At 43.3% G+C, this 72,089-nt stretch overlaps 1 protein-coding gene and 1 long non-coding RNA gene across 2 annotated transcripts; one reads left to right on the top strand and one right to left on the bottom strand.

The window, feature by feature from the left end:
• Window positions 1-13,362: 13,362 nt before the first annotated feature.
• LOC100971623 (small ribosomal subunit protein eS12-like) lies at window positions 13,363-13,761 on the bottom strand. The gene has a single exon (XM_034952429.1). The coding sequence runs from the start codon at window positions 13,759-13,761 to the stop codon at window positions 13,363-13,365; it is 399 nt and encodes a 132-aa protein (XP_034808320.1).
• Window positions 13,762-39,863: 26,102 nt separating this feature from the next.
• LOC130541234 (uncharacterized) lies at window positions 39,864-57,155 on the top strand. Its single transcript, XR_008955275.1, has 4 exons — window positions 39,864-40,921; window positions 49,963-50,269; window positions 53,462-53,529; window positions 55,640-57,155. It is a non-coding gene; the product is annotated as an uncharacterized LOC130541234 (long non-coding RNA).
• The last annotated feature ends 14,934 nt before the right edge of the window (window positions 57,156-72,089 follow it).

Below are 72,089 nucleotides of genomic sequence, written 5' to 3'. Positions count from 1 at the left end.
CAAATTTACATACAATTTCAGGAGGGTCTCAGATCCTTTGAAAACTACGTGCACCCTCACAGCATCAGTTTCCAAGCTAAGCACTCTGGGTTTAGACTATTTTCTCCTATGATAAAATATGATGCACCATGTGTGCCTTCTCCTTATTCCAAAAGAGTTTTGGAATAAGGAGAAGGCACTCAGAAATCAGAAATTTCAGTTTCCAAAAGTATGGATTTAAGGAATGCTGGTGGTGGTGGTGGTGTTTCTAGGAAAATGAGCATGCTTCCGTGAGAATTAAAGTAAATTTCCCGCAAGGTATGGAGTTGGAAATTCTGGGTCTGTCTCGGGTCCTGAAACCTTGGTCCAAGGTCACGAGGAGCTGTCCAAGGTCCCAATGTCTTAGACCAGTGCTTCTCCAAGTATGGTTTACAGATAACCTGCATTAAAATCAACTGAGGGCGTCCATTACACTGCAGATTCCTGAGCCATCCAAGAGCCATTGAATCAGAGACTTTGAAGGTAGGTCCCACAAATCTGCATTTTAAGGAGTGCCTCATGAGATTCTTCTGTCTGACACTAAGATAATGTCTACCAAATGTTGGTACCACATTGTTAATGGCTGGAAACCATTTAATCCCATTTAAATTCACTGATCATTATAAATGCACCTGCTACCTTTAATATCGTCTATATTAACAATCATAATGAGTTGCTATGTTCCTGTAGAAGACACTCACCAACTGTCTTCCAGATGGTTTCTGTCACAATTTAGCATCAAACAAACACATAAATCCAAGCCCCATCAAATCTCAAGAAAAGCAAACTCTTTTGGAAATCAGCTTCCTTGATCTTTTAGCAAATCTTTCCTCCTCATCCACTTTAATAATGAAAATAATTACAATTACATGTAACCAATATTTACTGATTATTCACTCCATGCCTTCCATCAAACCCATCATAACAATAGTAGTAAATGCAATAAAAAACAATTAACAAGTACTTACTATATGCCCAGAAATGTTCAAAGTTCTTTATGTGATTGCATCATTTAATCTTTATAATACTGTACTTATGATACCAAGAAAGACAGGAAAATGTGTATTCTATATTACTTAAGCTATTGGTGCCACTTATAGGCTTTGTCATATAAATATTATGCTAAAGTTAATTCCCTAGTGTTCTTTTTTAAAGTATGAAAATGGGAAAGAAGTGAGTGCCCATTATTGATCACCTGCTGTATTTCTGGCACTTTAACATGTTTTCTTCATTAAAACATCACCAACTATTTATGAATAGATTTTATTATCCCCATTTTAACAGTTTATTGAAAGACTGATGTCATAAACTGCACATATTTAAAACGTGCAATTTAATAAGTTTAGATATATGTATATACCTGGGAAGCCATATTGCAATCAAGGTAATGAACATATCTATCAGCTCCCAAAGTTTTCCTCTCTCTCTTTGTAATCCTTCCTCCTGCCCCTCCACTTGCTCGTCCCCAGGCAACCACTGACCTGCTTTCTGACACTACAGATAAGTTTGCATTTTCTAGAACTTTATATAAACATAATCTCGGTATGTAATCTTTTTGTCTTGCATCTTATATCCAACATGATTATTTTAAGATTCATCTACGTTATTGTATTTATCAAAAGTTCACTCCTTTTTACTACTGTTATTCCAATTGTCCCCATTCTATAGATAAGCAAACTGTGAAAAAAATCAACTAGTTCTAAGATCACATAGTAAAGGACCAGATTCAAATTTAAATCTGCCCAACACAAAAGCCCCATATTTTCCCACTAAAAATTATGCCTGTCTTCATTTTTAACTGAGAAATAACTCTGCATATATCTTCAGAATGGAAGAATGTGGCCTCCAAAGTAACCAGGCTATAGTAACCACACCAAAATTATTGCTGGATGATTAATTGGAGAGGGTGTCAGCTGTCCTACCCACTTACCTCCACAATATGTGCTCAGCAGTACCACCCTTAAACTTTGGGCTTCAATTACAAGGTCATTCATCCAAAGAAGAACCCTGGAATCCTGGGGCTGCCAAGATACATGAGACCACTGTACGCAGGGCCTAAGCTCTAGCTAGAGTCCTCTCCTATAGGCCAGAAGAGAAGGAAGTGGGTGGGGCAGATGATGGAAGGTGGTCAAACATATGGTACAGCAGGGAGGCATCCAAAGAACCATGAAGGTCCTCACTGAACTGGGTCACTTGTGTGACTTGAAGGATAGACTTTTAATTAAGGACAGAATAGAAGATAAGAACTACAAAATGGAAAAGAAAGGAAAGGTAGACTAAACCTTGCCAAACTCCCAAACTGTTAATTTGGTTATCTTAGGCACTCATCACTCTTGAAATATAAAAACAGATTAGATTTCTCCATGATTCTCGCAACATACGTTTGAGGAGGAATTATTTGTGATACTATGAATAACAACAATAACTAGCAGTTATAGAGTACTTATTATGCACTACACACAAGAATCATATTCTATTTTCATTTTACTACAAAGAAATCAGTCTCAGAAAATATAAGTGACTTGTCCAAGATCACACAGCCAGAGAGTGAATTCGTTTTACCCAGAATTAAAGTCTCCAAGTCTGTCCAGTAATCTTCCCATGACTCAGAAACACTCCAGACTTCCCTGCTCCCAACCAATCACCCAACCACCGCTACACACTTCACCATCATTGGTCCCAACCCAGGCTCACCCTAGAGTATATGCTGACTTATGTCCTTTGATTTCAAACCCCTGAAACCCTTGTCTTCATCAGTACATGTACTTCTGTGTACACTGCCCTCAGAATACTGTTGAACACTACAGCCAACTTAAAAGATACTCTAATAAACCAATTCTACTCCAATAAGTTAATCATTATAATGTTATGCTTTTGTCAGGTGCCAATGGGGCTTAAGAAAACAGTGCCTAAAAGAATAATGTAAACTGTGGGCAAGAGTGTGATATAAAGATTTTCCAAGTCCTATGTTCATACGTGTGAGTGTCATAGGTTTACAGACTAACTCCAGACAAAGCAAGCCACTATTCCTCTTTCAGAAGGGCCAACTCAGGCTGAAGTAGCTTATTGCCTGGGGGAAGAAGAAGGGAAATAATAATCATTATTTCCTTCTTCATAAATATTCATAAATGATATGAATAATAGGGGCCAACATTTATTGATTGCTTTGTATTGGGTATTTTATCAGTACCACAATTAAACCACAATTCCATGAAGTAGGTGTTATTGTTAGTCTCATTTCCAGATGAGGAAACTGAGACAGGGAGGCTATGTAATCTCACCATGCTAGTGCTATGCAGGCTTGGGACTCAACAGGTATTCTTTCAAACGGCAAAATTCTCATTCTTTTTGTTTTTTCCTTTTTTTTTTTTTTTTGAGACAAGGTCTCACTCTGTCACCCAGGCTATAGTGCTGTGGTGCAATCTCATCTCATTGCAGCCTCGACCTCCCAGGCTCAAGTGATCCTCCCACCTCAGCCTCCCAAGTAGCTGGGACTACAGGCGCACATCACACGTCTAGATAATTTTATTTTTTGTAGAGAGAGGGTCACACTATGTTTCCCAGGCTGCTCTCAAACTCTTGGACTCAAGCAATCCTCCTGCCTCAGCCTCACAAAATGCTGAGATTATAGGTGAGAGTCACGACACTGACCCAGAATGCTCATTCTTAACCAGTGCACTGATCCCCACCAGTTATTGCTTATCGTGTACCTATTATGTGCATGGCACTGTGCGAACCTTAAACATATTAATTTCATTGAAACCTCATGGCAAGCCTTGGAGATAGGTATTATCATTATCCCCATCTGACATATGAGGCTCAGGAAAGAAAGGAAACTGAGTTAATGTGGAGCTGGGACCGACGACAGGCATTCTGACTAAGAGTTCTCTTATTCAGCACGACTGATTCCTATTCAAGTTTAGGTATTTCTCTTTCTACTTCATTTAGGTTAAAAGGCTTTCCTCTCCAGGAGCCTGGCAAGCCAAGCCCGCCCTCTGCGGGGCAACAGTGCGAGGCATTACCCCTACAGACCACTTGGCGGCGCGGTCCGTCCTGAGTTGGAGAGAACGGTGGGCAAGCAGGGCTCCTTCCCCACGCCGCGCAGTTCTTCTCCGGGCCCGCCCCCTTCCAGCAACAGCCAATCAGAAACTCGCTGACAGCGCTAGGCTCTCCACGGTAATGGCCGTGGATGATAATTGGCTAAGTCTCTTAAGGGACGTCTGGTTTCCGGGGACGCAGTGATAAGCGCAGAACGGGAGGTCTCTGAAGCAAGATGGGGCTGCAGACATCATCTTTACCTGAATAAGCCCCAACGCTGGGAGTGTCAGCCCGATCCTCCTACGGTGGAAAAGGCGGCAGCCAATTGCTACAGTCCCTTTAGGCTTTTCTCTCCCGCCAATCCTCACTCTGCCCTACGGGAGGGTTCTTGGCCGCTTCAGCTCGGTTTGCTGCTTACCAACCCCGCGGCCCAAGGGGAGCAGGGCTCCCTGGCCCGATGCCCACGGGGTATGCGGAAGGGCCCAGCCGGGACAGCAGCCACTGCATTTCTTTGGCTTGCGCTGCAGTCCGGATGGAGCTCGGTTCTGACCCAGAACATGAGATCGGGTTCTCATTAATTCAGCCCAGGGCCTTGCACACGCGCCCCGCCCCTGCTTGAAGTGGCTCACCTCGGACTTTGAGGATCTCACACGAAGTGCTTCGCTTTTCCCTGCACGGATGGTACTCTCTGAGCGCCCTTGGAACTTTGTAGATAGCCGCATTGCAGCACTTCTCCATTGTTTTATTTCACGCATATTGGACTCAGGGTAGAGACCATATCTTAAACGTCTTTGCTTTGAGCAAGGTATTTAAACTCTCTGTGCAGCATTTTTCTCAACTGTAAAGTGGGGATAGTAGTACCTCTTGCATAAAGTTGTGCGCACTAATACATGTAAAGCGCTTAGAAGAGGGTCTTGCACACAGCAGATGATCAGAAAATGGTAGCCACTTGTTATTCCTACAATGCCTAGCACAAACACATCATAAATACTCTACAGTGTTTAGAATCAGTTTCATGTATTTGTTCTTGGAGGTTTAAATCTCAGCTTTGTCAGAAATGCTCCAAGAAGGAAACGGTAAATATATATACACATGGCTGTAAATGTGTCCAAGTGCTTCAACATGCAGTGGCAGTTGAGAACAGCAGGGAGCCTGGGTTCAAGTACTGACTGCAGCTGAACAGCCGAATGACCAATAGAAAATTAACTAAAACTTAACTCCTCAGCTGTGGAATGGAAATGATCATAATAATATCTACTTCGTCGGGTTGTGGTGCTTGCATTCTTATCCCACTTTCACTTTGGGAGCTAGGACAAGAATGTAATGACACAGTATAGTATTTCTACCTTATATGTGTCTCCCACTTTAACTTTTGCAAAGCACATTCATATATTATCTCATTTAATACTCACAGCAACCCTGTGAAGCTCAGAGCACTTCCTGGTTGGAATCCTACAGCATGTCCATGGTGAGCTGCAGCTCGGTTTCTCTGAGTGCAATTTCAATGTCAGTGCCATTGCTCTGCATCAGGACTGAACCAGTGACCACCTGGGTCTCAGATAAGCAGAAGGATTTGCATCCTAGATTTTCAAGCCAGTTGTTCTATTTTTTTTATTTCTGATTACAGCAGAAAGACGTAATTACATTATCTTTTAAAATGTGAACAAAACAAAGTGCAAGGTCTGGTCGACCTTCACACACACTCCCCAGAGGCAGCCACTGTCATCCATTGAGTGTGGCATCTTCCTAACCTCCTGGGTATGGTTTCATGCATGTACCTGTGGCGGGGAGAAAGCTAGGTTTTTTTGTTGTTGTTCTTTTGCATAAACATGATTGTATTTTAAAATTTATTCTACAACTTGTTTTCTTCAGTTAACAGTACATCTCAGAGATCTTTTTATGTCTGTATCCTTATTTCTTTTTAACTATTGCAGTCTTTTATACCTGAACTCATTTAACCATTCTCTTGTTGTTAATTCTAATTTTTAAAGCCAAGTTTTTTTGAATCCCCCTCAAGTCCCAATTTTGTTGTAGCTGGTTAGATTCTGAACAGCCTCTGGGCCTAAAGATTCAAGTCACCAGGAAATGAAATCCTTATGGTCAAGAGTTCCACCTGGCTCCATATTCTTCCCATACTACAAGCCCAAAGCCCTGGCAAGCTGTGAAACTGGAGTCCCTCCTCCCAAGAGGAAAGAGTGGGAAAGAGGATGCCCACATAGGGCCAAAATGGGCTGATGACGACTTTACTCCTCAGAACATTGCTCAGAGCTGAGGACATCTCTGTAACTTTAAAAGCCTCATAATTCCCTCCAAGAATCTGCATGGCTGAGATCCCTTCTGAAGAAGTGAAGCTGGTGAAACTTTCTCTTCCTTGAGGCCCTGGTGACCCTCATGACTCAGTCCTTCCCCAGGCCCACCCCTCACTTCCAACACCCACAAGTATCTCCCAGGGTTGAAACCTCTACTTCAGAACGCAGACTTGGAATTGAATTGCAGGGAAATGGTGGGCACATCCTGTGGGTACTTGTGAAACACATGGACCTCAGATCCTCAGATAACCCTAAAAGAAATGATGTGGGCTGGCCACGGACTGGTCTAGGGACAGTGTCACTTCAGGCAAAATGAGAGGTAGAGAATCAGGGAAAAAATCAGCAGATTACAGGCACAATTCCACAAGGGAATGTGCCGACTTCGTGACCCTTAACTCCATGCCCTTTCTACCCAGCTCCAAAAGGAATTCACTTGCCTTTTCTCCAGCTACAACTAAATATTCTGTGGAAGGAGAAATAGATAAAAGTCTCATCCCATGAATTTCAGACACATCTCTGGCACACCCAGCATTTTGTACATTAGCCAAAAAGCACATATTCCCAGTTGAATACAATCACACACATATAACACAAATGGAGTCATGTTCACAATCAGGACACCAAACTGAATCTATGTTGAAGATGTTCTGTATTCTAACACCCAACAGAATAATGCACTGGAGCCATACCGGACAAACAACTTACAAAAGTGGATCTCAGACTGGAAAATACATTTGAAAAAAATGCAATCTCACTAGTCATAAAAAAACATACAAAATTTTAAACCGGGATTTTATTTTTCACCTATAAAATTGTCATGTTACAAATTATAATATGCATTTCTTTTTTTTTTAAGAGGAAGTTTCGCTCTTGTTGCCCAGGCTGGAGTGTGAATATGGCTTATGACATACTTAAGAATGACAAAAATTGCTCTGTCCTCTGTTGCTGGTGGTGGAATAAATTAGTTAAAGTCTTTTGGAAAAATAATTTGGCAATATGTATCCAAATCTCCTTAATCCATCAATTTAATTTCTGAAAATCTAGTTAAATGAATAATTTCAAAGATTTTTGCATCAAGAAAACCTGGAAGCCAATATCCAACTTCAATATTCAAAAATAGGAAAATGGTTAAATGAATATCGGCACTGTAAAGATGTGTAATAACATGGAAAATGTGTATGATGGGGCATTGAATAAAGAAAATAAGATTCAAAAGAAACAGTTTGATATTATTACAACTACATTGAAACCCGTATTGTATACACACACAAACCCACACACAAATGATTTCGTTTACTCCTTTCAACAATCAGTGAGGAAACTGAGACACAGGAGGGTTCAGGAACTGGCAGCTGGCCACATAGCGAGTGGTAGAGCCAAGTTTTATGCCCATGTTCTTCCCAAAATACCACAAAAGCAACCACTAACTGTGAACAATTCTTGTTGAACTTGCAATCTGAAAGCTCCTATTTACATGTTTTAAGCCCATGATTAGATTTTATAACTCAAGTAATGCTACTCCATGAGATCTCAAAGAGCACTTTTATCTCATCCAACTAGTCCTGCTCCAGGAAGAAGCCTCCAGAAGTCAAGTCAGGCTTCAGAAGCAAACAGAAGAATCTGGTGTGTTGCTGACCGAACTCCCAGGGAATCCACCCATCTTTGGGCAGAAGGCCCTTGCAAAATTACTTTGTAGGCCAACTTCAGTGATTTACACACAACCTGTGATGGTTAATACTGACTATCAACTTGATTTGATTGAAGGATGCAAAGTATTGATCCTGGGTGTGTCTGTGAGGGTGATGCCAAAGAAGATGAACATTTGAGTCAGTGGACTGGGGGAAGACAGACCCAACCTTAATCTGGTGGGCACAATCTAATCAGCTGCCAATGAATATAAAGCAGGCAGAAAAATGAAGAGGTGAGGCTGGCCTAACCTCCCAGCCTTCATCCTTCTCCCACGCTGGATGCTTCCTGCCCTCAAACATTGGACTCCCAGCTCTTCAGTTTTGAGACTCGGACTCCCAAGTCTCTCCTTGCTCCTCAAGCTTGCAGACAGCCTATTGTGGGACCTTGTGATCATATAAGTTAATACTTAATAAATGCACTCACACTCTAGATAGATAGATAGATAGATAGATAGATAGATAGATAGATAGATAGAGATTAGATATAGATATCTCCATCCATCCATCCATCCTATTAGTTCTGTCCCTCTAAGGAACCCTGACTAATACACAATGCATTTCAGCTCTCCCTGGCCTAACTTTATTTGTTACAATCCATTTCAAGAACTTTTTAACACTAGGGGCTTAAAAGGGGGAGAGAGGATTTGCCAAATGCAAATCAAAAAGGAAAAAGAAATCTCACAAGTCATTGAGATACACAAACACCCCACACACCTGTTCTTGCCCTGATCCTCCATGTCCCTACTTCTTCCACAAGACAGAAGGCTCCATGCCCTGCACTCTTCCCCTTGGAATGGATGGAGATGCTCCTGGAACACAGCTCAGCTATGGGGAGCCCCATCTCGTCTTTTCTGGAAGAAGCTGAAAAACAGGACTTTGTCTGATGATATCAACTCAGTGCTATTCCTTGAGGCTGTCAGCAGGTCTTAGCCTTTATAAAGTGCTCTCTCTCTCTCTCTGTCTCTCTGTCACCTTGATGATCCTGTACATGGACAGAAACAGTCTTACATAGGCACAGGTTATTATCTGCTCACTTCACTCCTAGTGGTCTTTCTTCCTTGGTAATAACAGAACCCTGACTTTTAGAGAGGAACATTGCCTTTTGGAATAAGACTACACTTCCCAGCTTCTTCCCAGCTAGCTTACTGGCCAATTAGATGTAAGAAAAAACTGGGAGGCACAGTAAAGGGAGCCCCGGCCCCCCTTTCCCTTTGCCCCTTCCCACCTCCAATTTTCTGGGAATGAGATGACCTTCACCAAAGATGGCAGTCACAAACTAGGATGGCAGGGCAGAAATGTAAAAGGACACCGAGTCTTGACAAACAGAGACCTTGAACTGCCTACATGCGGACTTCTTTGATGTGAGAAAATCAAACCCTTATGTGTATAAGTCACTGTCATTTTAGGCTGTTATATACAGTCTGGTCTAATTCCTAAATGACTAGCCTCTCTTTCCCAAGGCTTAAAAGTATCTTAACTTACATATAAAGACACATTTATAAATTAGAACATTCTTATAACTGGGCCAGGTTCACCAGCACACAATTAACATTGCACTCATGAAACATTTTGGACCAAAACATATACTTTATCCAAACCACACATTGGCATAGCCTTGACATTCTATTTTCATGCTGAAAGAAAACATTCTGCCAAAGAGATCTTTTTTTTTTTTTTCCTATCACCCAGGCTGGAGTGCAGTGAGGTGATCTCGGATCACTGTAACCTCCGCCTCCCGGGCTCAAGCGATTCTACCACCTCAGCCTCCCAAGTACTTGGGACAACAGGCACATGCCACCACACCCAGCTAATTTTTGTATTTTTAGTAGAGACAAGACTTCACCACGTTGGCCAGGCTGGTCTCGAACTCCTGAGCTCAAGCAATCTGCCCGCCTCAGCCTCCCAAACTGCTGGGATTACAGGCATGAGTCACCGCACCCAGCCCCAGAGAAGATCCTTAACACACAGGCAAACACCTGTACATTTTTGTTGGTGGTCATTGTTCAATCCCAGCTCCAAACTGAACTCTAAGTAACAGCTTCTTTGGAACCTAATCCAGATATGTTAGAGGTCTTTGAAAAGTGGTCAAATGTTCACAGCTGAATTCTGGTTGAAAGCCTTCTACACTTCCAATCTGTTTCTCCTTAGGAGAAACTCCAGCTGGCCCCTCTCTTAGCAAGTTCTCATTCTTCTTTAAGACCTTTAGAGAAATGTCCTCCAGTGTGGTCAGAAGTAGCTGGACCCTAGTGGTGGCCTCTGCATAGCCACCCTGAGAGTCAACCTGCCAGGACCTCTCTCTGTTCCCCTGCCACAGGGCTGCCTTCCAGTCCCTCAGGGAGTCCTCCTCCTCCTCACTGGCCAATTCCATGTCCCTTATTGTGTGGGGAATTGGAGAGGGGGTGGACATAAATAACTTACTTTTATAATAACTAAATATGTTAAAATATGTTATAGGAAAAGAAAAATGTTAAGGAGTACCCTCTTTTGGAAATGTTTGTTAGTAGCTAACATTTATCAAATACTATGTTCTGGGCACGGTACTAAATGCCTATTTAAATACTGTCACCATGTTTGAGATCTAAAACAGGCTTAGAGAGGCGAAGTAGCTCTACCTGATGTGACACATCTACTCAATGACGGCAAGGATTTAATTCCAGGTCTACCCAATTCCAAAGCCCGATCCTGTTTTGTTTTGTTGTTTTGTTTGTTTTGTTTGAGACAGGGTCTCACTCTGTCACCTAGGCTGGAGTGCAGTGTCACGATCATGGCTCACTGCAGCATCAAAGTCCTGAGGAATTCTCTGACCTCAGCCTCCCAAGTAGCTGGGACTACAGGCATGAGCCACCACACCCAGCTAATTTTTGTATTTGTTGTAGAGATGGTGTTTCACCATGTTGCCCAGGCTGGTCTTGAACTCCTGAGCTCAAGCAATCTGCCTGCCTTGGCCTCCCAAAGTGCTGGGATTACAGGCATGAGCCACTGTACCCGGCTAAGCCACTGCACCCGGCACCTGATCGTTTAATGCTTAGGCAGCACTGCAGTTTGAAAATGCTGCCAATGTTCTAATGCCACTAGAACACACATGCTCAGCAAGGGCGATATTGCCCTCAAGAGAGCAAAAGCTAGTTCTTGGTGGCCAATTGAAAAAAAAAAAAAACTATTTACTCCTTCTAGGTATAAAGGACAGATATACATATAGTGCCCAATGGATTTGCAGTTTACTCGTAGTATCAAATTTCCATGAGAGGAGGGGGCAATTAGGGAAAAAAATCTAAAAAGGCTCCTTACAGGGACAATCATCAACAATGAAAACAAGGTTGAGCAACAGTGTGTTAGGACATTTTGGCAAAGAGCATGTTTACTGAAAGCAAGCACTGTCTTACACAACTCCCAGGGTTTTCTCAGGGCAGAGAAGACAGCGTCAACACCTGAGCTTCGTTCACTAAAAGCTTTTAGTCATTATGCCATGTGATGCTCCCAAGAACCCCCTCATGAAATCACTAAGGAAGATATTTACTCTCCACTTTTAAGAGATGAGGAAATTGAACTTTAGAGATGGTAACCACTACCTAGATTTAGTACCAAATAAAACTACCCTTTAAGAATAAAAAGTGATATAAAGAAATTTGTAAACAAAGCAAAACAGTTTGTTATAAACAGATCTTCAGTAAGAGAACTCAAAAGTCTGAGATGTACGAAAGAATGAAAGAAAGAAAGCAAAGTGGTTAACGTGTGAACAAATCTATATGAATGTTGGTATATAAAACAATAGTTGTAATGTCTACTGTAGGGGCTTCCAGACATAAGACACCACTAAAACACTGGGCAATAATGGCATATATGTCAGTGGGGAGTGGTTAGAGTTTAAGCATACTCAGGTCATTGAATTGGTCAGGAGAAGGGTAAAGATATTAACTTGAGAAATTAAGCTAAATATACATGTTAAATTTCCAGGTTAAAAAAAATAGAAGACATCGAGAATTAACTGCCACATCAGAAGAATGAAAAGTGGAAGGACGCTGGGTGCGGTGGCTCATACCTGCAATCCCAGCACTTTGGGAGGCTGAGGTGGGTGGATCACCTGAGGTCAGGGGTTCAAAACCAGCCTGGCCAACATGGTGAAACCCCATGTTTACTAAAAATACAAAAATTAGCTGGGAATGGTGGCTCACGCCTATAATCCCAGCTACTCAGGAGGCTGAGGCAGGAGAATCGCTTGAAACGGGGAGGCAAAAGTTGCAGTGAGCTGAGATAGCACCACTGCACTCCAGCCTGGGTGACAGAGTGAGACTGTCTCAAAAATAAAATAAAGTATAAATATAAATGGAAGGAGCAAATCCTATACTTCTCATGACAAATGTTATGAATCATTGAAAAATTATCAAATTGAGTCTTTAAATTCACTTAAAATCATCCTTCAATATAGTTGAATGTTGCTTAAAATCAATTGCATGGGTGTAAAATTTTTTATACTAAAAATAAGAAAATATTTTTCTTTATGGCTTAAAAATTGCCTATAGCTTACCTAGTGTTTCCTCAGGGGTGGTCCATAACTCCAGCCTCCTGAGATGCTACACTCCAAGGGAAAGCATCCGTGATCCAGCCATCTGAGGGATGCTGCACAACACAGCCTCACCTGTAGACTCACAAAGCTGTATGGCCCTAAGACTTATACTTAGTAAAGAAACCTGCCTGCCTTGATTAACCCTAGTGTTTTCCAACCATTTTTTCCCCAATGAGGGTACTTCTCATTGTTTTCCTTCATTCATTGCTTACCCACCATCTTCTTCCTCTCCAGTCTAGCTTTGGAAGGTTGAAAGTAGTTGAGACTGAAGAGATATTTCTGAGATAGTCTCCTGGCTCCCTGGGATAAAGCGCATAGATTAAAGTACACCAGAATAGTCACTTTCTTTCCCTATGTGGGCCTCAGTTTCCCCAGTGGTCCAAGGAAGGAGTAGATGGCATGGCTTCTGAATCCCTTCTAATCTCTAATTATACATCTGTAAAATGAAGGGATAGAAGATGATGCCTGACTTTTCTTCCATCTCCTACATTCTTTGATCTCAGGAATCATCTCACTTCACTCTCTCTCAGAGAAGGCAACTGTAGCTCAGAGAGATGAAGTGACTTGCCCAAGGCTACGCAGCAGGGCCTAGACCTGCAGGGCCCCTGAGTCCTACCTAGCTCAGCATTCATGTGTTTTTACATGTGTGCTGTGTGTGTATATGTGAGCACATATATGTGAATACATGACAAGGTGGCATATTCTAAAGATTCTTTGTGTGTGTGTGTGTGAGTCAAAGATTTTGTCATTTCTTGCATTTGAAGTACTCTTCAACGACATCCTTGGCCTGGGACTCCGTGCCATAGTCCTTAAGTACTACACAACTGCGACCAACCACTTTACGGGGTTTCCCCTCTCTGTCAGTTTTACAGAGGCCTACCCATTCCCCTAGTTTCTTGTTGTCATCAACCTTAATTAGGTCGATTTGGTGTTCAGCACAAAGGGCCTCCACCAACTTGACATCCATAGGCTCATCACAGTTGGATGCAAGCACACAAAGGTGGGCTTGGCGCTTGTCTAAGGATTTGGCAGCTTTGCAAATTCCACATGCTAGGCCATAGTGGATGAGGGTGGTCTTCAGCACCTCTTGTAAAGCAGTATTAACGTCCATTACACCTCCAACAGCAATGCGTTCCTCGGCCATGGCAGTGGGTTATGGGTGAAGCCCAATCTTGAACACACCAAAGCCTCTGCGTCCGCATAACTTGGCGGTGGCAGGGGAAGAGCATATTCTAAAGATTCTTGTTAAGCTCAGACATTTCCTAAGGCATCCATGCAGGTCAGGGGTGCTGTGTATCCAAGTCCTGGATGTGAAGCAGGAGGAAGCAGATGTAAGGAGGTAGGAGCTACAGGAAAGCTCAAAGGATCACATCTCCCTCCTCCTCCCCAGTCTCTGCATCACAGGGGCTCATGCTCCTTGCTTAGCCTGATGAGGCTACATCCAGCCAGCCCAGCCTGGTGAAGCTGCTTCCTGCTCCCAGCTCAGGAGCTCCAGCCAGGACTGAGCACAGCCAGCCATCAAATTCTGCCTGATCTAGCCCAGCGCAGTTATCAGCATTTTGTTTCTACCTCCATGTTTTGACCCTGGGTTCATCAGCTTGACATTTAGCCCTGAAAGACACTGTGAAATTTGCTGAGTTTGGGGGCATTTCCACAGCTGCTTCTGTCTTTATCCCCTGCAGCTCCTCCTCTGCCATTCCACTCAGCCCTTCTCTCTCCCAAAATCCACAGGTGCCTAGCCCCACAGTGGCTGCTCCTGCAAGTCTCCCTGCTTTGATCAGATTCCCATGCTGTCTGACCACCATTTTTTTAAATTTATGCACCCTACTTCTAGACATCCACTCAAAGGAGGCCAAAACTACAATTCCTCTTTCCTCTTTTCCATCCACACTGATATCACATCTCTAAGGCTCACTTAGACTTTTATTGTCTTTTCCACTGAGGTAGAGATTATAAATCAATACATGTCATAACGTCAGTGTACGGGATGGCTGTGTGTGGGTGTAAGAGACAGAGAGAGAACACAAATGTTGGGATAGTAGAAATTGCAACTGATGTGTTACAATATGAAGAGGGAATATTGCATATCTTCCAATTCCTATTTTCAAAGTCGACTCATCTTTCCAGAACTGTCACTCCCAGCCATGGGAATAAAGTTCGGGAGCTCAGATTGCATTAGCTTCCTCCTTCTCACTCCAATTGGTAGTTTGTACCAGCTCCACCTCCCATCCCCAGGAGGAGCTCCTTCCAGGTTCCTCGACACCTGCCCCATCATATGTCTTACCCCATGGTGAGCAGAAGCTCCAGCTCAGCCCCAGGGACAACTGGCCTAGAGTGAATCATTTTTCAGGATCTCACTGGAGGTGGGAGGAGGTGGGTGGAGGAAGGTTTTGGTGGGTGAGCAAGGGGCAGAGGGACATGGTAGCACTGCTCCAGTTGTTGTTGCTTTGGGATGGAGGCGTTGAAAGATAAATTCATGAAAGAGAGACTGGAAGGCTTTCCTCTCCTGAGATTCAACCCTGGCCACACCACAGAATCCCTGTGACGCTTTCAAATAATGTGAATGTGCAGAGCACATCCCAGACCAAGGAAACTGAAACTCCAGGTGCGTAGCCAAAGAACTTGTGTCTGAAAAAAGCTCCCCAGGTCATTCAGATTCACAGCAACATAACCTGACCTCCTGATACATCAAGAAGCATACAACGTCACCAATAAGGCATTCTTGATAAAAATGTCTAACCTGAATCCAACCATGAGAATGCAATCTGACAAATCCAGCTGTGGGACATTCTATAACGCAACAGGCCTGAATTCTTTTAAAAAGTCAGTATCATTTAAAAAGAAAGAAAGAAAGAAAAAGGAAGAAAGAAAGAAAGGAAGGAAGGAAGGAAGGAAAGAAAGAAAGAAAGAAAGAAAGAAAGAAAGAAAGAAAGAAAGAAAGAAAGAAAGAAAGAAAAGAAAAGAAAAGAAAAAAAAGAAAAGAAAATTTGGCCAGGTGCAGTGGCTGACGCCTGTAATCCTAGCACTTTGGGAGGCAGAGGCGGGCAGATCACCTGAGGTCAGGAGTTGGAGACCAGCCTGGCCAACATGATGAAACCCTATTCTACTAAAAATACAAAAATTAGCCAGGCGTGGTGGCAGGTGCCTGTAATCCGAGCTACTGGAGAGGCTAAAGCAGGAGAATCACTTGAACCCGGGAGGCAGAGGTTGCAGTGAGCCAAGATCATGCCACTGCACTCCAGCCTGGGCAATAGAGTGAGATCCTGTCTCAAGAAAAAAAAAAAAAAAAGGAAAAGAAAAGTCAAGGACAATGGGCTGTTTTAGATTAAAAGGTACTAAAAAAAGACATAAAACAAGACATAATACAATGCATAAATTTGAATTAGATCTTGGATTTAAAACACATGCAAATATAAAAAATATTTTGGAGCCAATTGGAGAAATTTGAATATAGAATGTAAATTAATTATAAAATTATTAATTTTCTTAGTTGTAATGATAATGTTGTGGCCATATAGAAGTTTCTTACTTTTACAAAATGCTGCTAAATATGTGAGAGTGAAGTGCTGTGATTTCTACAGCTTTCTTTGAAATGGATCAGCATAAAAGAAATGTAGAAAACAGGAGATTAATGAAATGTGGCAAACTGATGACAACTGGTAAATCTAGTGAAGGATATTTGTGTATTTATTCTGACTTTCTTTCTTTCTTGAGATAGGGCCTCGCTCTTTCACCCAGGCTGGAGTGCAGTGGCACGATCATAGCTGACTGCATCCTCAAACTCCTGGGCTCTAGTGATCCTCCCACCTCAGCCTCCTAAGTTACTAGGATTACAGGTGGCCACCACCCTGCCTAGCTAATTTTTCTTTAGTTTTTTTGTAGAGGCAGGGTCTTGCTATGTTGCTCAGGCTGGTCTTGAACTCCGCAATTCAAGTGATCCTCCCGCCTTGGCCTCCCAAATTCCTGGGAATATAGGCGTAAGCCACCGCACCCAGCCAGTTCTACCATTCTTTTCAATCTGCAGTTTTAATATTTTTCACACCCCAGATAGCTATACGACTGCACACAATCAAAGTCACTGCCCTTCCCAGCTCTTCTCCAGCCCCTCCCTTCCAATTCTGAGGTCCTGGAGTCCCTAGAACAGTGATTCTCAAACCTCTGCACACAAGAGCCTGGAGGTCACATTAAAGCACAGACTGCTGGGCCCCACCCCTAGGGTTTCTGCTTCATTGGTCAGTGTAGGGCCGAGTGTGTGCACTTCTATCAAACACCTAGGTGATGCTGATGCTGATCAGAGGCCTCACTCCAAGAACTACTCCCCCGGAGGGCTAGAAGATAGGCCAACGCTCCTATTCATAGCTCATCCTCCCAAATGTGCTATAGCCTCCAGCCCGTAAAGGCAAGATGCTTAATCTTTTCCAGGAAAGGTTTGTGCAATATGGCAATAACACCCACCAGAGGGCAGCAAACTCTTGCGGAAAGAAATTTTCAGGAAAAGAAAGGAATTTGACTGAACTCTTGGGACCCCTTCCTGAGGATTCTGACATCCCACAGAGGACTGAGGTGGTTGAGGCCATCGGGGTCCGACTATAATAATTCTCTACATTTGGTTAACGCTTCATGCACGTCAAACTTTCCCATATATTATCTCATCCAAACTATACAATGGTCCTGAGGCAACAGAGCTTCAACATCTCTGTGTGCCAGATAAGATAACAAGGCTCAGAAAGAAGAAGTGGAGGTGACTTGTCCAAGATGAGAGGGCTGGTGATTTATCAGATCAGGAACTTGGATGCAGGCTGCCTGACGCCTCATTTCTTGCTTTCCCTCACACCTATCTGCAGTAATAGCCGCTGGGATTTCTTGATGATTTTTTATGTATTTCCTCTTTTAATTTTCACAGCAACCTATAAGGCATGCTCTCCAGTTGTCTCCACTTTACAGACAAGGTAAGGGAGGTGGGAGGAAACTGACTCGCACAATTAATAAGTAGTGAAGCTAGGATTTGAGTCAGGCCCGTCTGACTCAAGAATCCACAAACACCTACTGATTCCCTATAGTCATGTGTAGTCAGCAGCCATTTGTCAAGCAGCACTTGCAGTAAGTCTGGGACTACGCAAGTCACTGGTGATACAGTCCTGGCCCTCCAGCAGCAGCCAGTCTAGAAAAATCTAAGATGAAGGTGCCCGTGCCAAGTGTCACAGGAAGCCCACCAGGTGAGTTCTATCATCCCCATTTTACAGATGAGGCAATGGGACCTAGAGAGGTCAATTAACTTGCCTCGGACCGCAAGACAATAAGTGATGGATCAGGGATTCACACTTGGGCCATGTACTATACCTGCAGCTTTTGTGCATCTCACCCCAAATTTTCTGAGATGCCATGTGGGAAATAGAAAATGTCCCAAAACATGTGGAACATTCATTCAGCTGCAGAGGACATTCATTCCATTGCAGTTGTCATCCCATCAGCTCTCTGCTGCCCCTCAGCTCAGCCTGCAGCTCAGACTCCTGCTGGGCAAGGCCTTCCTCCCCTGTAGAACCTCCCTTCCCCTTCCCATTGCCAAGACAGGGTTTTCTTCTAGAATGGCCCAGAAAAATAAAGTCAGACCATTTTGCATATTGAGGACCGTTGATGAAGAGCTGCTGTTGAGAGTCAAAGAAGCTTCCCTGGGACCCTCACCTGTCAGCCTCCACTACCACCAACAGACATAAAGTAAGGGCAGTGCCCGACAGCAGATCTTGGGCTGGGGACGTGCAGGTGTTTTCCTATTTGGGCCTCAGAGTCCCCTGACCCAAGCCAGGCCCCCTCCCCTGGGCAGCCAGTTTGTTATTCCCGCAGATTCCAGTCATCACACCGGTTCTCCCATCCTTGTGGTTCTCCCTCCTTACTTCCTACAAGTACACTTGGGGATTCTGATTCTTTCCCTTCAAGACTGAGTAGAATAACATGTTCTTCTCTGTGCTGCCTCCTAAAGCAAACTCACATGCCCACTCCAAGAGAAGTCATTTAGTATGTAGAAAAGAATATTGGATTTTGAAATCTGACTTTAAATATCTGGGTATAAGATCCAGTTCCAGCACTCACAAGCAGGAGACTAGAACAAATCTCTTAATTTCTCTTGGCTGGGCATCATTTTCCTATGCTTACTATGGGAATCATAGCCTCTGGGGCATCTAACAAAATACAGGGTTACCGTGGTGTTAAAGTAATATATAATGGAAGGCACTTTTTTAATTCTTAAGTTCTTTATGGTAAGTATGAATGTTGAAAACAAAAATTATATCATCTGGTGGCATTTTCAATGATGTAGATGTAACATGCAGGACAACAAAAATGGAGGATTAATGAAGCTATGTCGTTAAGCCTTTCACATTTTGCTTAGTTGCCAGAGTGGAGGGGTTAGCAACGGATAAATGTTAACTCTAAGTAGGATTAGGAGTCAACAATAGGAAACATGTGTAAGATACAAAACCAGAAGGCAGGCTTGGGTTCCTTGATTAACAGTAAAGGAGATCTCTGAAACTGGTATTTCTCATCTTTTCATTTGGTGCCTCCGAGATAGCACCACAGAGTAGCAGATTACAGGAAGATCCTGAAAGAGGAGGAGCACTGCTGACCTGTGCAAAGCATAGAGTATAATCGCGGGAGGACAAACAGCTTGAAGCTGCTGAGAGAATGGCTCTGGCACCTGCTTTGGGGCAGGGAAATTTTAGGAAAAATACCTGTGGAAGTTAAGGATCTGGAAATAGATTCCCTTCCCATGCCATCAAACCTCCTGAAAAGTGCTGCTGTAAACCCAGTTTGAAGATCCTCTGAGATGTTGCTCAAAAAGCACACTAAAGGCCTGTATAAAATTGGCTCCAGACCAAAGAGAAGTTGGCCACTCATCCTAGCAATGCCTTCTGATATGATTTGGTTGTGTCTGCACCCAAATTTCATCTTTAACCGTAGCTCCCATAATTCCTACATATCATGGAAGGGACCTGGTAGGAGGTAACTGAATCATGGGGCCAGGTCTTTCCCATGCTGTTCTCCTGATAGTGAATAAGTCTCACAAGATCTGCTGGTTTTATAAAGGGTAGTTCCCTACACACATTCTTCTTGGCTGCTGCCATGTAAGATGTGCCTTGCTCTTCCTTCACCTTCCACCATGATTGTGAGACCTTCCCAGCCATGGGAAACTGTGGGTGCATTAAACCTATTTCCTTTATAAATTACCCAGTCTTAGGTATGTCTTCATTAGCAGTGTGAGAACAGACTAATACACCTTCCCACGTTCCTGCCTCTCTCTACTGTGTCTGTTCCCAAGGGCCTCATCTTGCTCTCAGATACACCTGGGTTTCCTGTACTGCCCAATTCAAGAAGTCTCCCTATAAACTCCTGGTCTTCAGCCCCAAACACCCCCTGATAACCCCACATCTTTCAAGATTCAGACTGCCTCCACCTATCCTTCCTTCCTATATGGAATTGTGCCTCTATTTTGCCCCATATACACTTTTACCATAATATTTGTAATACTTTATTTTGTTTACACGTCTGTTCCCCATTTTTGGAATTAATATTTTATTCCTTTCTGTACCCTCAGTTCAGGAAACACTGTAGAAGCGCATTAAATGTCAATTGAAGGGATGAAACCAAGGCCTACGTGCTCTTTCTTTGTAATGACAGCCTCTTTCAATCTTGCCAACCTTAGTTTGACCCAGACCTGACATAATGTAACCACAATCTAGCCATGGCATGACCTGGCTTCAAAGTTCTTTCAACCCTGTCAGGATGCCGTTTGCTATCCAAGTTACTGATAGCTAGTCTCAGGGCTGACTGCACATTAGAATCACCTGGGAAGATTTTTTGTTGTTGTTTTTTAAGGCTAGTCAAGTGAAGCAAAGGAGATAGAGAAGAAACAAAGAAGTCTATAGCTGGTTGTGATCAATTAGTTGTAAACACCACTGCACTCTGCCCAACCCTGGGAAGTTTTTTCAAGTGCTGATGCTCAGGCCTCAACCTAGACCACTAAATCAAAAGCTCTACAGAGTGGGGAGCCTGGGCATCAGCATCTTTAAAGCCTCCCAGGTGATTCTAATGGGTAACCAAGGTTGAGAACTGCCATCTTAACAGAAGGGGCTTTGGGTTTGCATTATCTTCGGATGTGGAAGAATTCTCAATTCAACCTCAAATTTGTTTCCTAATCTTCCCTCCAAGTGTGGGCTCCCAAATTTTTTCCTCAAAGCTGAATGCACTTTCACCTGGATGTCAGCCCAGCATTTAAGCCCAAAATATCATATATCTAAATATTTAAAAGTTATAGATTAAGCTAAAAATTGTTAAATACAGTATGTCATTTCCTCCTTCCTGACAAATACAACTTTTGTAACACCAAAATTGAAAAAATGTGTACAAAACTAAGCTTTTACATGACTAAAAGTTGGCAAAATATCAAAGAGAACTGGTTGCATACCTTGATGCGCTGATGTTTATGTGGGTAATACAATAAAGGTATACTATAATTACACTCGGCCCTTGAACAACAAGAGGGTTAGAGGTACCACCTCCCCACCCTACACAGTTGAAAATCCAAAACTTTTGGCTCCCCCAAACTTTACTAATAGCCTACTATTGACTGGGAGCCTTACAGGCAACATAAACAGTCAATTAACACACATTTTGTATGTTATATGTATTATGTACTGTATTCTTACAATACAGTAAGCTAGACAAAAGAAAATCTTATCGAAGTCATAAAGAAGAAAAAATGTATTTACTATTCCTTGAGTGGATCATCATAAGGGTCTTCATGCTTGTCATTTTCACAATGAGTAGGCAGAGGAAGAGGAGGGATTGGTTTTGCTATCTCAGGGATGGAAGAGGTGGAAGAAAATTCACATATAAGTGGACCCACACAGTTCAAACCTGTGTTTCTCAAGGGTCAACTGTAATTAGTTAGTATAATTTATTTCATAAAACGTATATTTCTTGTTCATTTCAGTGAATCACTAATAATGTTGCTATGATCAAAATTGTTCACAGTCATGCCAAACTGGCAATTTCGTTTAAGGGAAACACTGCTAATCTAGTAGCCATTGGAATTGTCAATAAATTTATTAAAATGATACTTAGATTGGAAATGAATCATAATTTTCAAACCAATCTCAAACATTGTAATGGGGTCATCTATGGTTAATTAGTGTTATCACTGGAAATGTAGCCAAATATTTTAATTTCATGGTAGAAATTACTATTGCTTATTGTACTAGTCTGTTTTCACACTGCTGTGAAGATACTACCCCAGACTGGGTAATTTATAAAGGAAAGAGTTTTAATTGACTCACAGTTCTGCATGGCTGGGGAGGCCTCAGGAAACTTACAATTATGGAAGTGGAACTGTAATTATTATAATTCAAATTATGGAATTGTATGGAATAGTGGAAGGGGAAGCAGGCACCTTCTTCACAAGGCAGCAGGAGAGAGAGAGAAAGCACAGGGGAAATTGCGACTTATAAAACCATCAGGTCTCCTGAGAACTCACTCACTATCACGAGAACAGCATGGGGGAAACTGCCCCCATGATCCAATCACCTCCCACAGGTCCCTCCCCCAACATGTGGGGATTACAATTCAGGATGAGATTTGGGTGGGGACATAGCCAAAACATATCATTTATATAGTTATTTTTGGCTTCTCTTAAAACAATATCTAGATTGATACTCTAATCCATAAGTTCTTTTAACTTTTTCTGGACTGGATTATTACAAATAAAAAAATACCAATATATTGGTTTGTTTAGATTGCTCTTCAATCAATACAATACCTTAATCTAGAATGGCCACAAAACAGTCTGTAGAAGTCAGTTTCCAGACTGTATATGTGTGAACCTTCTCCTTCATAGTCATGCAAATGTTTTTGTTTTGTTGTTCAAATTTCCTTGTATTTTGCTGGAATTTTACTTTTGTTTCATATTTCTCATGCATCTTTTTTATTTAGAATAACAATTTTCTTTAAATCTTTAGATATATTTGTAGAATCCATTTAAAAGTGAAATAAAACTTAAAGAGATCATGGTTTTGTTTATTTTTCAGTTAACATTGTTTACAGCAAGCTGTAGTTCATAACAAGTAACTGAATGATGAGATTTAAAATTAATTTCACACTCTGCCGAAGACTGAGATTTGCTCTTTGCGGATTTTCTATGGTTTTGCTTAGCTCTATTAATGTATTTCATATCTTGCTTAATTAAATCTAATTGCTTTGACAGTGTTTCATTAGAATTTCCATTGTGTATCCAAGCGTGTTGTAAGGTCAGATTTGGTGTGTGTTTCATCATGTTCCACCTTTAGAGAGATATAGAAAACAATGTAAATAATACATGAATTGTTCCAAGGAATACCATTGCTATCAGCACAGGTAAAGCTGACATTTCCTTATTAAAATTCAAACTACAGTTCAAAGAATGCTTCTATATTTTCAACCAGAATTCTGGATTGCATACCTTTTTCTTTAACAACCTTATTAACATCATTATCATAGGCTTACCCTCAATAATCTTTTAAATCAATGGCTAAAATTTAAAGCTGTGTCTTTAAGACAAAAGCTGCATTTTTCAGAAGTGTAAAACCAATAAAATACTTGTTAATTTCAAGTTCCTTGTTTTCCTCTCCGGATAGTTTAACAATGAGTATCATAAATGCGAGTCATTCAGGCTGGGCATAGTGGCTCATGCCTATAATCCCAGCACTTTGGGACCCTGAGGCAGGAGTATCACTTGAGGCCAGGAGTTGGAGACCAGCCTGGACAACATGATGCAACCCCGTCTTTACTAAACTACAAAAAGATTAGCTGGGCATGGTGGCACACGCCTGTAATCCCACCTACTCGGGAGGCTGAGGCAGGAGAATTTCTTGAACCTGGGAGGTGGAGGCTGCAGTGAGCTGAGATCGTGCCACTGCACTCCAGCCTGAGCGACGTGGCAAGACTGTCTCACACACACACAAAAAAGTGAGTCACCCAACTTGACTTTTGACCGCTGCTAGCTAGTTGAACTGAATAATATTTGCTTTTTTAAATGTTAAATATTGTTATCATTTTATTATCCTTTAATTTAATAATCTCTTTTAATTCTCAATCCTCAATAGAGATCATTTGTGTGTGTTTTTAATCTCTTTCATGTTTGATCACCCTAGCAGCAAATTTTTAAGCCATTCATACAAAACCCAGAAAACTTCATTGTTTTCCATAAAGAATGTATTATTAAGGCTATAAAAGCATCATTTTGTTTGGCTAAATAACATGTTTCTTTTAGGAATATTATGGCAGATGTTCTTTATTGGTGTTTACTTGTCTTTGCTGACTACTACTCATTGTCTGCTGCTTATTAACCTTTTTTTCTCAAACAATTGATTGTGTGCTTTTTGTGTGTGCACAGGGCTTTCCTCTTCTGGCCATAATACATTATTTAACCAAAGCTAATCTTCAAGATTGGTGATAATTGGTATAGAATTCACAAAATATTTTGTATTGAACTTAGCATATAAAAGCCAGTTTCTATGACGTCTTTTCCAGTTAGAAGAGTTTTGGTGTAAAATGGAACACTGGATGTCCTACCATGTTCATCCAAAAACTGTAACCATTCACTTGGATGGGACTGTGTTTTGAGGACATAGTCTCCTGCTATAAGAAGGCCATTTTGGTTGGGTGTGGTGGCTTACACCTGTAATCCCAGCACTTTGGGAGGCTGAGGCAGGAGGATCACTTGAGGCTAGGAGTTCGAGACCAGTCTGGCCAACATGGTGAAATCCCATCTCTACTAAAAATGCAAAAATTAGCTGGGCTTGGTGGCACATGCCTGTAATCCCAGCTACTCAGGAGGCTGAGGCTGGAGAATCGCTTGAACCTGGGAGGCAGAGGTTGCACCACTACACTCCAGCCTGGGTAACTGAGCGAGACTCCATCTCAAAAAAAAAAAAAAAAAAAGAAGGCCATTTTCCTGAATCAGCCTCCGACAGGTACAGTAAAGCCCCCAAGGTTTCAGTTTCATCTTTCTCCTCCCATTGGGCTAATTTCACAAATGTAGCTTCCTTTGTGTCTCCCAGGCAGGCACAAGTTGCATCCATCTGTGGCTTCTGAATTGTGAATTTGATATGAATAATTCCCCTTTACATTCTCATTGTTTTGATCACTAATTAGATCTACATTAAGTAAACAATTTGTAAGGTCCTGTGTAAAGATTTTTTGTGGGCTACTCCAACAAATGCCTACTCACTTTTATTATTTCTCCAGTGTTTGCAGTGTTAAGCAGATTACCTCACTGATTTTGTTTCTTTTCAGCTTCTGAACTTCACACTATTTTATCTTTTTATCCCAATCTTGACTTATATCCATTCTCAATAATAAAGAGGATTAAAATGTGATTCAAATTTGTCAATATAAATATGTTTCATCAAATACATAAAATTTTTACATATATGTATTAGTCCACTTTCACACTGCTGTTAAAGACATACCCAAGTCTGGGAAGAAAAATAAGTTTAATGGACATACAGTTCCACGTGGCTGGGGAGGCCTCACAATCATGGTGGAAGGCAAGGAGGAACAAGTCACTTCTTATGGATGGCAACAGGCAAAAAGAGAGAGCTTGTGCAGGGAAACTCCTCTTTATAAAACCATCAGATCTCATGAGACTTATTCACTATCACGAGAACAGCACGGGAAAGACTTGCCCCATGATTCAATAACCTCCCACAGGGTCCCTTTCACAACATGTGGGAATTCAAGATGAGATTTGGGTGGAGGCACAGCCAAACTATATCACAATATATTTTTAATTTATTTTAATAGTCTTTTAATACTTAAAATTATCTATGAAAATTAAAAGACAGATACAAATTATAATTAATGAATATAAATTTTAAATAATGGTGACATTTTAATTTAATTTCCTGGAAATTTAATTAGGTCATATTTAATGTTTTTATAAAAATAAAACACACTTTTTTTTCGAGATGGAGTCTCACTCTGTCACCCAGGCTGGAATGCAGTGGCATGATCTCCGCTCACTGCAACCTCCACCTCCCAGGTTCAAGCAATTCTCCTGCTTCAGCCTCCCCAGTTGCTGGGATTACAGGCACCTGACACCACGTCTGGCTAATTTTTGTATTTTTTTTTTAGTAAAGACAGGGTTTCACCATGATGGCCAGGCTGGTTTCAACTCCTGATCTCAAGCAATCCGCCTGCCTTGGCCTCCCAAAGTCCTGGGATTACAGGTGCATCCTTTAATTTTAAATTGCAATACAGCATTGCAATTCTAGTATCCAAAGTTGAACTGGCTGGTTGCCTCCTGAAGTAAAGAATGGATGCTATGCCTCACACATGTTATATGGAGATGTACATAGATACAAATTAAGAGTAACATCAGTTGCTTGGTGTTGCAAATATTCATCAGCCCTTGGATGCATTTGTTGCAAATATCACACAGGTTCCTGAATAACTCCAGCACCAAGAATTTGAAGTTGGAGAAAAGTAGGAAATGGGATACTTAGCACTTCTGGAAAATATTTAGTAAGAATCTATAGCATTTATATTACCTGAGATGAGAGTTTTCAAAAGTTTATTGGTAGTTTTCTTTTCCCTACCTGTGTTTCTAGCACTGAAATCCTCCCTGAAGTTGGATCAGTGTCATCTGATATCTGCAGCAACACAGCCCACAAACATACTTCACATGGGAACACAGATACCTTTCATTTCTACGACATACCACTCGGGACAAATGGAGAAGCATTTGCTGGAGCCTGAATGGTGTTAGAGAGCAAAAGTTTAGGGTTGCAGGTCACTCCACACCATTGCTAAGTGCCACACACCTGAGTGGCCTTTTCTGCATGCTCATCACAAGTGGGCCTTCTAGAGCCCTCCTGCCCTAGCCCCTGGCCTCACCTCCTTGACAAGAAAGGCACTTTCTTATCTTGCCCAAGAGAGCCCCTTCCTAGGCTTCATCCCTCCATGCCCTAACACAGCATTTTTCAAGACACCTCTCCTGGGAGTCAGAGGCTCTGAGGATCCACTTGAAAACCCTACCTACCCATCCCTATCTGCAACCTGAGCCTCTCTGCCCTATTTACTTTACCTCAAGAATATTCACCCTTCCATATCAATTAAGAGGTTGTCACTGCACCAAGGTTCTGCTCTGGCATTTTGGCCAAATGGAGTCAGACCAAGCAACACATGCAGACTGACAACCAGGTAGGCTAAAGATGTGATGACTCTTCATCCAATGTTGTGTTGTTGTTTTAATATTCAGAATCAGTGTAGCAGAGAGCTTAAAAAATGGAACCCTGTTGCTCCACTGCCTGGGTTGGAATTCCAACCCGGACCCAAGCTGTGTGACCTGAAGTCAGGTTCCGTATCCTTTCTCAACCTTAACTTTCTCCTCTGTAAAGTGGGAATACCACACAGCGTTGTTGTGAGTCATATAAGCAATGACATACATAAACTACCTGGGCTCTGCCAGGCGTGGTAGCTCACACCTGTAATCCCAGCACTTTGGGAGGCCGAGGCAGGCAAATAACGAGGTCAAGAGATGGAGACCATCCTGGCCAACATGGTGAAACCCCATCTCCACTAAAAATGCAAAAATTAGCTGGGCATGGTGGTGTGTGCCTATAATCCCAGCTACTCAGTAGGCTGAGGCCAGAGAATCCCTTGAACCTGTGAGGCGGAGGTTGCAGTGAACGGAGATCATGGCGTTGCACTCCAGCCCGGGTGACAGAGTAAGCAAGAATCCATCTCAAAAAAAAAAAAAAAAAAAAAAACTACTACCTGGGATCTACTAACACTCTATAGCTACTCTTTTTTTTTTTTTCTTTCGTGAGACAGGGTCTCATTCTGTCACCCAGGCTGGAGTGCAGTGGCACCATTCTCAGCTCACTGCAGCCTTGACTTCCCAGACTCAAGCAATCCTCCCACTTCAGCCTCCTAAGTAGCTGGAACTACAGGCGCACCCCACCATGCCCGGCTAATTTTATTTTTTGTAGATACAAGCTCTCATTATGTTTCCCAGGCTGATCTCGAATTCCTGGACTCAAGAAATCCTCCCATTTCTGGGCCTCCCAAAGTGCTGGGATTACAGGCGTAAGCCACCATGTCCAGCCTCCTTTCATTATTTGTTTGACATTTGGTTACATATTTAGAAACAATCTTATTTTACAATAAAATGTTATACTTCTTTCTTTAGGCTTAGAACATGATATTTATCATAGGTAATTTTCCAAACCAATTTACTGGGGAAAGTGGGGAGCATAATAAAAGGTCTTAATTTTGCATAATAAAGTATATCATTTGTAACTAGCATATATATTGGGCCAACTTGTCACAGAATTGCAGCAACTGCAAAAGCCAGCATCAAGCAAATAGCAGCAGCTGGACTCAGAGTTACCAGAGTGGCCTATAAACGTGTCATGCAAAAAAAAAAAAAAAAGTCATATTTCCATGTATAAGTCAACTGGCAGTATATTCCTGATGTGGTCCACCAATGTCTGGATGCCCCCTATAGACTGGCACTCCAGCTGACTGAGACTGCCAGCCACTCACCTTGCCTGGTACCTGGTTTTTCTCATGGCCGCTGCCCTGGGCAGCAGCTGCCCACAACCCAGGGGTTGGCATTGACCACACCAGCATCGTCTAACAGCCTACAGCACCTACGTGTCTTTTTCTTCAGAGCTGTGTGCCTCCTGGGACCTGTCACTAAATCCCAGTTTCTAGCGCCTCCAGTCTAGGTTTGCTTTGGCTGGTTGTTGTTTTTTCCAGACCTACTCTGAAGCCACTGAGAACATATGCTTACAGGTCTACAATATCATAATACCTCAAGTGTACAGTAACACTCAAACTTGCCTTCAAGAAAAGGGAGCCTTGTTCTCTCAGCAAGCCCTGGGCCCCAGTCCTGGGATTTGTCTCCACAGGACGTCAAATAGGTCAGTCTCATCCATTTAGTGCAACAAAAACCAGTCAAACCAGTTGTTTGGCATCATGTCGACCAAGCACAAATAAACTAGAAAACAGATGGTGACCAAAAGAAAGAGAAGCTACGCATTTGCGTAAACTGTGAGCCCTATTATCTTTGAGAGACATGGGGCACATTAAAATTTAGGCTATGTCTAACCAGTTTCCCCAATCAAGATTACAGTGGTTTCAACCTTGTATGGGGGTGATGAGGGCTAAGCTCTGTATTCTACGCGCAGCGTAGGAGTTCACTCAGCCCCAGCCACACAGCTAGTGCCTTCCCTCTGCAAACATTCCACAAATGACCATAAACATCCCACAAATGACCATTTCCATGTGAGCTTTTTAACAGTTGGCCTCTCAAGCCTTAAGAAATTCTCCACTCTTCAATTTCTAAAAGTAAATCACATTTGGGCATTTTACAGAAGGTCAAGAAGTTTTGCCACCTACATCAAAGACATACATCTTTCCTTCCCTCCTCTTACTTTTGAAATGATAGCCAAATTGAGAGGAGCCCTTCAAAGTCTTCACAACAAGTCTTGCACAATAAGAAAAGGTTCTCTGTGTGATCACTTAGCAAACAATTATCCATTTCCTTCTCTTTGTCCCAGATTTAGAGCCTAAAAATTGATCTTTTGATATTTATTTTGAGTTGAAAGAATACTAGATAAAGACGTATTCTCTGATTTGCTAACATGCAAACAAAGTTTTCCCCGTATTCGTCCAGTTACTGAAAGGGAACCCTAATCCACATGCTATTATTTTCCACCAGTGGACTTTGTCCTTCATCTATCTCCTTCTTCCCTTCTTCCTCCCACTTAGTCTAGACATGCCTCTTTTAAATGATCGACATGGTTGCCAAATTTCCATGTTATTTCTTTGAAAAAGAATTGTTTCTCTTTGTTATATATGTAGAAGAAGACTTAAGTGTACAACTTATCAATGTTTCCTACTGTATTATTTCGTTTTCATGCTGCGGATAAAGACATATGCAAAACTGGGAACAAAAAGAGGTTTAATTGGACTTATAGTTCCACATGGCTGGGGAGGCCTCAGAATCATGGCAAGAGCCCAAAAGGCACTTCTTACATGGCAGTCGCAAGAGAAAATGAGGAAAATGCAAAAGCAGAAACCCTTGATCAACCCATCAGATCTGGTGAGACTTATTCACTATAAGGAGAATAGCAGGGGAAAGACCAGCTGCCATGATTCAATTACCTTCCCCTGGCTCCCTCCCACAACACGTGGAAATTCTGGGAGATACAATTCAAGTTGAGATTTGGGTGCGGACACAGCCAAATCATATCACCTACTGAATTGCTATTATTGCATGCAGTTTTTTTTAATAGTTATCACATTCCAAGAGGAAACACTGTCACTATTCATAAATTTACCACACACTCAATTTATTTCTCCCATATTTATTCTACAAAATCTTGAATAAGTGACATTAACTTTTTGCCTAATTTTTCTCCCTTGAAAACAAATTGTGTCTAGCTTGAGTTTTGTCTTCCAAATCTCCACATTCTAAATCCTCATCCATCTGCCTATAATGAATAGTACTTATGCTCCCCCCACTTTTTGAGTGTCTCTTTCAAAAATTCTTACCAGAGATACAAAACATTAACACAATGTTTAAACCTGCTGATGTGGAACAAGCATGAACTTTCTGTTCAAACGCACTGCACAGAACGAGCCTCAGTCTTCTCACATTTAAAGCAGTCAGATTCATTAGACTTAAGAGACAATCTCTGAGTTCCTCTGCTACTCAAATTTTTATTTATCCTTAGTCATTCTCACAGGACAAAGCCTGCAGGAACCTTCTGGTAGAAAGAAACAAAGACAGGAGAAATCAACAGAGAGAGAAATGGAACAGTAGCAAAAAGGAAGCTGTCCCAGAACCAGGCAAGAAAGATGTCTCAGCCAGGGCAAGCCCCATCTGGGGAAAGGAGCTCTTGTCCTGTTGGTTCCTCCCAGCCACAAATACCAGCACATGTGTACACTCCACATAGACAAATCCCACTCTGCAGATACACACACACCGCACACATACACAGCATCAACATCCACACAAAGAGCTGGCTATGGCTCCTTCTCTCGAGTTGAGCCTGTATTTGAGAACTGTTGAGGAGGCGGAAGCTGGGGGTGGCCAATGAATAAGAAAACAAAAAATGAGCTTTGTGTGAGAGTTCACTGGGATCTTATAAAATGTCTTTTTAGTCCTGGAACTATTTTCTGTTGTGTGGGAGGAGAGGAGCAAGGGTGATGCCTGGGGATGGAGGTCTTGAGGAGGACGTGTGCAAGTTCCTAGGGAGGGCAGAAATCAAAAATGAAAGTCAAGGTCGGGTGGATGACACAGGGTAGAGAGCCAGTGAGTCTTCACAGCACCCTGGAGTCAGAAGGATCTGCTGGTTCTGCTCAAGGCTGGGATGCACTTTACCTAGATCCTGGAAAGCAACATAAATCACTGCCTTGACTGGCCACAGCTGACCATGGGGATGGGGGTGATGAGGGCTAAGCTCTGTATTCTATGCACAGCATAGGAGTTCACTCAGCCCCAGCCGCGCAGCTAGTGCCTTCCCTCTGCAAACATTCCACAAATGACCATAAACATCCCACATATGACCATTTCCATTTGAGTTTTTTAACACTTGGGCTCTCAAGGCTTAAGAAATTCTCCACTCTTCAATTTCTAAAAGTAAATCACATTTGAGCATTTTACAGAAGGTCAAGAAGCTTTGCCACCTACATCAGAGACATACATCTTTCCTTCCCTCCTCTTACTTTTGAAATGATAGCCAAACCCCAGCGGTTTCATTGCCTGGGAGAATGCTGTGCCACACACAACATCTGTAAGTAGTTAATTTTCCAAATGGGAGATGGTCACCACAGATGCAGAACTTTTAAAAATAAACATCAGAAAAATATTACTCCAGCAAAAATGAAAGCCTAGAATCCACGTGAGTGGTTGGGAGGTAGCTGGCGCAAGGTAGATCAAATCTGCATCCTAGTCTGCCTGGCCATGCAAAAGCAAGAAAACTAGAACCACAGAACTTCAGAGCAAAAAAAAAGAAGGACCTTTGGGGGCTATCCTAGCTCCCATATAATAGGGAAATTAAGGCCTGGGCCAGGAAGTGAGTGCCTATCTGTGTTGGACTGGAGCTCAGGCTGAGAGCTTTCTGCTCTAGAATAAGCCTCATTTTTATTAGGGTATCTTAGCTTTTTCCCTTTTAAGAAAAATAAAAATCCTCTGACTTAACCACGGCCTTTAGCCCCTACATGGGGCCCTTTTGTGGTGGGCGGGGGACTCTGGTCCTGGCCTCCTGAGATGGGTGTATCCCCTACCTACACCCCTGATCATGCATGCCCTGCATCTGGATGGCAAGCCATGAGAAGCCAGGACACTGCAGAGGCCAAGGCTAGAGCAAGACTGACAAAGGCCTAAGAGAGGGAACTCCACTTGGGCAGCTACTTCTTATCTATTTTATGGAATGAGGTGGCCAAGCTTGAGAATCTTGTGCCCTGAGACTAAAGAAAGCCTGATCACTGTGACCAGCATGAGTTATAGAGAGGTCGGGGCAGGGCAAGCTGGACATCCAACTGCACCCACATCCTCCCACAACCATTCCTCTCCTGCCTCAACATGAGACTCGTGCCTCTGGACAGGAGCAAAGTGAGGCACAAAGTATGTCCCCTACACAGAGAAAGGCACAGAATAGGCATTCAGTAAACCATAGTTCGGCCAGGCAGGATGGCTCACGCCTGGAATCCCAGCACTTTGGGAGGCCAAGGCAGGCAGATCACCTAAGGTCAGGAGTTCAAGACCAGCCAGGCCAACATGGCGAAACCCCATCTCTACTAAAAATACAAAAATTAGCCGGGTATGGTGGTGGGCACCTGTAATCCCAGCTACTCAGGAGGCTGGGGCAGGGAGAACTGCTTGAACTCGGAAGGTGGAGGTTGCAGTGATCCGAGATCACACCACTGCACTCCAGCCTGGATGACAGAGTGAGACTCCATCTCAAAATAATAATAAAATAATAAACTGTAGTTGTTTCGGCTTGGAGTGAAATGGAAGAAATATGAGGGACAGATAGCACATTTAAAGGGATCTGTTGTTCCAGCCCAGATGAGCCCCTGGCCATTCCTGTGTGTTATGCTTTACCAGGTGCCTTATCACTGCTTTATCCATCTCTTCCCTACAGGTGGTTTTCTGCAGGGAGGCTCCAAAAGACAGAAGCTGAGTTCTGCCAGAAGAAAAAGGGAATGGAATATGTAAAAGAAAAGGATAAAAGAAAACTGGGGACAGACAGGCAAGGCTAGTAGGGAAGGGGGAGTGGGGTCTCTGGAGAGAAGAGAATCCTCAACCTGGGAAGAAGGGGAGGCTTGAAAGCAGAGGGGAAAGCTATGGAGGTCTGGAGGGCAGAGGAAATCCCAGATGTGGTGGCCAGCAGGGGTCGCTGATGCCCCACCAACAGCCTTAGGGCTGGGGAAGACTCAAAGGGAGGAAGATTTTCAAAAGCTCAAGTGGGCTTCACTCCCTCCCCTACCCTCCACCGTCCCCCCTGCCCCAGACTCTTCCTTGTGGCATTGAGGTCTCTCTTCTAGGGTTCTGGAGGTTCCTTTCCCTGTGATCCTTTTCCTGAAAGTGAGCAAGATAGCCTGGCCAGGCAGCCCTGGGGGTGATGGAGGCACCGGGTGGGGAGAGGCCTCCTGGATTTGCCCTCCAATGCTGCTCCCATGGGCACCCATGGAAATGGGGGTAGGAGGGCACCTCTGACCACAGCCTGCTGATGGGGTTGGCGCAGGCAGAGGAAGGGAGGGAACTGCTCTTCCTGGCTCTCCTTGTCAAATAGCAAATTCAGAGCAGAGCCACAGTGAAGCCTGGAGGTAGAGGAACGCCCCACGGCCAGCAGTGGTTCAGGGCTGTGCTTAGGAGCACCAAACCTGAGCCTGGGCGCTGCATGCTCCGAGGGCCAATCCCAGCACACACTGTTCCCCCACTGTCTGAGGCCCAGCACCTGTTGTCTAGAATCAGCGTCTACTTGCCTCTAGGCAGACACCCTGACCAATTCTCTACCCTCCATGGCTTCTCCATTTTCAGTTCTGCTCCTCAGACACCAAAAGCTCCTATCACTACAACCTTCCTCATATTACCTTTTCCAAGATTCTGGCTTAGCAAGTATTAGTTACAGTTCAGGTCAATCAATGTCCTTCAAGAAGAGTTTAGGAAGACCTGTGTGTCCCAAGTCCTAATCACATCTCAGAATGGTTCTGCCACAAACTCTGAGATTCTTTCAAAAAGCATGTATTGATCTGCTCTTGCTTTCCTAGGGCCATAAAAGAGGCAGGCTTATGGAACCAAGTATGTTGCACCTCTGAGCTAATGGTTCCATCTTTGGAGGCCACTCCTCAGGGTAGTTCTTAACTGACAGTTCTTCTAATCTTAACCCCCGAGATTAGAAGAGATGCCAGCAGAGTCCAGGCCTGGGGTAGGACCGTGAGCTATTTATCCCCAGCAGTCAGAAGGAAGGCTGCACTGTCCCAGGGGCACCCAGCCTCCAAATGAGCCTCAAGGAAGGGTCTGGAATGCCAGACAATACTATGGTCAGATTATGCACTTGGGAATTGCTGCAGATGCCATTGGGGGTAAGGAAGATTAGGAAATTCTGGAACTCAGGAGCTGCCCAGGCAGCCAGACTGCCTCTGACACACCCAGTGCTCATTTGGATTTGAGGAAAGGAGACTTGAGCGCAGGAGAAAGGCACCCAGGAGCCTGTGAGTCGTGCCTAAGCCTCTGGATCCCACATCTGAGGAAACAACTTAATGTAGGCTTTGAGTGGTGCTACCACCGTCGCCTCTGAGGTTTAACCGAGGCGCGATTGTTGCTGATTGAAAACATGAGACCTAATTCCAGCCCCCTCCTCCCTCCAGTGGCAGGCGGAGGCTCCACATCCATTTCCTGCCTTGGTCAGAACTGGCTCCGGAATGGGACAGGGCTGCCTGTGGCTCCAGCTGGGGGAGGCTGAGGTGGATAAAGACAGTGATGGAGAGGGATCCAAGGGAAACCAAGGATGGATGTGAAGAGCTGATGCCACCTGCCACCCATCCAGGTCCTCCCAGACTCCAGGCTCATGCCAAGGGAGGGTGTAGGTGGTTGCTAGTGTAAGCTAATCCTGTGTCTGTGATGCCGAAAAAACTATATAAATGCCCATCACCTCTCTGGGGACAGCCCTGCTCCCCAGCCATTCCCTATAAGAAGCTGCCCTTAAACAACCACTTTCCCCCAGTCTTGGAGATGGTCAGCTCTGCAGAGCTCACAGAAAATCAAAGATATATAGGGTGTTATTAGACGGATCCTAGCAAAGGGCAGGTTTAACCAATGCCCTCACATTTTATAATTGAAATTCAGAGCGGTTAAGCAACCTCACAGAACAAGATCTAGTCTGCAACTCTTTGCTTCTTGTTTTTTGGGAAAGGGTCTCACTCTGTCATTCAGGCCAGAGTGCAGTAATGCAATGATAGCTCACTGTAACCTCTAACTCCTGTGCTCAAGTGATCCTCCCACCTCAGCCTCCCAAGTAGCTGGGACTACAGGTACATGCCTAGCTAATTTTTTTTTTTTTAAGAGACATAGTCTCACTATGTTGCCCGGGCTGGTATTGAACTCCTGGCCTGGTCCCCAAGGGATCTTCTCGCCTTGGCCTCCCAAACTACTGGGAATATACACTTGAGCCACTGCACCCAGCCTAGTTTGCAACTCTTGACTCCTGATTCCTCAGTGCTCCTTCTCTGAAACCAGAATTTTCCAGAAGGTCTCCGAAAGAGGTCAAGAAACAAGCAGCTCTGATCAAACTATTAAAAAATCAGCTTCAGGCCAGGCACAGTGGCTCATGCCTTTAATCCCAGCACTTTGGAAGGCTGAGGCAGGCAGATCTCTTGAGCTCAGGAGTTCAAGACCAGCCTGGCCAATGTGGTGAAACTCTGTCTCTATTAGAAATACAAAAACTAGCTGGGTATGGTGGCACATGCCTGTAATCCCAGCATGCGCCACTACACCCGGAGTTCCGAGAATTGTTGAACCCAGGAGGCAGAGGTTGTAGTGAGCTGAGATCATGCCCCTGCACTCCAGCCTGGGCAACACAGCAAGACTCTGTATTTTTTGTTTTAATAAACTTCAAAATTGTAATAAGTGAGTAGTCAATGTGGCTGTTTGCAGATAAACACACCAACATGTCATTTCATTTAGCATGATCCTGAGGGCCATGCCTCATGGAGAGCCATCCTCACACTTTTCTGTTTCCCCCTCAGTCTACTCCCCTTAGAAATGAAACCACATCCTGGCCTCAGAGGAATGCCTTGAGGTTGCCATGGTAAGACATGTGCGGTAGTGTCTCACCAATCTTGAAATCACCTCTCCAGCTGACAGTCAAGGACAGGGAAGTGGAAAAGACCCCCAGACAGCCACTGTAGACCTCACAATGTCCGGGTTCCAAAGTTCATGACAAGCAGTCACAGAAAGGCCTTTCAGACTCACTTGGATTCTTTTCATTCTTGCTTCACAAACAGCTCTAACAGACTTACCCTTCCGAATTTTTGTTGTTGTTATTATTACTTCTTTTGTTTAGTCCCTGGAATATTAGAAGCAGGCAACAAATTAGAAGAAAGATACTGAACTGCTAGTCATAGGCATACTGGGAATCAAAAAAGTGAGGTTAGCTGAAAGACACAAGATAGCAACAAAAGCACAAATAGGAATCCCAAAAGCATAGAAAGCTGGAGTCATTTTAGTATAGAGATAAATAGCCATGTACATTTCAGTAGACCTGAAGGTATCACAGTGTTCCTGAGTCATCAAAAATAATTTCTCTAAAAGGAGTCTTTCCATCCATCTTTCATCCCAAGAATAATAGCACAGCCTCATCCAGTTCATAGGATTTTCAATCCTGTAAGTCCAGTAAGTTGTTTTCAATATCAAGAATGAGATTCTCCCTAGGGAATCTAGCCTGTGTTGACTCTTTCTCTTCACATGCACTGCACACATTCAGAGGCAACAGACAGAAGCTCTCTGCATTCCCACCCCCTTAGCAGAAAAGAATATGACCGTAAATTAGCATAAAGATTCTTCAGAGACAAGGCACAGAAACAGTGTATGCAGAATATTGGGGGAATGTCCAAAACACTTGAGCACGAACTGTTTCCAAGCTCCCATAAGCAGTTGAGCTGCTTCTATGTATCTACAAATAACCAACATGCTCCAGATAATCTTTCTTCCTTATTTATTAAAGGAGACCCAAAGAGCCCCTCTGGGCCACTGTTGACTGATTACATCAATGGGTGGATGGATGGTAAATAAATAAACCTGGTGACATAGCTGGAGTTATTTGAAAACAACAAATCACTTTCCTTAAATACAGCCCTATGCAGACTTTCACTGATTTACACATTCCCCCCAAGGAATCTGCATCAGTGAGACCTGTTTCATATTTATGTTTCAGGTCATTTTAGCTGCTTATATTTTAAGATGACATCCAATATTTAGATGAAAAGTCAAGAACCCATCATGTTGAAGCATTTGAGTATCCAGATGGTTGGCATCAGTAGATATAAGCATTGTGTATCCATTCGTTGAACAAATATTTATTAAGTGTCTGCTCCATGCCCGGCTCTCTGCTAGGCCCTAAAGATCCCAAACTGAGTAAGATTGATGACTCAGTCAACTTCACAAAACCAAATCATCTTGAAGCAGAAGGAAGAAAGCAACTGTAACCTGTGCCATGCCTACCACTGTTTTAGACACTTTTATATAATATCTCTTTTTGTTTCATGACAAATCTCCAAAAGCCAACCCTTAAACAGATGAAGAAACAAACTCAGAGAGGTCAGATAGCTTGTTGAAGCCACACATCTAGCGAGGGTCACAGCAAGAACTGGAGCCCATTTCTCCACACAGCCCGATAGAGGGGCCTGTGGTGGAAGGCAGAAAGCAGACTACACTGACTCTGCCCCCCGCTGCTTGCGTCTTTTCAAAAAAAAAAAATGACAAGCTCTTCTGAGCCTCAGTTTCTCCATCTACCCACTGGGATCACATGCCTCTGCCAGAGGCTAGTTGTGGAAATCAAAAGAAATCATATATGTAGGGGCTTCTGACTTTGGATCCAACAGGCATTAGGTGCTCAGCAGATGTTTATTACATGGATGGATAGGATCGTCGAACCTTCCTCCACTCTCACCTCCCACCCGCAGTGGTCCTCTACACCAGCGTCTGCTGACAGCAGCATCACCACACACTTCCAGAAGTAGGCAGCTCACGACTTCCTGAAGCACCCTGTTTTAGAACTGAAAGGCCTCACTCACCTGGCATCATTGCATTTCTGTGTGCCCAGACTGTACTAAGTGTGGAGAAGACAGAAGACATAGGCCACCCCTGGAAGGTGACAGTGTAGCTCTGGAGACAGTCTGTCCATTCTTGAAATATTAAAAAGCATTAAGAGGGCCAAGCATGGTGGTTCACACCTGTAATCCCAGCACTTTGGGAGGCCGAGGCGGGCGAATCACCTGAGGTCAGGAGTTCGAGACCAGCCTGACCAACATGGTGAAACCCTGTCTCTACCAAAAATACAAAAATTAGCTGGGTATGGTGGTAGGTGCCTGAAGTCCCAGCTACTCAGAAGGGTGAGGCAGGAGAATCACTTGAACCCGGAAGGTGGAGGGTGCAGTGAACTGAGATCTTGCCACTGCACTCCAGCCTGGGCAATGCAGCGAGACTCTGTCTCAAAAAAAAAAAAAGAAAAGCAAGCATCAGAGAACTTTCCAAGATGCATCATCTTCAAGAACAAGAACGGGAGGCAGTGGAGGTGTGGCATCTCCTTAGGATGCAGAAGCTGAGCCAGCCCCCAGGCCAAACAAGGCTGGCCAGGCCTCTCCCTGGATCCTGGTACTCACAGAACTAACTCTTTGGTTTCTTCATCTCACTCCTCCCTCCTGCTCAGTCACCTTTTGAGTTATTGTCCCATGTAATTTCTAAGCCAGCCAGGTATCCCGGCCTTGTGAGACACCAATCTTGCTCTAATGTTTGGAATGTGAACCATCATGAAAAAGTAAGAATGATTAAAAAGGAGATTTTGTAACTATTTATCAATGTCAGAGGGAGCAAAGTCTTTCACATTCTACCACTCTAGCTGGATATCCCTAAAGGGTAGGTGTTTACGCTCTTGAATCTGCCTTTTTTTTTTTTTTTTTTTTTTTTGAGACAGGATCTTGCTGTCACCCAAGCTGGAGGGGGTCAAGGGCATGATCATGGCTTACTGCAGCCCCAAAATCCTGGGCTCAAGTTATCCTCCCACCTCAGTCTCCCAAGTAGATGGGATTACAGATATGCACCACCATGCCTGCTTTTTTTTTTTTTTAATATATAAAAACAGAGTCTCATTATGTTGCCCAGGCTGGTCTTGAACTCCTGGCCTCAAGTAATCCTCCTGCCTTGGCCTCCCAAAGTGCTGGGATTACAGGCATGAGCCACCATGCCCGGCCTGAACCTGGCCTTTTAGATTACCTTCCAGCTCTTTTGCTTCTAACTGGTAAACCTAGGCAAGTTATTTAACCCAATTAAGCCTCGATTTTTCCCATCGGTAAAATACTTCCTCCCTTAAAGGACTGTAATAAAGAAAAGAGGTCAGCGATCTGTGGTTATGGGGCCAAATCTAGCTCACCGACCGTTTTTGTGAAGGCCTATGAACTAAGAATGGTTTTTACATTATAAATGGTTGAAAAAAATCAAGAAAATATTTTGTGACACCTGAAAAGGATATGACATTCAAATGTCAGGGTCATAAAGTTTAATTGGAATATAGCCACACACATTTGTTTACATCTTACCTGTGACTGCTTTTCTGCTACTACAGCAAAGTTGAATTGCTAAAACCAAGATGTTATAGCCCACAAAGCCTAAAATATTTACTGTCTGGCTCTTTACAGAAAATGTTTGCCAACCTCTGGTAAAGAGAAAATGAAGGAATGCCTAGATGTGCTATAATAGGGCAAAAACCTTTAAAATGTCAGCTCTGATTTTCTTTTATTAATGTCTAGCTCCTGTCCAGCCATGGTATTTATGCCACTCTGTATTTGCATTAGGATAATTTTTCAGATCATTGCAAAATATGCATTCTCCTACAGAACATATAGGGATATCTATTTCTTAAATGGCATTGCTAACACACAATGCACTGACCTGACCTCACAGAAAGAAAATGGAACAACAGAGGTCCCATCCTTCCAAATGTCATCCACTGTTCTTATCCTTATGGAAATAGACAGTACACGGATCTGGAATGGAAGCAAATAATAACCGGGTCTCCAGATTCCATCGTATCACAGAACATGGAACCAAGAAAGTACCTTAGAAGTCATCTGATCCAGTCACCCCTGTTTTACCAACGAGGAATCTAGACCCAGAAGAAGTTAAAGGACTTACCCAAGTGTACCCAACAACTCTCTGACCACCCCCAGGCTCCCATCTTTGTGTCTCTCCTGTGTGAGCTGTTCCCTGAAGTTCTTCCTGAACTTGCACGTTGCCTTTCCCTTTGATTTTAAATCCTTGGCTCAAATGACATGCCCGGACTATATCGTGTGATATGAGCTTGAAAAATAATTTACGTACAAGTCTTGAAAGCAAATCAAGTTTTAAAACAAAGTAGCATCTACTCTGCCCCAGTCTTGACATCTATTACAAAGCAAATGCTGGCTCTTTAATTTCCCTAATCAAGACTGGTCCTATTTAGCCCACCGCCTCAAGGGGTCCCAGCACTAGCCCTACTCGGACGCCTGATGAAGTTCCAGAACAGGTGAGAAAAATGAGAGGACCCTGCCCAGAGCTCTGGGAGTCCGCCCTCACTGCCTGCCCTTCAGACAGCAAGACAGAAAAGGCATTCATTTTCTTCCTCCACGTCATGATACCAACCGAAATTACCTTTAAATGAGGAAGAAGGTCATTATTTAATCAATAGGATTGCGTCAATTGAGGAAAATTTGTCTCCAGTGTAAACAAGCGGAACGTCTTTGCGCTCTATGAAAACAAGGTTAAATTACTTGCAGATCCGGGCGACGTGGAGAGATGTAGGAAGTGAACCTGAAGCCTGACACACTCAAGGTCTCGGAACCGAAAATAATAGGAATTGTTCTTATTTTTCCAGTGGAATCAAGCACAGAGATGGGCACGCCTCTTTACAGAACCAAAGATTCAGAACTGTGCCTTACCCTTTGCTTATGAGGCGGAGGAGGAGGAAGAGAAAGAACCACCGCAAAGAGAGATGGCAACAAAGGTAAAATGAAGGCTGGGCCAGCCGATCCCACTCAGGCTGACCACAGTGAGGCAGCAGCATTAAAATGAGAAATGATCAGGTTTCGAAGCCCAGCCCTTCCCGCTGAATCTCGTCCTTTGCTTCATCCATTCCATTAAATAAGTCATATTGAAAATAAATTATTATTAATACAACAGTAGCTAACATTATGGGGTCTCACTCCATGCCAAGCATGCCAAACCCAGGTCATGCACGGTGCTACTCGATGTTCACAGCAGCTCTAGAGGTGGGTGCCAGTCATGCCCACTTAGCAGATGCAGAGGAGGGCAGTCGCAGCTGGAGAATGGCGGGCAGTTCTGCCTGTTTCTGAGGCCCCACTGCTTGAACTGCCAGCCTCAGAGCCATCTGCTCACTGGGTGCTCAGCCCCGTGCTGCACGCTGTGGACTCACAGGGGGGAGTACAAGCTAGGCCTGCCCCTAGGGCATCCCCATATCCCTGGCAGAAGGGGATTTGGGGCATTTACTCCTGTTTAGGGAGAGGCTCAGCTCGTCTGAGAATCCCTGGATGAGCAGACTCTGTGCCTGCTCCTCTCCCGTACCCCTTCCCCATCCGGGTCAAGGGCTTTGGCCACAGCACATAATGGGTCCAGCGAGTCACAGTCTCTCCCGGAGGCGGCCCCAAAGACCCCTTACCCACACCTCCTCGATCGCTGCTAGGGTATGAGCTGTAGGCTGTCGGTGGTGAATGGGATCTCTGTCACTCCACAGGCATCTGATGAGGTCTAAATTCCCTGCTCCCTGACAGAACTTCTTGGTGGGGTTATGGCTTCCAGGTTCTCCTCACCTACTCAGGAGACTGGGCTAACACTGAGTGAGGTTCGCTGACACCCTCTATTCATTAACAACAGGACCAAAACCAAATAAATTTTAGCTCTGGGCTTTTGGACAGCCGGATTCCAACACTTTGGTGGTGAATCCTGACTAATGTTCCTTCCCCATCCCTCCTCCTCCCATCCCCCAACCCACCCCGCCCAGCTCCAATTCTGAAGTGTCTGAATGCGGAGTTCATAAGCTACCTTCCTTCCATGACCATGTTGCCCACATGGCCTCTGCTGAGGATCAGGGCAACACAGTCACCACGGGAGTAGGCCCTCTGAGGAGTGTGGTCCAGGGGCTTTGGGGCCTCCTCCGGGAAAACTGTGGCAGCCCAGCCAAGACAGCAAGAGTGTGGCCTGGCAAAAAAAAAAGGAAGCTTTAAAAAAAATTTTTTTAAGTGAAATGAAACATATTTGACCTGGGAAGAAATAAAAGACCTTTCAAGTTGTCAAAGTGACAAATTAGACAAAGAGGCCGAGCAAATGTGAGCTCCTGGGGAGTCCGTCAGAAGGAGCCCAGATGGAATGGACGAGGCTGGGGGTGACCGGAGGGAGGCAGACAGAGGATTTATCCAGGTCGGGGTGGGAGACCAGTCAGAAGGCTGCACAAAGCTACACACAGTCTACCCTTTGTACTAGTATTTATCTAACTTGTCAATTTTATAGCCACATTACCTTCCGAGTGTTCAGGAAGGCAGATATTGGTGCTGTCAAGAGGCCTGGCTGTGGTTTGCACAGCATAATGACAGATGCAAAAAACAAAGGGGAGGGGAGAGGGGCCTTCAGAAACCACAAAAGAGCCTTTGTAATTATGCCTCTGCCTCCCTCGGGAGCGTGCCTTTCCCTCGCTGCAGAGGTGCTCGCTCCAGGGGTGCTCTCTCCCCCTATATGCAGCTGTGCCGGGCAGCCGCCTAGCACACGTCTACCAGTCACCCTGCATGGACTTGAAAGGAGCTGTTACATGACTGCCTCTCTTCCCCAGCCTAAATAGCTGCAGTCCTTTAACCTCTCTTCATGGGCCTGATTTTCCATCCCTTTAATCATCCCTGTCACTTTCTGCTGCAGCCTGTACTCACCACAGCCCTCCCCCAGAGTGGAGACACAGCCAACAAGCATCATGGGCCCAAGGGCCTCCAAGAGCTGCTCCTTTCAGACCACCCCCACCATGGGCCCACCCTGCAGCCACAGGTCCTGGGAAGCCCATGGTCATGGAGCCCCCACAGATGAGTTACTGTGGCTCATGACCCAATTGGAGCTCTTCCCTCCCTGCTCTTGGATATTCCCCATGACCAGAAAGTCATTAAAATCCCACAGTCTCCTCTGAGCTGATTCTCACCATTTTTCTCTTCCTCTTCATTCTCAGTGCCTCACTCTTACACACTAGACCCCTAGACTATCATTTGGACCATGGAGCCAGCCCCCCAGCCAGCTTCCCTGCCACCATCTTCCCCTCCAAGACACTTAAAGGCCAGCTTTGTAAATATTTTTTTAAATTGAATGTCATTTTTATCAAGTCCTTCCCCTACTCAAGAGCCTTTAGTAGTTCCCTATTTCTTCTTGTTATAGCAGACATAAATAACTCACCAGATTTTGAGAATACTCTCACCACTCCCCCAACCCCTCTTCTGCCTATGTCCAGATCTACACTCAAAAACAGCCTTCCCTAGTTAATCTCCTCCCCTCTCTGTCCACCCCTTTACCCATCCCCATGGTTTATTGGATACTGTTTTGGGTGTCTTGAGATATTAGGTTAGGGTTCTTTGACAGCAAGCAACAGAAACCAACTCTGACTAGTTTAAGGAACAGAAAGGGATAGATTGGAAACGAATGGCATAGTTTGGAGATTAAAAGCAAGCCTGAACTACAGTCCTGGGAAAGATAGAACTGGGCAGCTCTGAAGATCTTTCTGGAACATTGCCATCAGATGATCAGCTTCAACTGCCTTCTCTCCTTATTTCTCTCTGCTTAAGATTCAGAGTTGCAGGACTGAACATCAACAAGCTCCGTGATCAGGGAGCAGAGTCCTGTGATTGGTTGCCCGACCAAAACCACTCAGGGTGGGGGAAGGTTGCAACATTTAGCAAATAAAAATACAGGATGCCCAGCTAAGTTGAATTCCAGATAAACAATGTTTAATTGCCCATATAAACACATCCCAGGCAGTAGTTCCTGATTTGTCTTCTCATTCTTCCCTTCCCTCAGTCCCACTCTGTTGCTCCCAGGTGGGTCAGCACACCCTCAGACCTGTACCTCTACCCCCTCTGACTGTACCTCACTGTTAATGAATCTGTTCAGTCCTTTCAAGGTGGCTGTGAATTTTATTTCTTCCTCTTTAATTTTAATAACCGAGCTTCCATTGACTGGAAACTACACATTAACTGACACAGATAAAAGGGTGCACATGCCCTTTGGCAACCTTTATTGTTTATTTTCTCTTTAGCCTCATTGGAGAAAAAAATCAACTTTCTCCTTCTTCTCTCTTTTGCCAAATACTTACAAAACAGACCTAATAACACTCTGCATTTGCATAACTCTTTACATCTTAATGTACATTTTCACACTCATTTCATTCAGTGTCTTCACTCCTCGGTGAGTTAAGTGGTTAGTGGGCACAGGTAACATAGTCCCCCATTTTACAGATGAGAAATTCAGACGTTGAAAGGTGGGTTACAAAAGCTAGTATGCATCCAAAGTTGTGGATCCAGGACTTGGAACAATGTGTCCTTGCCTCTTTTCTGTAAAGGGCCAGATAGTAAATATTTCAGGCTTTGTATGCCAGATGGTCTCTGTTGCAACTCCTCAACTCTGCCATTGCAACACAAAAGCAGCCATAGGTAATACATAAATGAGTAGCTGGATGTTCCAATAAACTGCATTTGTAGAAACAGGCCAGTGGGCCATATCTGGCCCACAGGCTATACTTTGCAAACTAACCCCTGCTTTACACCACACAACAAACACTTTCCAGTCTTTTTAAGTCTATCATGATTTGCCTCCAATTGGGATGCCATAATTTTGACCTCAATCAATTTTAGATGACTAATTTTTTCTCTCCTCTTTACCTCTTATGCATCAGGATTGCTGCGACAATGACCAGCTTGGCTTCCCACACCCACTTGGTTCTTCCTACACTGTGGCAAAGTTTTCTCTCATACGTGTGAATGTGCTCAGCTAAGCCCATTCTTCCTCCGCTGGGTCCTTCTTTACCCACATATGAGATCAGTACCGACAGACCTTGTGGGGAGGCAACTTTCTAGGATGGGTTATCTTCTGAGGCCCCCAGGATTAACCAGCATACCCAGAATTAACCATTAAACAGGATTAACCATCATCCTTCTCTCTTTCCTTTACTCTGGGCTCCACATGTTTCCTCTCTTGGGCCTTTTCCATGGCAAGTTTTTCCCAGGGAAACTCACACCTGGAATGGTAGCTCTACGACCTGGTCTTTCTGTGGCATTTTCCTGTTGCCCACAGAAGTTGGGGACTGGGTTCAGTTTCTTCTTCAGCCTACAGAGTGAAAAGACTGGCTCAAGGGCCCTCCCTAAGAAGGGCAGGAGCTCCTTGAAGGCAAACTAGTTTAGTTTATACCCGTCACTGTTTATATATCCCGAGCTATAATGAGGGCTGGAGGCTGTAGGTGGACAGCAGCCTCCTGGGTGAAGAGGCCAGCTGCTTAGATGACTGGACTTACAAAATCCTCAGACATGCTGATGGCCACCTGGAACCTGAATTCTACATTTTGGGAGCCAGTGGGCCATGACTGATGCCTCATGAAGGGGATGCCAGGTCTTTAAGTGGGCTTCACAGGTGCATATGTCCAAGTGCACACACAGAGTGTAAAGGCAAGAGACTGTAGAGATCAAGCTGCCCAAATCCTTCATTTACAAATAAAGAAACCAAAGCCCAGTGATATCACCTTGGTTTACCATAATGCCAAGAGGTAAAAATCCATATTATCTTTATAAATAGTATCCATAAAGGTGATGATAAACTTGATCAATGAAACAGATATTTGTAACTATAAAGCTTTCTTTGGATTTTTTGTTTTGTTTGTTTTTTGAGAAGGAGTCTTGCTCTGTTGCCCATGCTGGAGTGCAGTGGTGCGATCTCGGCTCACTGCAACCTCCACCTTCTGGGTTCAAGTGATTCTCATGCCTCAGCCTGTGATTCTCATGCCTCAGCCTCCCAAGTATCTGGGATTACAGGCACACGCCACCACACCCAGCTGGTTTTTCAAATTTTTTTTTAGTAGAGACAGGGTCTCACCATGTTGGCCAGGGTAGTCTCAAACTCCTGACCTCAGGTGATCCACCCACCTCAGCCTCCCAAAGTGCTGGGATTACAGGCATGAGCCATGGCACCCGGACGAATATCAACAAAATTTAAATAAGGGGCAGAGAATATGTTCATCCCAGCACAGCCCAAAAGCCATACATGAGATCAACTTTTTCAGAAATAGTTAAGATTTGTTATCAAGATTTCCATGTGTCCAAAGGTGGAATTCTATAGAAACACCAAGAACCTCCTCCAAATATTTTTGTAAAGCCTCTAAAAGGATCAAGAGAGACAACAAAGAGTAGAGGGCACAAGGAATACTTCAGCTTTGAATGCCCTGGCTCTGCCACTTTAAAGTTGTGTGACCTTGAGCAAATTATTTAATTCGCTAAGCCCCAGTTTTCTCATCTGTAAAATGAGCACAGTGGTAGTACTTACCTCATAGAGGTAATGTAATAATTAAATGAGATAACGTATACAGACCACCTAACATAGGGCTGACAATAACTACTTAATATTCACTATTATCGTGGTGGTGGTTGTTGACACCTCAGACTTTTTGCCTTAAGTTCAACTCTAATTTTGAGTTGCCTCCTTTTTCAACTGTGAAAAAGGGATAATCATTTAACAGGAGAGACAGGTAACTAGAAGTTAGTTATGACCTGGACAGAGTGCTCTGGCCCCCTACCCAGAGCCACAGTCTGCCCCAAATAATCTCCAGGCTAAGAGACAAAGTGGCTTTTCGGAGCAGGGTTTCCTCTGCGGGGGTGGCCTCCAGGCAGGACACAGGCCGTCTGGAAGAGGTCATGATCTCAGGTAAGAGGTGCAAGGAATCAGGGGAACAGACCAGGAAATGTGAAAAAGGCTAGTGCACAGTTTTCTTTGTGGACAATCTTTTTGGCATTACAATGTTTTAGTCAAATTGTGCCCTGCTTGGAAGTCCTACAGGTTGAAGGCAAGGGAAGTCAGAATTTCTACAACAAAAAAACAAAGGGCCCAGGATAGCTCCTAGATAAACGTCATCCTTCAAGGACATCTTGGTAGGGCAGACTACCAGCGTTTGCATCAACTCATGCCATTAAAAAAAAAAAAAAGACAAAAAAAGCAGCCCACCTAGAACTTGATTTTTCCGGGGATAGAAGAAACACACTAGACAAAACAACTCTCTCCTTTTCCCTGGGTTACTTGGCAGCAGCAGAAAACACCTGACAAAAAGTTCCAGAAGGGCTTGATATTGAGTTTGAAAAGTACAAATTCCCACAACAATCATTGACTAAACTAGCAATATTTTAGCCCTTCACAGGAACCTGGTTATTATTACCATTTATGCCAAGTATCTTGTTTCTATTCTCTTTGATTTAAGGTCATTTTCTCTGTAAAAGGCCTGCTTTGTTGAGCACTACACATTGACGTTGGTTTCAGGAGAAAGAGGACTGGGCAAGTTGGGAAAGTATCGTATTGTGCCGAAACATTAGATGCCCTGGTTGTAAAGAAACCCTTTGTTTTTGCTCTGAACCTGATGCATTTCTCTGGTCTTCATTTCCTAGTTCGGTGCACTAATTTCAGCATTGTCCACCCTGACAATGATAATACCTCTGCTTGAGCATGGCAGGTTCCAAGGAGAGAATCCAAGAGGTTTTACCTACCTGGACAGGCCGGGGTACAACCTGGCCAAAGGAGACCCAAGTCAATACCCATGTCTAGAAAGTCACCCTGTGACTCAGGGTCCATTGTGTAGACATCTTGTGAGAAAGGATACCAAGAGAGTGAAATATCTTGCTCAGTGATGTACTACCAGGGACAATTTTTCACCTTGGGAGACACTTGACAATACCTGGAGACATTTTTGGTTGTCACGACTCAGAGCAAGAATACTATTGCACTTACTGGGTAGAGGCCAGGGATGTTGCTCAACATCCTACACTGCACAGGGTGGTCCCCACAACGAAGACTAACTCAGCCCCAAATGCCAATTGTGGTAAAGTTGAGAAACCCTGAGAAACACAGAGGCACAGAAAGCCCTGCATGGGCAGGCCCCTGCCCACCTGCCCAGCCTTATTTTGCCCCACTTCCCCTATTCTCTAAACCCCAAGTGCGTAGACACCTTCCAGTTCCTGACTTCACTGTGTTCCCTCAGCATATCCAAACCCCTCTGCCTGCCAGGCTCTTCCTTGGCATGCCTAGTTAACACCTTCTTATTCTCTAGAGCTCACCTCAATACATACTTTCTTGAGATGCCTTCCCATCAAGACTAAGTCAAATCCCCCATTCTATGCTGTCTCCCCTTTACTCTTTCTTTTTTTCCAGGGCTTTTAAAGTATCTTCATGGGGCCAGGTGTGGTGTCTCACACCTGTAATCCTAGCACTTTGGGAGGCCCACATGAGCAGATTGCCTGAGTCAGGAGTTTGAGACCAGCCTGGGCAACATGGTGAAGTCCCGTCCCTGCTAAAATACAAAAAATTAGCCAGTTATGGTGGCGTGTGACAGAGTGAGACTCCATCTCAAAAACGAACAAAGAAAAAAGTATCTTCATGGCTTTTCTGAATTTCCCCAAGCTCCCTACCTCTCAGCTCTTACATCTGTGGGCTAACAGCACTAAATCTAGAGTCCCATGACTTGTGTTTCAATCCCAGTTCTGGCATATTCTAGTTGTGTGACCTTGGACAAGTTACTTTTCTGTGTCTTTGTTTTCTTACCTCCAGCATGAAGATAGTAGCAGTACCTAGCTCATGCGGATATTGTGAGGATTAAACGAGACAGGCTGATAAAGTGCTTAGGACAGTGTCAGGCCCACTGTGAGCACTGTAGAAAATTCTGCTATTATTATTACTTCGAGAATTTAAAACTGCCATTCTGAGACATGTAGCTACAAGATAAGCAAGATATGCGGCTGGGGGCGGTGGTTCATACCTGTAATCCCAGCACTTTGGGAGGCCGAGGCAGGTAGATCATCTGAGGTCAGGTGTTCAAGACCAGACTGGTTAACATGGTAAAACTCTGTCTCTACTAAAAATACAAAAATTAGCCAGGCGTGGTGGCAGGTGCCTATAATCCCAGCTATTCAGGAGGCTGAGGCAGGAGAATTGCTTGAACCCGGGAGGCGAAGGTTGCAGTGAGCCAAGATCACACCACTGCACTCCAGCCTGGGCGACAGAGCAAGCCTCCGTCAAAAGAAAAGAAAGAGAGAAAGAGAAAGAAAGAAAGATATGCAGCATATTTTCTTCCCAGCAGCACAAACCTACATCACTGTCTTTTTTTTTTTTCTACCAGAGAAATCAGAGCTCAGATCATTTGAGGCAGGGGAGTCAATGTCAAATGCTTTCTATTTACAGACAGAGAAATTGAGACTCAGAGAGGTTAAGGGATTTAGAAAGGTCACATAGCAGGTTTTCTCTACCTGATAACTCTCTCTCTCCTTCCCCCTCTCTCCATCTCCCTCTGTCCTTCCCTTTTGAGATGATAACTGGCGTGATTCCTAATCTACACTAAATGAATTATTCCTTAGCAACTATCTTCATCAGACTACAGGTCCCTGCTTCCAGCCATTCTACAAAAGACCTGGCAGTTATAAAATCCAGGCTTATCAGAACAAAACACACCAAACAGAACACAGCGAGGTTTCTAAACAGAGATTTAAGGTGCTTGCACAATATCCTGAAAAAAGAAAATCTAAGCCTGAAAAAAGTAGACCAAATGCAAATAATAACCTAAATAATAAAGAAAACACTGAAGCTGTCTCCTGCAGCTTTCTGCCATGAAATGATTCGTCCTGAGAAAGGACTAGGAATGTCCCTGCAGGGCCCCACAGGCTGGGCCACATCTCTTTAACCTTAACTCCTCCAAATCCTAGTTACCTTTTAAAACCTCCCAGCTTCTTATGATGGTTCTTACTCTTTTTCCACCCACTACAGGTTTTGGAAGCTGACTCTTTGCCAACACTGTGATGTTTTAGCCCAAAGACTTCTTGGAACCTAAGATCTCATGGGGAAGAGTGTGGAATCCAGAATGTAGAGTGACAGTGGCTTCTGACCTCTTAGTCTGACCATAGCTGAGGAATGCAGCTTTGGCTGGGGTCCCACTCTTCAGGAAGCACATGAACAAACTGGACAGCAGAATAAAAGTCCAGTCGAGATAACACACCTCATCATTTAAAGGGCAACTGGTTAGAGAAGTCTTGGGGAGGAACATGAAAGCTGTTTTCAACAATCTGAAAACCCAGTAAGATTTTCATTTTCCAGAAACATTACACACTGAGCTAACATCGACTTCCACTCCCTCTACTAACCCATTAAAATACCGGTAATACATAGCAAAAAAAAGAAAAAGAAACAATTTTGTAAATATAGCTAAGCTCATAAAAATCAAGTAAAATTGGCTGGGTGTGGTGGTTCACACCTGTAATCCCAGCACTCTGGGAGGCCAAGGCAGGTGGATCACTTGAGGCCAAGAGTTCAAGACCAGCCTGGTCAACATGGTGAAACCCCATCTCTACTACAAACACAAAAAAATTAGGCAGGCGTGGTGGAGTGCACCTGTAATCCCAGCTACTCAGGAGGCTAAGGCACAAGAATCGCTTGAACCCAGGAGGTGGAGGTTGCAGTGAACCAAGATCATGCCACTGCAGTCCAGCCTGAGCAACAGAGTGAGACTCTGTCTCCAAATAAATAAACAAAGTAAAATCTCTAGGAGCCAGAAATTAAAACTCCTATTCAGAGTGGAAAACCTCAGCTGATGTCTTGATGGTCCAAGATTATATTTATCCAAATATAAGTCCTAATGTCTAGAGGCTAGAGTTTTGATGGCCCACAAAACTTCAAATCCATACCAAACACAGTTGTGTTCTACAAATTTACACTGCTTACCTGTTATATTGGTCAGGGTTCTCCAGAGAAATAGAACCAACTGGACAATGAAATGAGGGGAGGGAGGGGTGGGGGTAGAGGGATGGGGAGAGAGATTGATTTTAAGGAATTAGCTCATGCAATTGTCAGGGCTGGCAAATCCACAATCTTCAGGACAAGCCATCAAATTAGAGACCCAGGGAAGAGATAATGTCATAGCTCAAGTCCAAAGGCAGCCTAGAGACAGAATTCCTTCTTTTCCTTTTCAGGCCTTCAAGTGACTGGATGAGGCTCATCCACATTATGGGTGGTAATCTGCTCTACTCAATGCTAACTGATTTGAATGTTAATCTCACCTTTAAAAAATTGTCTTCACAGCAACACCTAGCTAGGTGTTTGACCAAAAACTGGGTACCATGGCCTAGCCAAGTTGATGCATAAAATTAGCCCTCACAACCTAGTGTTTGAATCCCAAATCAAAAAATTCTTCTTATATTCTTAATATAAGAATTTGTCCTCAACAGTCTCCCTGGGGCACATAGAGAAATTCTAGAAGAATAGAAAACTTCTCTACAGAAGATCCTCTCTATCCCAAGGGGAAAAGCAGCTAAAGATGAATTCACAACCAAAAATTACAACCCACCTGAGGAAAGGAACCACCATAAAAAAGACTAGAAGATGAATAAGAGGATTTTCACCTCAAGAATTTAAAATAAAATAATCTGAAATAAAGAACAGAAACCATAAAGTACAAATAGAATATTGTTTCTAAAAAAAGATAAACTTGAAAAAGTAACTTCTAGAGCTTCTGTAAATAAAAGATACAGTCAAAGCATCGATTAAATAGCAGATTAGACAAAACTGAAGGAGAGGCTTAGTAAACCAAAAATGGATCTTGGAAAATTTTCCAGAATGTAACATTAAACAATTAAAAGAGAAAAAAAATACAGAGAAAATACAGGACGTAAAGGATAGAATGTGAAGGTCCAACCTACATCTAATATGAATGCTAGAGGGAGAAATTGGAGAGAAGGAAGGGGAAGAAATATTCAGAGGTAATGGCTGAGAATCCTTACATTAATGAAAAGTGTAGAGCTTCAACTGAAGAAGCTCTTGGAATTCTGAGCAAGATAAATGAGTAGAAAATTACACCGAGGCTCATTATAGTGAAACTTCAGAACATGACTGACAGAAAAATTATAAAAGCATCAGGAGGCCGGGTGTGGTAGCTCACGCCTGTAATCGCAGCACTTTGGGAGGCTGAGGTGGGCGGATCACGAGGTCAGGAGATTAACACCATCCTGGCTAACACGGTGAAACCCCATCTCTACTAAAAATACAAAAATTTAGCCAGCCGTGGTGGCGGCGCCTGTAGTCCTAGCTACCCGGGAGGCTGAGGCAAGAGAATGGCGTGAACCCAGGAGGTGAAGCTTGCAATGAGCCAAGACCACGCCACTGCACTCCACTCCAGCCTGGGCGACAGAGCAAGACTCAGTCTCAAAAAAAGAAAAAAAAAAAAAAGCATCAGGAATTAAAGAGAGATATCATTCATAAGAAAAAAATAGCAGACTTAGCATCAGCAAACAGAGACCAATGGAATAATTTTTCTGTGCTGAAGAAAACAACAACTATCATTGTAGAATGCCCACCCAAGGTTAACTATCATTCAAGAGTGGGGATTTTTTAAAAATCGCATCTTCAGAAAAAGACAAGAGAATTTATCACTTCTAGAAGAAAATTGAGCTGAGAGGAAGGAGTAGGGTGGAAGAATCAGTGGTAAGTGAAGAAATGGATAAACATGTGGGTAAATCTAAACAAGAATTGACTGCAAAATAGCAATAACAATACTATCGTCTGATTTTTGTGGCATTTAAAGACAAAGTGGGGAGTGGCTCATGCCTGTAATCCCAACACTTTGGGAGGCCAAAGGAGGAGGATCGCTTGAGGCCAAAAGTTGGAGAACAGCCCTGGCAATATAAAAAGACCCTGTCACTACAAAAATAAAAAAATAAAAATAAAATATCAAAATTAGCCAGGTGTGGTGGTGTGTGCCTGTAGTCCCAGCTACTCAGGAGGCTGAGGCAGGAGGATCACTTGAGCCCAGGAATTCGAGGCTGCAATGAACTATGATCATGCCACTGCAAACCACCCTGGGCAACAGAACAAGACCCTATCTCATAAATCAAAACAAACAAACAAGACAAAGTGGACCTAAAGTGCTAAATACTAATAACATAAAACTTAGGATGGAGTAATTAGAATAAGAGCATCCTAAGGATATACAGAGTCTAATTAACTGTAAAATTGTTACAGTAATATGCATGAATTATATATACTTATAGCAGCTAACACAGTATATAGTCTCTCTTTAATAGAATCTTGATTTTTCACAGGGCAGCACAGTGCCCAACTAAAAATACACACCTTCCCAGATTCCCTTGAGGCTGAGGTAGCAATGTATTGCAGTTCTGGCCAATGAAATAAAAACAGAAGCCTACTGGTCAACTTCCAGAAAGAATGCTTTGCCCTTTACCAATTACCCTTTTCTCTTCTTCCTACCTAAAATAAGGACAAAATGCTTGGAGGAACAACAGACACCCTGAGACCATGAAGACAGGACGAAGTCACACACTAAGAGTAAGAGAAAAGGATAATTAAATTTTAAAACCCTGGGTGCTTGATGATATCCTTAAAGATGTGTACTAGCTCTGAACTTTTTACTCCAGTCTTCTCGTTGCAAAATAAACCCCTAAATGTTTAATCCACTGTTTTCTATGATGTACAGCCAAGTGTAAACCTAAATTGCACAGTGTGATATAGTAAAAATAAGTATTTGATCTTTGTTCCTCCTGACACACATCCCCTAAAATCCTTAGCATCTATGGAGTGGTGAGTATCTTTTGTATGTTAATAAGAGCACTGGTAGTTGAGGGCATGTGGATAGATTCAGGAGTCTTCGTCACCTGAAAGACCAAGGCATGATTAGAGGTTTGAAACTTTCAGCCCCACTCCACCCACAGCCTCCAGGGAGGGGAGAGGGGCTGAAGGTTGAGTTCAACCACCAATGGCCAACAATTTCATTAATCCTGCCTACATCATTAAACTCCCATTAAAAACTCCTACACGGAGGGGTTCAGCGAGTTTCAGAGTTGGCAAACACATCCATGTGTTGGGAAGGTGGCAGACCCCGACTTCACATGGACAGAAGTCTTGTGCTTGGGACCCTGCTGAACATTGTCCTATGTGCCTCTTCATCTGGCCATTCATCTGCTCCTCTACACAAAAGAAAACTAACAGTCAGCAAAGTATCTTCCAGAGTTCTGTAAGCCCTTCCAGACAATTACTGAACCTGAAATGGGAGGGTGGTGGGAACTCACAACTTTGTAGCCATGTCAGACAGAAGTGGTAGTATCTTAGGCACCCAATTTGTAATAGGCATCTGAAGTGAAGGGAGGATTGTGAGACTGAGCCTGTAAACCTGTGGAGTCTGACACTAACTTCAGTCAGTAAGTGTCAGAATTGAACTGAATTGTAGGACACCCAGCTGGTGCCCAGAGAGTTGGAAACAGTTGTGAGCATGGGGAAAAAACCCACCCATTTGCTGTCAGAAGTGTTGTAAGTAAAAACAGTTTAAAATTGGTAGCATTCAAAGAATGTTAAAAAATTTAAGGATAACCACTCAAAGGAGAGAATTCAAATGTATGTAACTGTTAAAACAGTAGGAGAAAAAAATAGAAAATTGTCAATATACTAACAGAAAGAAAAAAGGAAACAAAAGAAGCTAAGAGATTAAAACAAAAACATAAAGATATCAATATACACCAGTCATAACTGTGTTCTAATAATAAATGTAGTAAATGTAAAGAATTAAAATTACTTGTTAAAAGAAACACTAAGATCAAATAAGAAATTCGGCCTTTTGTTTTTTCTAGTAAACACACTTAAAATATAATAACACAGAATTATTGAAATGAAATCAGAAGAAATATACCAAGTGATCATTATCCAAAAAAAATTATAGTAAGTAAAGTATCTCCCAAAGTTCTGTGAGCCTTTCTAGCCAATTATTCACCCTGAAATGGGAGGGTGGTAGGAACCCACAACTTTGAAGCCAAGCGGTGAAACAATATTAAAGTCAGAACAAATAAAGAAAACAATTACAAAATGATAAAAAGAATTCTCCAGAAAAATAAAACAACCCTAAACATGAATATACCTAATAACATAGCCAAAAATAAAACAAAAGAAAAACTAACAGATTTGCCACCATGGTGAGGGATTTCCAGGCGGAAGGGAACAGGCTTATTGTCCTGGGTAGATGTGAAAGTAGGCTGAGACAAGTGAGTGGAAGTTATGAAGGGGAAGGACTTTGACTACATCTATGGAGGGACTTCTATAACTTTCAGAGCTGTCCAAATTGAAATTGGCTGCCTTGGGAGGGAGGGAGAACTCCAAAAACATGGTTTGCTAAGTACAATCTGTATGGCTACTTAATGAGACTATTGTCCAAATATTCAGATATCAGACACTTAGCCCCATGAGGGCAGGAACCATGACTGCTTTGTCCACCACTATGTACCTGGTGTCTGAAGCAGAGCCTGGCACAGAACAGGTGTTCTTAAGTGTCCACTGTATGAATTTACTATCCAGACAAGAAAATGGAGAAAACCACCTCTAGAGTGGCTTCTAATTCAGAGATTCAATGATTCTTATCTACCCATTCCTCTGCTATTTGTCCTCATTCCAGTCTGAGGCACAGGGTCACCACAAACCCAGGAGACCTGAGGCCAGGCCTGAGAGGCACAGGCAGGCTGAGGAATGGACAGAAGAGCAACAGAGAAGCCTGGAGGATGAAAGCCAACTCTGCAAAGAGCTTCCAAGAGTCTTCCTGCCACAGAAATTCCACTTGGCCACAGAAATGGCCCTGGCCCTGGGCCTGGAGAGAGGTGGCGACGAGCTGCTCATGGCAATGACTTTCAGTCAACATGTCTTGCCTGTGCTTCCAAGGGTGGAGATGCGACTGTGAGTAGGTCACTGGGTCAGGCAGGTCACAAACCAAGCTCCTCCTACACAGTGAGTTCACGGAGACAGAGAGAAGGAAGGGAAGGAGGTTCTCAGCTCTACTGATTCCTTAGGTCAAGGAGGGACAGGGTCCCTGTACTTGGGGACCCTCCAGTCTGATGGGAAGATACAAGGCAACCCTCTTAGAGCCGTAGAATGAATGCCACCTATAGCTCCTCCCTTCAGGAAGGAAATCCAGTCTGATGGAAGAGACATGGCCTCTGTTGTATCATTCTTGCCTTCTTACCCATGTCACACAAGGGAGTGAAGGAGGTGGCAGGCCCGGGGATAGGTCCATTTCTGTGGTGAATGGAGGCTTTCAGGGGACATTCCCACAGCCCTGCTGTCAAGGGCCCCTTCCCCTTCCTCCCTCCCCGCCACGATGCCTTACCTACTGGAATGAATCCTGAGCTCTGAGCCTATTCCTAACACATGAATGCTGACCCCTTTGTCACGTCCCGCTTTCCCTCCAACTCTGTTTTTTGTTCTTTTTCCCACCCAGACTCGCCCTCCCCCACTTGCCATTTCCCAAGCTCACCCCGGGGAGACCAGACTCAATGGCCCACTGGTGATCTTGTTTTACATGAGACATTTCCAAAAAAGACCAAAAAATCCTTTCCAGGAAAATGCCATTTTTAAAATTCAGCTCCAGACACTGCGGCAACATTAGGAAAACAAAGGACTTGGCAGAAAGGTTTTCTGCGTGGAGACTTTCTCTCAAAAATACCTTCTCCAAATTGCCTCCAGTGGGGATGACTCCAAGGGTCAGTTCTGGAGCACCCAGGCAATTGCAGACAGAGTGACTTCGGGTTTGTACACTGTCCCAGGTCTTTCCTTACCTGATATCACCCTGGGATCTTCCAGGCTTAAACAAGGAGCCCCTTCCAAGGCTCCCCAAAGAAAGCAGCTGTCTCTGAGGGTCAAGAAATAATGCCGCTTCCTTCCTCCAGAGGGGACTCCTCAACCCCTCTCTTGCCACCATCACTAAGCCAGGGGCCCAGGTTAGGAGGTGGAGGGACATAGTGTGCTTAGTAGAGAGCTTGTCTTCTCTTATCATCCAAGTGAGAGGAACACACAGCTTCCCCTGGGGCATACATAGTGGTGTTCCCCTTTTTTGCATGTATCAGGTATAATTAATCAGGTTGACATCACATATGTAATAATAATGGCCATTATTTATTAAATACTTCCAATGTGTCCACCAGTAACCTGTTCTTTATGTTTGTTTTACCTCATTTAATCCTGGTAACGATTGTCATGGGCTGAATTGTATCTACCCACTCCCCACCACTCAACAAGACTCGTACGTTGACGTCCTAACCCCCAGTACCTCTGAATGACTGTGTTTGGAGACACATCCTTAAAACAGGTAATTAAGTTAAAGTGAATCATAATTAGGGTGGGCCCTAATCCAATAGGATTGGTGACCTTATAGAAGAGGAAATGTGAACATTGTTAGGCACATGCTGGGAGGCAAGGACATAGCGAGAAGGCAGCCATCCGCAAGCCAAGGAGAGGGGCCTCGGAAGAAACCAAACCTACCGGTACCTTGATACTGGACTTCCTGCCTCCAGAACTATGAGAAAATTAATTTCTGTTGTTTAAGCCATCCAGTCCATAGTATCTTGTTATGGCAGCCTTAGCAAACTAATACAACACCCATACAATCAATCTTACCATCTTACCATTTTACAGAGGACAAAACAGTCTCGAGAGGGTATATAACTTTCCCAGCAAGCATATAGCAGAGCTGAAAATGCATAATCAACTGCGTGACTCTGGAACACAAGCTCTTAGAACTGGATCCTGCTGCTTCTCCTCTGTGCTCTACTATGCAAGTTCATGATCCATTTACTGATTGCTACAAAACAAACCATCCACAACTTATTGGCTGAAAACAACAACTTTTATTTTGCTCATGAATCAGCAATTTAGGCAGGGCTTGTTGAGAACAGCTCATCCCTGCTCCACTTGGTATCAGCTGGGATAACTTCAAGGATGATCTGACAATTGATGCTGGCTGTTAGCTGGGACCTTAGGTGGGGCTGCTGGTCCAAAATTTCATGTGGACTCTCTACTTAGCCTGAGCTTTCTCCTAACATAACAACTGGTTTCAAAGGCAAGCATCCCGGGAGACAGAGCCAGGCAGAAGCTTCTCTAAACAGCCTTAGCAGACACACAGCATCACTTTCACCACATTCTCTTCCTTTGAAGCAAGTCACTGAGGCTGGTCCATGTTCAAGGGGAGAGGAATTCAATGCCATCTCTTAGTGGGAGGAACATCAAGGAATTTGCAGACATGTTTCAAAACCATTACAATGCATGTGCCATTGACATGCTTGAACATATTTTATGTCAAGTGTTTATTTACCACCAGCACAGTATCATCGAAAGGACATCAGACTGGAAGTCCAAAGTCCTGAACAAGAGCCTGTCAGCTGTGTGGGGCTGGGATTTCAACACCCATCTATGAAAAAACCAGTACCTGCTTGTTCACTCAGTTCAGCCACCCTCTATATGGAAATGAGGTCACTTAACCCCATTCCAGTCTCTAAAACAAATACTAATCCCAGTCAGAAGGTTAGTTAGAATGCTGCTCCTGGGGCACTTTATTTGACTCTCAGTTATGATAGCCTGGGTTCTCCCTGTCTCTGTGTCTGAGCCCCTGTCTTAGAAATGTAGCAGTCTATGTGTGGAGCACATCCTCAGGACTAGGCACTGTCACTGGTGCTTTATGTTTGCTATCTCATTCAGCTATTTCAACCCTATGAAGGAGGTTTCTTTATGCCCATTTTACAAATGAAGAAACTGAAATTCAGGTCAGGTAAGTTATTTGCCCAAAAGTTAGTAAAGGGCAGAGCCAGAACTACGAGTTGTGCTGTGGCCAGCTCTGTCTCCTCCAGGATCTGCTGTCCTGCCCCTGGACTGCCTGCCAGGACATCTGATGGCTTCTGGGTTGTCTGTACCTCTGCTCCTCTTGCCTTTTAGGGCCTCACCATACTTCTTGTTGAACCTTATACCTGTCCCCTTCATGAACGACTCACTGGACTTCTACCATCCTGCATTCATCCTCCTGATCTAACTCCATATCCCAGCCCTCTGCATCTGCCCCAGCCTATGGTGCCCAACTGCACAGTGTCCTGGCATGGCTAGAGAGCAAGATCAAGCAAGAGAGCATCACCAGTGAAAAAACAAAAGCTCTGGAGTCAGACCGATCTAGATCCAAATGGTGGAGTGAGCTCCACCGTTTATTATTTGTGTATAAAAATAATGACACCCATGTTGCCTCGTTGTGAGGATTCTCGGTGAGTTAATACAAGTATAGGGCTTGGCATAGTGCCTGGCACCTAGCAAATGCTTAGTAAATATTAGTTATCTTTGCTGTTGTTATCAATAATACTTGTAAAAGATCCACTAGAGAGCCTAGCATATGGTAGGCATTCAAAAAATGATAGCTGTTAATCTCATTGTTTAAGTCCTGGAAAAGCTACAGGAATTCAGAGAAGAGCCAGATAACAAGGTAGCAGAGACAGAAAACAGGCTGCCCAAGTAACTGCACAGATCTGCAGATCTGTCTAATCCTAGAGCCTCGGTATGACTGGCCTTGATTAAGTGGAAACGCCTCCCTACAGAACTCCCATCTTCATCTGCCTCGATTAGGAGATGACAAGAGCTTCCTGTGCTTGGAAGCCCCTGGGAAGAGGAATTTCAAGAAGGAAAATCAGAAACACCCTGTCTGTGCTACAACTGCCCAGGATCCTCTGCTGTGGCAACATATATCACTGGCCACCCCATTGTGCCGTGTTCATCTAGTTGTCCTATATAGGTCTGTGGTTTCACAGGCTTCATCTGAGCCTGCAAGTTCTCAGAAAGTGGGTGAATGTGGTCAGAATATGTTTCAGCCTCCCAGCCTCAAACCCACTCGAGGTTGAGATGTCAACAAAAACAGCAAGCAGGTGGGTGGAAAGCAACCATCAGATTTATAAAAGAGCCGTTAGATAACCACACACATGCACTCACACTTGTGAGCATTTGAGAGCTGTGGTGCTGGTGCCCTCTTTTACCTTACTTTTCCTGCTGCTACCCTCCCAGGATCCTCACAACTAGATCCACCAATGCTCACAGCTCCTGAGTCAATGCTAACCAAGCTGGAGAGTATGTAAAGTTTGAGCAGATACAACGGCTTGGAATAATGGCACCAGCTCAGTTACAACTACTTGGCTCCTGTGTTCCTCCTGATTTTCCTTCAAGCCAGATGATCAATGAGGTGACAGGTATTTCCCCCAGACCACTCTCATTTCCCTTTTCCAATCATACATGGATCTGGTGCCCTCAGGAATGACCTCTAAGAACCCACATTCCTGCACCACGTTGCCTCTGAGCCTGAGCTCTCCTCTCCCCTCTCCTGGGCCCATTGTGATACAATCAGGCTCTTCTGTCCCTAATTTTGCCTAGGACCCAGTTCTTCTCTGCATAAGTCAGACATTGCTGTGATAATACTATGTAATAAACCATCCCATAATCTTAGTGGCTTACAAAAACAAACATTTATTTTCCTCACTCACAATCTGTGGGTTGGATAGAAGGGCTGTGATTCAGGTGGTGAGCTGGGTACAGATCAGTTCCATATCTCTCTCCTGGAACCAGCAGCTACCTGGGATAGGCTCTTCTCATTACATATGGAAGCAGCACACAAAGGGGCTAGTGGAAGCTTCCCATGACTCTCAAGGCCTCAATTCAGAACTGTCTCGTTGTCACATCCATCCATATTTCCATTAGCCAAAGCAAGGTAACTGGCCAAGCCCACAGCTGATAGCATGGGAATATAGGCTCTACCTCCTCTAGTAGGGTGTATGCAAAGCCATATGGCAAAGGGCATGGGTATATAATTCTATTGCAGGGAGGGAGTGGAGAATTGGAAATAATCATTCAGTCTCCAACATTTCTTAATCTAGAACTCAGTTACAAGCTCACCTGAGGGAATATACATCTTTTACTTGCCTGCTGGGCCTTCTACCCCTGATCCCAGCCCACTGGCCTAGGATGTGACTCTGAGTGAAGAAGTGTCTCACATGGAGACCCCGCCCACTTGGCTGCCAGTCCTTGGCTGTCACCAGCATCATTTACTCTGATCCACCCACCTGACTGTTCCTCTGGAATTCTTGAAGAAGCCTACCAGCCTAATTAGCTCCTCAGCCCTTATCTATACTGGCCTCAGGAGGGGCTAGAACCAAGAACTCGAAAACTGGAAAAACATTGGGGAACCAAGCAGTTTCTCCCACTCTCTCACTCTGCACTTCTGCTTCCTTCTCGCTGTGGGCATCAGCTTTCTCTGCTCCTCAATGGATGGTGGAATAGGGTCTGCTCTAGGCCTGGAGCCACTTTTGGCACCATCACCAGGATAAAGAGAATTCCAGTGTCCCATTTCCAGAGTCCCAGAGAAAGACCCCGGTCAACCATGGCTGGTATCATGACATAGAAACATGGTTGCCTATCCCTCTAGATGGAGGAGAAGAGAAGTGTGCGCTGCCAGACAGTAAGAAAAGCATGGAAACCAGAGGTTTCAGGCTGTAGTCTTCTGAGCTGACTCTGGCCAGAGATGTGTTTTGTTTGGCCCAAGGGATTTTTTTAATGTTTTCAATTACTTGACAAAAGTTAGAAATTGAGAGTTCACATATGAATCCAAATACTTTTTTCTTAAAAAAACTGAAAGGTCTCAATTGGAAAGGAGTGTGAGGGGCCTTATGGGTCCTGATGCTGTTCTGTTCCTCAATCTATGATATATTCATGGAAAATTTATCAAGCCATATACTTAAAATAGATCCACTTTTCCATTTGTATGTTACACCTTCTTTAAGTTTTAAGAATTTAGAAGGTCTATAATGAAATCACATTCCAGCAAGGAATAAGTCCTCTGGAGCTGAGTAGTTTTCCATACCACCATACCCCTCACTACTCCCCATTCTCTTCCTATCACTGAGGCCGAGGGTCAGTAGTCACTCATCATCGTCCTAGACTATGATTTTCTTATAACAGAGTTGGGAAGAAAGTAACTTTTATATGGACATTCATACATATATATCCATAACTCAAGCAAAAGGACAGACACAAAAGAGCATCAAAGAGAGCTATGTGTTTGCATGTTTGCAAAAAAAAAAAAAAAAAAAAAAAAAAAAAAACGGAAAATAGCTTTTTATTTTTGGAGAAGTTAAAATCATTCTTCCAAGTTTGACATGCAAATGAAATGTGTCAGTATCAAAAGAATTCAAACAAAAAAGCTGTGAGGCTGGTAGGAAAACTTAATGATCTAAAAGAAAGTACTGATGTTTTAACATGTTTTATTTTTCAAAGCAAATAAAACAAATGACACAACTGTGAAATGAAGTTATGGAGAAGGAGAAAATATTGCTCATGCATTGAAACCTTTTATGAATGGTGAGTTTACAAAAGAGAATCTACTGAGGATAGAGAAATTCATACCTTGAACAAAAACAAGTATTTGCAAATGGAAGACTAAACAGAAACGCTGGTTGCTCAACAAGATGACGACATGGCTGAGAACTTACAGGACAGGTTGTGTGAAAAAGTTAAATCATTTGTGGCATTTCCTAGTGAAGCTTATGAGAGCCCAGTTAAAATAATACCACCCAGTCAGCTATATTTATTTATGGTTCCAAAGAGACTTCAATGTGATTGGAGAACTTTTGGTCATGGTGTCCATCACAGGCACAATTTCAGGAAATTACTTAGCTTTGTGTGTTGAGAAGCCTTGAAAAATTTAAAGCAGACAGGTCAAAATTAGTAAGCCTGGCTACAAAACAGAGCTCCTGAAATGATCAGCATTAACACTGACCTTGTTATGAATCTTAAATCTAAGGTGGCCAATTTTGCACAATTATGGAAACTAAATAATTCACCAGGAATTGCCTTGTGCTAAAAAGTTAAAATAGAACACATATCATGGGCCTAGTGAATGGGACTTACTCCCATGGCTAAAAGCATAAAGAGTTCAGTGCTTTGCCTGATAAAGTGGATATGCACTAGTCATAACATTCGTCTGTTCTAATAAATAAAGGGTAGTTAGTGTGTAATGTCGGGGTCTTTCATGGGTGGGAGGGGAGGAACAGCTGAAAAGTTATTAACTTGTTCATATAATCCAACAAAAATACCCCAGCTCACCAGCAAAGATTGGATCAAAGTATATGCCTTTTCAGTAAATATCACAAGCCATCTAACCCTTTTGGGTATCTCTTTAAGAATTATCACAAATATGCAAATGGCTATTCAGTTTTCTCATTCTTAGTGAAATTATATCTTAGGGAAACTCATTTGGCAAAGAATCATCTGGCTTATTTTCCTATGCTGAAATTAGTTTTCAAAAATGAAAGAGGTCTCTTCAACTGCTCTCTAAAAATTCTGGAGCTGAAGACAGGATGAGATTCCAAAAAAGTTGCTAGTTTTATGAAAATGATCTTTCTCAATATTGTGCCACAAATGCAATTTTTTGAACTCACCTTTCTCAGTATTGTAATATAAATGGAATTTTTTGAACCACAATTCATTCCCTAAAACTAAATTTTGCAACATTAGAATGCCAGAATTCTACAAATATCTCAGGAGTGGTTACCCTAAATATAAAAACCATCGTACAAATATTCTATCAATGCTCAGCCATGAACAGCTGTTTTCCATTATGAAACTAAATAAAACGATTGCTCTCAGTTAAAAGATTCAAGGTTGAATTCTATATAGCACATCACAACATGAAATGCAAGACTCAACATTGACATGTTGGGGTAAAAGAAAAAGTGTCACATTTCTGGTTGTAAAGCAAAGAAGTAATGAGGTATGAAAGAAAAAAATTAATAATTACATATTTCTTTTTGTAATGTTACATTTTTCAATTTCAAACTTAATATATAATCTCCAATATCACACATGTTTATATTATATTACGTACTTATGCCCTAGTCAAGTAAAAATGAAAGTTTGATTACATTTCTGGCTGTTGATTTTTCTTAAACCCAGTCCACTTTACTCATTTTTGTTGCCATTCTGAATTCTGTAAGAATCTGAGTTTACAACCTCTGGTGTACACTCTACATGTATGTTATTTTCTAGGAAAAAAATTCTCATTGAAAAATAACACATGCTCAGTTGCTCAATGATGAAAACAGAAAATCTAGAATAGAAAGAGAAGACTGTCTTACCATATGAGAGTGTTTATCCAAAAAATTCATTTATAGAATATGTAATTTTTTTCATGACAGTCTTACTCTTATCACCCAGGCTGAAGTGCAGTGGTGCAATCTCAGCTCACTGCAACCTCTGCCTCCAGGGTTCAAGCGATTCTCCTGCCTCAACTTCCTGAGTAGCTGAGATTACAGGCACACGCCAACACACCCAGCTAATTTTTTTGTATTTTTAGTAGAGACAAGGTTTCACCATGTTGGCCAGGCTAGTCTGGAACTCCTGACCTCAGATGATCTGCCCACTTCGGCCTCCCAAAGTGTTGGTATTACAAGAATGAGCCACCACGCCTGGCCTAGAATATGTAAATGTTTAATTAAACATGGGATAATACTATACAGAAAGTTTCATAGATTTCTAGTTTTAAGTGTTCTAGGAGTAGAAATGTTAGTGGTAACATGTTATTCTGTAATGCACTTGTAATATAACTATCTTAGCTTGTTTGCTATTATTGCCTATGTGTGTTATTTCCCATTTTTAAATCATTAGTCTTGATACCTAGCCTGGCTCCATCTTTTTCTTTCCTGTAGCCATGTTATTGCTCATAAAGTCTTGTGCCCAGTAGCTGAGTTTCTTCCCACTTACACCTTCCAGTAAAGGCTGCCATTGGTTCAAGTTGGAGTTTGGTAATCCTCTGAGGGAACTGAAAATGGTTCAAACATGTGGGCCCTTCTTGAGCCCAACCTCCTCTAGCACTTCCATTTTTCTGGACCCTTAGTCCTTGTTGCTCAGAGAGTGACAGGTTTATTCTGTTTGATGAGAGGGGTCTCTGACTGGTTCATTCGCCTATATGGACCTCCTTGCAGGGAAAACAGAGCTATTCCAGAAAGATAAAATCTAATCTAAGTCAGGAATTCTTAAATATGGTTAGAGAGAGCACCTCATTGAGGTTTAGACCAACAGCCAACTGCAGCCCAACCAGCCCAGATATCACTGTATTTTCCTTGAGCTTGTATCTCCTGACTACCCCCATCGCCAACCCCCTGCTCACCATTATTTGTGCTCATCACATATGTCTAGAAATCCTCCTGGTCCTAAAAGAAATAGAGGTATAGATAGGGGGCCTCCAATCTGATGAGGGAAGCAATCCCATTTGGGGAGGCAGTCCCATTTGTGTAATTAGGAAGTCATTTACATCCATGGGGATCCCTAGTTTGACAGGGAGGTAGACCCCACCATTCGGGAGCCTCTGGTTTGATGAAAGAAACCCAGTTTGCTGCTGTGATCAAAGGCTCTCAGAGAACTTGCTGATGGCTTCAAGTGGGCAGGTCAGCATGTGGAAATAAGCAATAATTTGCAAAGGGAGACGGAAAACCTTCAGACTAACTGCTTAGGCTGGGGCTCCAGGACTGCAGAATGAAGAGATGAAGAAAAATGTATCTTATCGCAGCTGAACAAAGGATGTCATGAGCTTACCAGGGCAAAACTCTGTAGAATTATCTTTTCTAAAAAATGATAGACCAGGCATGGTGGCTCACATCTGTAATCCCCACACTTTGGGAAGCTGAGGCAGATGGATCTCTTGAGCCCAGGAGTTCAAGAGCAGCTTGGGCAACATGACAAAACCCACCAAAAAAAAATACAAAATTTAGCTGGGCATGGTGACGTGCGCCTGCACTCCCAGCTACTCAAGAGGCTGAGGTGGGAAGATCGCTTGAGCCGGAGAGGTGGAGGTTGCTGTAAGCCAAGATTGTGCCACAGCACTCCAGCCTGGGCAACAGAGTGAGACCTTGTCTTGAAAAAAAATTAAACAGATTAAATAATTAAAAAATGATAAAGATCCAAATTAAATAGCATAACAGTACATTTTTAAGTGAAAGAAAAGTCAAGACTGTCCCATGGCAAAAGAGCAGATGCATTCACTTTCTTTTCCTCTTGAGACTTTACCAAAATACATTTTTAAAAGGTATAAATCCTTAATAGGGAAGAAAATGGAAGGAGTCCCTCAGCAGAAGAAAAGTTTCAACCCATTTCTAGAAATCTTAACGCCAATAAAAGAGAATTAGCTGACAAAGCAAAGTAGCTGGCAGGATAGAAATCCTGATGTCTTAGAAGCTTCCTAGAAGGAGCTGTAGCTGCCCCACCTGGCCCTACCCTGGAGAGGGTCTGACTCAAAGACAATAGACAAGGTGGGTGATGAAAGTGAGAATAAGTGGGAGATTAATTCAAAATATGTATACAGCATGGTAAGGGCACTCTAACCATATCCATGACCTCAGCTGTCAGAATGGTTTGCAACCGGGCTCTGAATCCTAAGGCGAGAGAAGGGAGCCGCAAAGAGAGAAAAGGACAGAGGGGAGGGGAAGAAGGGAAGAAGTCTCCTCCAAGGAAATTTCATCGTCTTGGAGAACAGGGACAACAAGGGTTATTGGTGGTACACCAGAGTAAAGAAAGCCCCAATATCCTGGATTTCAGAAGCCCACAGCAAGACGGCCAGCCCCTCAGCCCCAGCCCCCATCTTCCTCTCACCAAAGCCTTCCAGTGACCACCCATAAACACAGAGCTCCCAAATATATTTCCCAGTCCCTCATTCTCAACAACCCAGGACCCCAGACACTGAGGAAAGCCTGCAACATAAAAGAGATCTAGAGAGCTACCTCCTCATCCATCAGAGCCAAAATCAGCAGATAATGCCTGAACTGGATAAAAGAAGGAAGAATGGTATACACACATTATTTAGATATGTTTTAGAACTAAAAACAGAAACAGATAAAAGCAGATGTCTCTTAGTAGCAGAACAGGAGGTGGAGGGGTGGGATTGGAAGGGAAGGCGACTGTTGCTTTGCATTATAAGCTCTTCAGTAGTACTTGGTTAGATTTTTTTAACTTTTAAAATATTTTTAAGGAAAGGTCACACTGTAAAACTATTGCCAAAAAAGGAATCATGAAAATAACTCATTGCTATGTAATCTTAACTTGTTGTTCCTGAATTTTTTCAAGCAACCAATGCAAACAGAGATTCTCTAGCAGTTTCTTCCTGCATGTCCATATCAGGCAGTAAGTGCCTTATGTTTTAGGGAATTGTTATAGAGAAGGAACCAGATTAAATTACCCCTAAAGTTTTCCTTTTTGTTTGCCAATTAGATCAAGGAGAAAGATTAAGATCTGAAAGATCAGGTAAGTCTTCCATTGCCTCCAATATTTCTTGAGCATACACTGTGTATTAAGCAATGTTCTAGATTCTGGAAGACCAGGACAAGGTACTGTCCTGGAACTAACATTCTAGTGGGAAATAAGAGGCAGAAGACTATAGACAAAAAACAAGGCAATATTAGATAGTATCGAGAGTTAAGCCGAGGATTGAACTGGTTTAGTGATAGAAAATGGCTTAGTGTAGATGATCAGGATGGTTGGCCTCTTCGAAGGATAACAGTGACATTTAAGCTGAAGTCTAAATGAAAAGAAAGAACCAGGCTTATAGAGACTAGGGTGGGAGGGTGAGTGGTATTTCAAGTAGAAAAGTTCCAAGTGGGCCAGGCACGGTTGTTCACACCTATAATCCCAACACTAAGGTCTCTGCAGAAAGCCTTGGGAGTATAGATAAAACATTGTCTCAGGAGTTTGAGATCAGCCTGGGCAACATAGCAAGACCCCATCTCTACTAAAAATTTAAGAATTAGCTGGCTGTGGTGGTGCGTGCCTGTAGTCCCAGCTACTTGGAAGGCTGAGGTGGGAGGATCACTTGAGCCCTTGGAGGTCAAGGCTGCAGGAAGCTGTGATTGCACCACTGCACTCCAGCCTGGGTAACAGAGAGAGACCCTGTCTCAAAGAAAAAAAAAAAAAAATCCAAGTGAAAGTACTCCTGCAAGTGAAAGAAGGAAAAACCTCCATTTCCTATGATACGTATTTATGTATTCTAAGAACTGAAAGAAGGCTATCATGACTGACCTTAGTAGGTAAGAGGGTATAAGAAGAAATAATGATAAGGCAGATAATACAAAGACCAGATCATGTTGACTTTCTAAGCCATAGCAAGGAGCTGGGTTTTATTATAAACATAACAAAGTCTTTGAAGACATTTACACCACAGAGGGACTTGATCTGATCTGTTTTTAAACTACTTCTGGGATGGTTTGAGTCCAGTTATTTGATATGTCTTTAATTATTAAGCAAATAAAGAGGGTTAAGGTAAACTCAAATCAAGTTAGAATGACTTCTGTATTAGGAAGACAAGCTTTCATTCATTCATCATTCATTCATTTGAAACTATTTCTTGATCATTTGCTAGTTGCCCAGCATTATGCTGAGAGTCAGAGATAACGCAAGTCCTTGTCCTCAGGGAGGTTGCAGGGACAACTGGCATGGAAAAATCTTATTGAATCTGATACTCAGCTGGGATAAAGTTTGGGATGAGGAAATGCAAGATTTTCCTTCTCTGAGAAAGTTATCAGGCCATCTGGATTTGATAGGACTCAAGAAGGGATGCCTCCTTTCTCTGTCCTCAAGAAGAAATGTAGTAAGCTTGCAAAGATGACCTCCCTCTATCCATGACTTTTGATACATTCTCCTACCCTGACTCGGGGCTGGCCTTGTGACTCGCTTTGGCTGATGGAACAATGGCAAACATTACCTAAACAGAGACTTGAAAAGCACTTGCACATTGAGGCTTGCTCTTTTTTGATACTCTTGGGAAGCTTGCAACTACTGCCCTGTGAACAAGCCCAGGCTAGCCTGAACAATGAGAACATGTGGCCAAGTGTTCTCCGTTGCTCCAGCTGACATAGAGCCAACCACCAGACGGGAGTGTGAGGCCACTCTAGACTGTCCATCCCCAGCCAGGACAGTCTGTACCAGACAATCTACCTAGCCTATCTCCAGAATAGTAAGACCATATTCTGTTAAGTCAGTACATTTTGGGAGTAGTTTATTATACAGCAAAAGCTAGCTGATACAAGAATGCAGAAAAGTCCATTCATTTCTCCCAAAAAAAGCCTCTCAAATCACATATTTAAGGCAAAGGACTGGCTCCTCTTTGTCAATGACTTCTGAAAACTGTCCATTTTTTTTCTAACATTTCATAACATCTATTGATTCTTCCTTTGGACACTCACCTACCTTAGGAGAAAAAAAAAATTCACAGCTCTGGCCAAGACAGGAGCTGGTCCTATCAGAGGTATGTACAAAGGAATCGGAACAGGTACAGTGGAACCCAAGATAAGCATGTGATGGCAAAGGCAGAGGGGCTGCACTGCCAATGTTGAACTGGGATAGACAAGAGCATAACAAAGAAGACACCAGGGCAGAAAACACCCTAAGCAGCTTTGCTCTGAACTCTCCCCTCTGCAAGAACTCTTCACCCAGCCCAGGGATCGGCAACTCAATGGAGAGCCGGTAAGCACAGTAAGAAAGAGTTTACAGCTTCCTTCCTCAAAAGCTTCCAAGATAAACAAAATAAACACCAGTTGGTCTCAGCTGGTCGCACGTTGGCCTGCCTGGAGGAGGGGGATGCCAGAGATAGCTTCTTGAGGTTGCTTCCAGCATTGCATTCTAGGAAATAGACAATTACGAACAACATGGATTTTATTATCGTGACATCTCTAAGGTCTCTGCATAAAGCCTAGATTTAAAAATATAAACATGTAAGTGAAAAAATGTCAGGGGAATAAAAAATATTTGTCTTAAAAGAGACCATCTGTTTCAAATTTTTATTTAAAAAAAAAACCCAACATGTGTTTTATTTTAAATTTGTATGTGTGTTGTTATCCTTGGGTTAAGTATTAGGTAAATAGACAGAAGCATTGAGAATCCATTTTCCAGCAAATTTTGGTTAGAAATCCTCACACACGTGACTCAGGAGATAATTTGGGGGCTAATTGGAGCTTTGTGGGCAGCCAACTCCTTGCAGACCTCTCCCCCATGCAGTCCCTGTTTGATACGGATGAGGATTTCCCTGGCACTAGTGTTTGTTTTGGACAAGACGGTATGTTACACCTCCAGGGACTCAGTCAACACAACACAACACAACACAACACATTGCAGGCTGCTCCAAGGCCAGCCCAGTTGCACACCCAGATGTAGGTGCAGCCAGTGGGGCAGAACCACAGAGCCCACTTCAGTTTGGGCCTCAGTTGTGGCCTCAAAGTTCAGTCCCTTTGGGTAAAAATCCTGTTTGATGGTGATAGCTAGGCTGGCAGGGGTGGGGTGTCAAGAAAATCTTCCCAAGGAAATGACTGAGAGCTGGTCCTGGTGGGTGAACAGGGGAGACGCATGGAGGAGGCCGGTCCTGAAAAAGGGTGCAGCATGGAATAATGATGGGGTCTGGGGTATTTGGGGAAAGGCATCAAGCTCAGTGACAGTGGAGCAGGACATGAGATGGAGAATGGCGGCAGATGAAGCTGAGTGGTGGCTGGGAACAGGGAACGGCTCTCACTTTTTTTGACTGTTCTTCATCACTTCCCCATTGGTTCCAGGCAATTCTGGTGGTGCCGTCAAGCTCTCTATTCAGAGCACCATCCTACCCCACCCCTGACACAGCCTTCGGCCCAAGAGTGCTCATGACCTGGTTAGGGCCACAAGGAGCCCTTTTCAGGGAGATTAATGGATCTGCAAGAAACTGCTTTCCCTTTCCTTCTGTGATCATGGGCTGAAAGCATCCAGTAAGGCATCTTCTCTTTCCCACCTTGTGGAGCGTTCCTGTTCGTGGATTAAAACTAGCATAGTAAAAACAAAGGGGAGGGAAAGGGGGAGGGAGAAAAGGAGCGGAAGTGGGGGAGGGATTAATTATATTATTTGAGGTCCTAGGTCCAGCTTCACCTAACCAGGATGTTTCTGGTTTTACTAAAGCTGGTCAGGGTTGGTTTTCCAAGAAATGATTGACTAACACAGTTGGAGTCAAAGTTAAACTTGCAATAAAAGGCAGACAACTTTACCTGCAGGCAACAGTCCAGGGGTTCCCTGCAGTTGAAAGAGATAACTGCTCACCAAAATATACGCTCCCACCTTCTAACTAGGAAAGAGAAGCCCAGCTAAGAATTACATTACCAGCCCCCGACGCTCCCTTGCAACTATATGTGGCCTGTGACTGTCGCTCACCAGTGGAATGTGAGCAGAAGTTCTATGAGTCATTTCCAGACCAAGACTTTAAAAGTGGCCCTGCCTTCTGCATACTCTCTTTACCCTTCTGCCTGCATGGGGAGGGTGATGAGAGGTCCTGCAGGATAAGGACACGACAGCAAAATTTCCATCAAATTTCCATCAAAAAGGAAATAAACTTCTTTTGCATTTGAGCCACTAATGCAGTATTGGATCTAGTCATTACAGCAGCCAGGTTTAGCCTAAGTGGTACATCCCCTTCAACATTCTGGAAGTTGCTTGCAGTTCCAGAAGTCCACTGCCTAGTATATTGCTCTCCATTGCCAGTTATCCAGATCAGTGACCCCTACTGCTGAAATCCACCACCACAAAATCTGTTAGTTTCATGTATTTATTGGGCACCTACTACATTCTAGGTTAGGTAGTAGTGTTTGTGGTTATGATGATGAATTAGATAAGCCACATTTCTCTGACTTTAAGTCACCATCAATTGTGAGACATATCATTATTTTATGTACCACTAAAACAAAAATTATGGAACCCTGAGAAATATATTGCCAATTGAACTATGATGACAGGCCATCAAAAGCTATAGCAATTTCAGAAATGTAAACATGTGGAGGGAAAATAAGTATCTTAAAACTGATAAAATACAGGATTTCTTACCTTCAGGTAGCTGAAGGTCTTGTGGAATAGGCAGATAGGCAAATAAATATAAAGCACACAATACAAATACTTTAGCAAGTATATGGATGGTTCATCTAGAAAGAAGTAATCAACTTGGCTTTAGAAATGGAGACAGCTTCACAAGGTGATGTTTGCACTGAATTTTGAAAGAGGAAGAAGGAAGGCAA

Source organism: Pan paniscus, chromosome 12 (genome assembly GCF_029289425.2).
Source record: "Pan paniscus chromosome 12, NHGRI_mPanPan1-v2.0_pri, whole genome shotgun sequence".
Classification (NCBI taxonomy): domain Eukaryota; kingdom Metazoa; phylum Chordata; class Mammalia; order Primates; family Hominidae; genus Pan; species Pan paniscus.
The sequence above is the reverse complement of the archived record's forward strand: the minus strand, read 5'-3'. Positions and strand labels throughout refer to the sequence as shown.

Coding starts and splice junctions, on each gene's coding strand:
- LOC100971623 (XM_034952429.1), bottom strand. CDS start 13,761: ATGGCCGAGGAACGCATTGCTGTTGGAGGTGTAATGGACGTTAATACT.